We start from the raw sequence: 71,376 nt of genomic DNA, 5'->3' as shown, positions 1-71,376 counted from the left end.
ATAACAAGGGAGATGTACTATAGCCTCATTGGCACAGAGGAAAATTTTCCAAGTGATGACCAAAGATGAAAAAATTTAAGCCTGGTGTTGGATCCAATACATTCTCTTCACATATTTAACTGATTGCACAGAAATACAAGCGTATAACTGCATATACTTATTGTTTAATGGCTTATGCAAACTCATTAGTGCCAAAGAGCCACCAAAATATGTTCAACATGTTTTATTCATGTCATTAATGGCTTATGCAAACTCATTAGTGCCAAAGAGCAACCAAAATATGTCCAACATGTTTTATTCATATCAATGGCATTTGACTCTGAAATCTTGTTGCCTTATAGTTATTTTTACTAGTAATTAGTGATTAGTAATTACAAATTAGTATAATTGCTAATTAATAAAGACAAATGACACATTTGCCCCATTTTCTTCCCCGGGGAACCCTTTGTAGTATAAAAGAAGTAGACATAAATACACTGCAGGGGTGGCCCGGGAAAGAATAGGGGGCGAATATCTCGCTTTAGTAAATAAATAATAAATAATAAAATTCATGCTAAACAAAGTCAAGGGTGATTGCATGGGACATAGGTTTAGGCGACAATGCAAGCCTAGCTGACTGCCCAAACACAAAGTGATCCCCCAAGGCTAGTATGGCATGTGCAGCTAAACCTTAGGCATTGGAAGCGATCAAAAGCCTAAAAGAATGCCTAGGAGCATAAACAAATGGCATTGATTAAACTGGTAGCAAGCAGAAGTCATCATCTAAAAGAAATCACGCTCATGTTTACCGCACTTAGTTGTTTTGGGGTGTGCACTCAAGCCCAAACGGGAAAATATAGACTACCCAATCTACTTGAAACTTTCTAGCATATAGAGAGACAAATATTTACTACAAATACTACATTTCAAGCATGTGTATCGACCTCCACAACAACAAAAAACCTTTTACAGAACTTCGAATTAAGATACATTAGCAAAAATTCACAAAACAGTATTGCCAACAAGTTACCATTAATTTTTTTTTTTTATTGCCAACGAGTGGTGATTAAGCTACTGCAATTGAAGTAAATTTTACCCTGCTACATACTTCAAATGCCCCATGGTCAGTTGGCTCTTCAAATATGTACTAACTACTCATATTTCAATCAAAATTAAATTAATGATAGGTACTATTGAATAAAAACCAGTAGAAAGCACCATGCAAAGAATAAATATTGTAAAGAATTTTCTCACTATAAATAGATTTGCCCCTGCAAAACAATGCATGCATACCAAGAGTGTCCTTTCAGTAAAAAATCATACCAACATTAGAGAAGTGCACCTCCTAATTTACCAATGCTCAATTATACTAAACAATCTTATGCAAGGATGTAACAAATAACAAAAACCATCAAATTTGTCAAAAAATAAACAAATGTACACCCCTTTTATTGGGTTACAACCCACTGTAAACAAAATTCAGAAAAACAGAATGCAACTATTAAGAAGTAAAATTAATAACTAAGAACTTTAGACATAAAATAAAAATTATATAGGTCAAGCACACCTGTAACCACGACGATCCCTTCTATAGGGCGCATCACGATAAGATGTGCGTTCGCTGCTACGGATACGGCGGGCTCGCGGAGGGCTCCTGCTGCTGTCTGGACTCATATTGGAAAAGCAACACAGCTAAATCCCTCCAAAAAACCACACAACCACAAACCACCACCACCTCCAGCAATCACCGAACCACAACCGCTAAATGCGCCTCCTCCCTGTCCATATCGCAAAACCAATCCACCTCCGTAAGTCCAAAAGAATCTCCAATCACTCCAACAAAACCAAACTCACAAAACGCAAATTTCTTTACACACCACCTCAGCACCAAATTCTAAACCCATAAAACAGCAAAAAAAATATGAAAGAAACAAAGAAAAGAATAAATAAATTCCAAATCCCAGAAACTCTAAAACCAACCAATTCCATCCATACCAAAATCACAGAACTGCCCTATCCAAGAACATCAGGAATCGAAAACCCAAACCCCAATATTAACCTAATCTCCCAAAGTAACACCAACCTCCGAAAAACATAAAATCGTCTAGAACCCATGAATGCTTTTACATAATCTCAACAAAAAGAAAAAATGATTTCGCAGAAATCACAAGACCAACTCTCCAAAAATACCCGAAATCAAGATCCCCAAACTCGGCATAACATTAAATCCGAAACCTAATCTCCAAAAACCAGACCCTAGTCAAACCCCAATAACTCCAACCTAACACCAAAACGTAAACCATCTACACTTTTCATCCCATGCTCGAAAATATCGTTTCCAGCAGAAGCCCCAAAAGTGGCCTCCAAATAAACTCGAAACTAAACAATCCCAGCCCAACATCAGCCTAAATCCAAAACCCTAATCCCCAGGATCCAAAACCCTAGCCCTAAATTCAACCAAAACCTCATAACTGCATATCGTCTACAAGATCCCATGAATAGTTTCCCCAGAATCTGCACAAAAAAAAAAAAAAAAAACCCCTTCGTAGCAGAAACCAAGGAACCCTTCAACGGTCGAGATGGGAAGAGACCGTACAGGAACTACTGAAAAATCACAAAATCACCAAACAGATTGAGTCATCGAACCTTGAAATCGCAGTTCTCAGAGGTAATTGAGTACGAAGGAGAGCGAAAGATAAAAAAACACTCTCAAGAAAAAGAACGAAGCTTCACTTTTCACTGCAGATGGGAAGGAAAAAGAAATCAAAAGGCAAAAAACCCTAGAGAAGGAAATTCTGATAGAATGAGAAAACAAACTTATCTGATCAGAGGTTTTCTACGGCCCCACAGAGGGCCCATGATTTAAAACAAGTCATGGCGCCCATGCATACTACACTATTTTTCAGAAACTACAGTGGGGCCTACTTCTTAGGATGATCCAAACCGTTCATTTGATGGGCCAACATTTAAATAGGCTGTACTTTATAAATCATCTCCATAGGATTTGGTGTGCCAAATTTGGCATACTGGGTTTCACTTTTGATTGATCAGAACCGTCCACTTGTCCACTTTATCGGCCTTATTATGGATCTCCTGTGGCCCACAAATCTAATCGATCATTGGTTCCTAACGAGCAGCAATATTTATTTTTTGTCAAAAATATAATTAGGACATGTTTGGATACCCACAAGATTTAGATTTGGATTTCTCACATTTGGTTGTTGAGATTTGGATATGTGGATCAAATCTTAAATTTCCAAATCAGCTACAATAGTGAAAAAAGATCTGATTTTCAAATCTGTTCTCCAAGACATTATTTGGAAATCCATATTTATGGCAAGTACCTTCACCCTCACTGCTCCTCAACCTTGTTGCAGCAGCAAAATGTCCCTCCCTCCCTCTCGTACAGCATGAGCATGAAGCTGATTGATGTATTTTGTATACAAAACTCAAATCGGAATCCAAATACAAAAACATGAGGTATCCAAATGTGGCCTCAGACAATTGTTTGCATTCAACAACATAAATATACATGTTCAAGGTTAGGATTGCATGATTGGCGTATTTTTCTACTCAATTTCTAGGCCATAGAAGATCCTACACAAGGCTTTTCATAGCAAGCTTTTGGAGTCTGATATTCACCAAGGTGACCATGTAAAAGAAGTTTTGTTTTGTTTTTTCCGGGTTGGTGAGCTGGATTGAACATCGGACCTCTAAGTTGAAGAACAAAGCCTTGTCGACCATTGAGGTAGAGGCCCAATCCTAACCAAGTGAAAAGTTGGACGATGAAAAAGGAATGGGTAAGCTTATTGGAAGTTAAAGTCCTCTTGCACTCCTCATTTATATGTACTAAATTTTCAGTACAACATCATATGTGGTCGTGCGAGAGTAGCAATATGAGAGAGATCATTCTTCTTAACCCTTTGCTTATTCGGCCATGTTTGGCATGCATGAAATTTTTTTTCTGAGGGATAGGGCGCTTGAGAGAATGGGATATTTTGAGAGTGCAGGAATGACTAGAGGGAGAAAGTACCTTAAAAAACAAGGAAAAATCAACAATATCTTGAGTGGAATTTTTTGTTTCCTTGTTTTTCATGTTGTTCTAGCATGTGCCCTCTCAAATCTCTACTTCTCCAATCCGCCCCATTCCTCTCTCATCAAATGAAAAACTAAAATTTTCATGAAAAAAAAATTCATGGTTGCCCAACATGTCCATCTTTTCTGTTAACTTTTTACAACAAAAACATGGAAGGATGGCTAAGCATTTGTATTTGTTACAGTAGGATGCAAGTCCAATTTTCATTAAAATGTCTTTTCTTGGGAAGTATTCGTGGTTGTCCACCAACTCAACTCAACTCAACTAAGCCTTTGTCCGAACTAGACAAACTAGTTGGAGTCGGCTTGGCACACAAGCGACAATTTCTTGTTCTTTTTTCATTGGAGAATACTTGCAACAAAGTCCTCCCTAAAAAAAACATATTTTGGCCCCACTTCTGCATGTAAGGCCGGCCAAATGATGTTATAGTTGCATTTGGATTGCCGGAATCAGGAATCGGAATTGGTAACCTATTCTAATTCCTATTCTGATTACATTAAAAACGGAATGGAAAAAAATTAAAAAAATAATAATAATTAGAATTCAATAAAAAATTCATTCCTACTGAGGTGGAATCAGAATACCACCCCCGCCTTTAGCATTCCTCTTTTTCTTAATATCTGTTTTTTTATTCTCCTAATTTTTATTTATCCTTACTTGTTTCCTTTCTTTTACGTCTTTAAACCAGTGCAAACCCATCTCCCAACCATAGATTTCATTCTCCTACATTGCAAAACTCGAATTAGATCTTGGAAATGATCGACTCGGATAGATGCTCATCATAAGCTTTTTTTTTTATTCCTCCTCTTCCTTGACCTAAAATTCTGATGGCTCCCTTTGTCTGCTTTCCCAGGGTGGAAATGAAAATCAAAGGACATATTGGTTTCATTATTTTAAAAACCCATCAACTTTTTCTTTCTTGGTTATGACTTTTTTATTTCTATGTATCAACCAGTAAGAATATGCATGAAATGCAAAGCTAATAGACATCAATGGATAATTATCTCCAAATTTTCATGTTTTTTTTTAAATGCAACAAAACTGGTTCTATATGAGAACTGGCTGAGGTAGCTAATGTTAATATGGCAAATATTTAACAGAGCCAAGATTTTTTTTCGGAGGTTACCATATTTACATGTCTGCAGACAAGGAGATATTTCCAGTTTCACCCAAGCTTCCTTGTGTCCACCTCTTCAGCATCTCCAATGCAGCCTTTGGCTGGTCCATAGGAACCATGTGACCAGCATCATGTACCTAAGGGCATGCAAGGTAAAAGTAAACAATTTTGTTGGTGGCATCACTTGTCTATTTAATCATTCACGAAAGGAAATGCTAAACTCGATAGTTGTAATTCTGGACCCATGATGTGTCAGATATGGATATATAAATCTCGACTGAAGAAAGCTTAGAGAAGACAATGTTTTCTCAACTCAACTCAACTCAACTCAGCCTTTGTCCCAAACTAGTTGGGGTCGGAAAAATGAATCCTTTAGAAAAATTTCATGAAGAAGGTGAAAGGAATCTACCCGGCTCTAATCCTGGTTCTAATTGGGTTCTTCTACGTGGATCATTTTCTTCCATTCTATCCTATCCAATGTCATGTTCTCTGTTATGTTCCTAGCTATCAAGTCTTTCCTCACTGTTTCTACGCAAGTTGTTTTCGGTATGTCCCTACCTCTTTTTACTCCATCACCGGAGCATCCAAAGGCCTACGTTGGATATGTCCAAACCATCTTAAGCGGTGCTCTCTCATCTTCTCCTCAATTGGTGCCACCCCTACCTTTTTCTGAATGTCTTCATTTTTAATTCTATTTAACCTTGTGTGGCTGCACATCCATCTAAGCATTCGCATCTCCGCTACTCATCTTATGCACATGCTGCTTCTTGGTGGCCAAACATTCTGAGCCGTACAGCATGGCTAGCCTCACAGCTGTCTTATAGAACTTTCCCTTCAACTTGGTAAGGATTTTATGGTCGCACAAAACTCAGAGAAAACAATGTTTTGAAACCCAAAAATAAATTTGCCTAAATTTGAGTTGACTCTTACTCAATTGAATTTTGTTAGCATAGAAGCTTATTAGTAGCCTGATTTCTTTTTTGGGTTTTAGAAGAATTGGCATAACTCTTCTAATTTGATCCGAACCTCAGAGGAATCAACTCAGTGAGTTCATGGAAAACTCAAATTGAGTTTTTAGAAAGAGAAAGCAAAGCTCAAATTGTGTATTTAGAAAGAGACAACAAAGCTCAAATCGAGTTTTTAGAAGGAGAAAATAATGTGCGAAGAAGAAACTCACCTTGAGGAAACTGAGAGGGCCATAAGTTTTTAACAATCCTGCTTCCTTATCATCCACGGTGAATGGTTCCATTGGAGCTCCAACAAACATCTGCTGACCAGACCATTCCATGGAGTTCACCCATCTGAAGTTCCCTGTACCGAGAAGATAATGCCAATTAGTCATCAACATATTATTTATATTTCATTATTACCTTCTACTCTAAAATACTAGTTACATGAGTCGTTAGACCGAAGACAAAAAAAATATGAAAGAGTTCAAGAAGGCTAATGGTAGGAAATTTAAGCAACTAGGACGAAGACAATCAAGAGAAACTCGATCAGAAAATTTCAACTGCGTGACGATATCAAAAGAGAGGGCTTTCCCATGAATTAAAATCAATCCAGCCGTTGGATTGGGTTAGATTTATGAGGTAATATTCCTCGAGTAGAGAATAGAAAAAGCACAAATTTAAGGTCAATCGGTCCATTGGATCAAGGGGTAGGGGAGATCGACTAGGATTGGATCCAAAGCTATAACAGCCCAGGATTTAGTGTGCAGAAATTCTCATCTCGTGAAGAGAATAAGAAGACAAATAGAAAAAAAAATGAAAGTAGAGAAGATAAAGACTAGGTATTCACACCTCTACCATTTCCCATGGAATCACACCTAGGATTGATCACCACAAAAATAAGCACTTGGCAAAATATTTTCGTATCATTCAATCAACATCAAACGATGGCTGTAAGGCCTACAATTTATAGACTCTACTTCCCGAAGATTCCAAAATTGTCATGTGGATTCTCTGCCAATTGGAATACAAATGCAACACCCCTTTAATAAACTCTCCCATCCTAGAACTCAAGTTGGACCAGACTAGAGAAGTAACTTTACTAGAACTCATTGACTTTAAAACAAAATTAGAAACCAGCCTACAAACTACTTTATTAACAAAAGCAACAAACCTAAATAGAAACTAATTCAATTGACTAGGACTCCTTACCTTAGACTAAACCAACTAGGAAACTTTCTGATTAACTCTAAATCTCAAATTACTTAAAGCTCATAACAATTAAGTAGATTTCCAAAATAAAAAACAAATCTCGCGACATCATCAAGTGCACCTCTCTCTCTCTCTCTCTCTCTCTCTCTCTCTCTCTCTCTCTCTCTCTCTCTCTCTCTCTCTCTCTCCTAATGAAAATCCAAATTGAGGAAAAATCAACTTGCAATAGTTTGATTAAGTCAAACTTGTCGCAAGACAATTTTAACTCTAATTCTTCTTGTTGCTCTACTTGATACCCCTTTTAAGGGTTTCTAGGGTCTTGTAAGGCCCACTTGGCCTTGGAGGAGTTGGAAATGCCCTCTTTGTCCTGCTTTGGTCAATACTGTGGTTATTTGCAAAAATTCTTTACTTGCTTCTATACTTCTGCAAAAATTCTCCATGTCAGCTCAAAACCTGGTTCATTCGGTCGATCTTCTATTCCTGGGAGATGCGTTATACATGTCAAATATGTTGAATTCAAACTTCATCACATGAGGATGAGTGGATGATACACATGCATTGAACCACTCAATGCAACTACTTCTAGATTCATAACAAAAACTATTTTGTTTATAAGTTTGGATAGGTGTATCACGACTCCCTTCTCCTACAAAATAGAGACAATTAGAGGCATGCACCACTATTCCTCTTTGGAAACAGTTCCTTCAGTATGAGGCAAAATGCTTGAACAACAAAGGCAGTTTCAAGCATGCTTTGTAGTATCTCTTATGGCAATTCTCTCCCCCCACTTTTGCTAGTTCTTTGGCTGCTTATCACTCAAATCATGGAATCAAACTTCCTCATGACAAAAAATGGAATCCATCCTTGAATATTATTCCCAAGTCTTTCATCAGATTCTTCAACTTTAAAACAGGTCATATGGGCTCTTTGGAAACAGCTAAGAGAACCACCAAGTTCAAGTTACACCGTATGACCCCAAACTAGAACCTCAAGTTGCTGTAATTATTCTTGTGTCTACCTATGCTTAGGTGTGTTTTTAAACAATTTTCTTCATTTTATTTACTTTTAAGTAGATAGGGCCCATCATTATGATGGCCCTAGTGACATATTTTGTAATTATTTTCATAGGACCTATATAATGAAAGAGATGAGACGTGGGAGTATTACTTCTCTACCCATGATTTTTCCTTCTTCCTTTTTCTTCCTCCTCTCCTCTTCTCTTCCTCGCACATATTATCCTCCTTTCCTGCATACAAAGTGTGCATTTGGGTTCCATCATTAACTTTTAACACTGTATCAGAGCGTGTCTAGATCTTGTCCAAGATCTAAATCCTAAAAGGTCTAGAACTGTACTCTTTCCTCTCTGCCTTCTATTCACTAACCTTATATTAACTTTGAATAATCTTTGTTAATCATCTCTTCCAGTTGAGTCCCTAAGCTTCATCCCCCAATCGTTCAAACATCTCTAAGCCTCAAAACCACATAGCCCTATGATGCAGATTGTAGGCCCAATAAGAGGCATCTTTGCTCATTAGGATTTTTGAGATTTATTTTCCATGTTATTTAGTTTCTAGGATTTTCTTTTCATGGTTTAGTTTTAGGGCTTTTATTTTCCATGGAATTTTATTTTTATTGCCTATATAGGCCTCATGTATGGAACTTTAATAAGTTTTTGATGATTAATTGATTGGAATACAGATTTTCTCCCCTCTAATTCTTCTCTTCTTCTTCTTGACTTGTCTCCCCTTTCTCCCTGGCCTACATCACCCTACTTTCAAAAATCATAAAATCCTAACCTAGTTGATGCAGATTGTAGGCCCAATAAGTGGCATATTTGCCCATTGCCCATTGCCCATTAGGATTTTAGAGATTTTATTTACATGTCTTTAGTTTTAGGGCTTTTATTTTCCATGGAGTTTTATTTTAATTGCCTATTTATAGGCCTCATGTATTAGGGATTTTAAGTTTTGATGATTAATTGAATAGAAAACAGATTTTCTCGCTAATTCTTCTCTTCTTCTATTTCTAGTTCTCTTCTTCTTTCCTCTTCTCTTTTTCCCCTATGCTTCCTCTTCTATTCTTCTCTTTCTCCTCTTTCTTATATTTCTCTTCCCATACCTACATCAATTTGGTATCAGAGCAAAAGATCCAAGAAAATACAGCGAAAGTTTACGTTTTCACCGAGAAAATCTGCACCTGCAGAAATCCATAAATCCTTCATCAAGCCACTGCACCACAACACCCACAGCGAACGACCTTCAAGCAAAGCGATAATTTCAGCCAAAGTTCCTTTCAATCTTCTCAGGTTTTGGATGTAGAAATTGCCCACAAACCAGTCCCCAACATCCTTGCATACAACCCCAAATCAACTCAACTTCCATGCCTAAAACCATTATTTTGAAAATCTTACAATTTACGATTCGATTTTACGATTCAAATCAAATCCTATGCAAAATGATTTGAATCCCGTGATTGAATTTTAATTTGTATGAATCTTACGATTTTCTATTGAATCTTACAATTCGATCTTAAATAGTACGATTCATGCGATTTATCCAAATTAAGTTTTGTACAAAAAAAAATTGGACTTTATTTCAAAAGACCTCATTTCCTTTATACATTACAAGAAGCCATCGAAATCCCTCTCATTGCAAGGAAGAAGACAGAGGAAGAGTTCGAACGAATCAAATCAGTCTAGCACAATGCATAATTGCATATGCTTGAAGGCATTAATTACATCGAGATGGGATACGACTATAATGAGGACAACATCAAAGACTCCAGCCTTTTATGACTGATATTTGTCATTTTATGTTCGAGACTTTGAGAATTGATATGATCTTGTGTCTTTTTTTATTTTTAAGATTATTATCCAATATGCATGGGTTTGGATGAGAAATAGATGATTAGTATGTGTCAAGTTTGTTAGAAAACAATTCATATTACGATATTGAATGACTAATCATGGTAATGTCTATTTGAATTAATGATTTTGGATGAAAAATTAGTTCTTTTTTATTCTTTAACTTGTTTATAACTTTTCAAAGTATAGCATTTTTTTAATATATATATATATATATATATATATATATATATATATATATATATATGAGAATAAAGTTCCTAAGGGTGCCCTCATATAGCTTATATGAGGTGGCTCTCACAAAACATAAGGGGCCCACATTGTTAGGATGATCCGAAGCATTCATTTGAAAGGTCCCATCATAGATAGGGTGTGTACAAAAAATCAGCTCCATTGGATCATCCTAACCCCTCCAAAAGTGGAGGCAAAAATGGATAGACACGTTTTGTCCACAAATCTGCCCATTTTCGCCCCCACTTTTGGAGGGGTTAGGATGATCCAATGGAGCTGATTTTTTGTACACAACCTATCTATGATGGGGCCTTTCAAATGAATGCTTCGGATCATCCTAACAATGTGGGCCCCTTATGTTTTGTGAGAGTCACCTCATATAAGCTTATATGAGGGCACCCTCAGGAACTCTATTCTCTCTCTCTCTCTCTCTCTCTCTCTCTCTCTATATATATATATATATATATATATATATATATATATATATATATATATATATATATATATACATTTGAATGAATCTTGTGATTTACGATTCGATAACGATTTACAGAACCTTGCCTAAAACAGTCCCTTCCTCTGTGATTAACAGCCAGCCTTTCCTCCTAAAACCAGTCTTTTATTTTCATCCCACAAAAGCCAATCACCATCCCAAACAGACCTTAATTCTTGCCATTAGCTGCCCAACAACCTTCGTTTCAGCCCATCTAAATAGACCCAAACCCTTTCTCTAAAACCTACCATACTTTCTTCAAGTTTAGTCTCAGATTTCTCCCTAACATTCAGCCCCAAAAGTCCATTGATTCATAACCCTACGCCCTTCTCCCATTGAAGCCCTAACCCTACCCTACCTTTGTCGCCCTCTTCTGCACCGCTGGAGCAGCACCATGCACTATCCGGTGCGTGGGAGAAGAAACCCAAAGAAAGGGTTTCTAATTTTTCCAGAAAACCTTCTCCTTCTCTGTGTCATGTGATAAAAGGAAAGGTAGCTTTCCTTATATACATAAAGAAGCAAAGAAGCAAAGAAGCAAAGAAAACAAAGAAAAAGAAGTTAGTCATTTCCACCCCCTTTTCTCTCCTTGGGCACCCCCCTAGTTTAGGAAACGTGACAGATTCTTTAATATGTCACGTTGGAGAGCAAAAAAAAAGGGCAGATTTCTATTTTTAATTACTCTCTCTCTCTCCCTAGATTTCATCTCTCCATCTTCTCTCTTTACACTTTCCATCTCTCTACACCTCTTTTCTCTGATTTGTTTTTCTTTCTTCTCTTTCTCCATCACCTACCTTTGTGTACAATCACCTTGTGGGGATCTTCATGGATATTTATCCCTAAAGCATCATGTTGGATTAAAGTCTAAAAGGAAGAATTGCCATGTTGATGTGCACATGATAGAGCGACTGATATATCCTCGTTTATGGAACTTCTGTACCTTGATGGACAGCTATGCTTTCTTGCATAAGGACTGCATGTTCATGAGGTTATTGGCCTCCTTATCAGTGCTTAGACGTTGTGTGAGGATTGCATGTTTGTGAAGTATGGACTATTGGGAAACATGTTCATTTGTCCTGCTACACCCTGTAGAGATGCTATGAGGAAGGTCTACGGATTACTTTGACATTTGTTCGTGAACCAGCTACACCCTGTGGAGCTGCTACTTTGTGTGGGCAGTTTCAGATTACTGTGTAGCCCTTGTGTGGACTACTGTGAGCTACTTTGGAGCCTATCTGTAGGTTGTTGTAAAGCATGTGGGTTTTGGCTATGTTTTCCTTGTCGATTATGGCCGCTAAGCCATACTGAGGCTGAAGAGCTATCCATGTGGCTGTTATGCCATTTATTGTGTGGCAATTATGTCATTTGTGTGATTCTTACACCACTTATGTTGGCGGTCATGCCTTCTAGTACCTTCTCTTCCTTTCATGGTGTGCATTATTGTTGCGTGGTGATTTTCGTAGATGGAGGTCCTATTCGTGAAACAAGTGCTTTACTTGTTTTTGAAGTTTTGGAAGAGAGACAAACTATGTGCCGAAGGAGATTGATATCTACTCAAAAGTGATGCATCCAAAGTCGGTGTGAAAGTGTTTGTTTCAAGATAAGCATGTAGTTATCCATGCTCAAGGTTGAAGGGAAGTGTTCGATGGTTAAATTAGAGTTGGTCCCATCTCTTTATGTTTTAGTGTGTATAGCTAAAATCAGGTGTGTTTCTTAAGCATTTACTTCAGTCTATTTACTTTAAATGGATAGAGTCATATAGCCCATCATGAGTATGGCCCTAGTGGCATATATTGTAATTTCTCTTCACGGAACTTAAATAAAATAAAAGAAATGGACATGGGAGTGTAAATTCACTTCCCACGGTTTCCCTTTCTTCCTTTTTTCTTCTTCCCCTCTTCTATTCTCTGCCTCTCACATATTTTCCTCTTTTCACCCATACAAAGTGTGTAATAGGGCTTCATCTCAAACTTTAATGTTAACGTTCATAAGTTTTGTAGTTCAAGTCTAACACTTGCATGACCAACCTCATTCTTGGAAAAGACCACCATTAAGTGCATAAGAGAATAACTTGGCAAGCATTTAGTATCCTCTCAGAGTTCACATCCCACAAATATTTGATCAACTCATTCTGGAAAACCACTTTATGATATTTCCACTTTTCCCCTCTATTCACCACCTTCTTTTTTATATATTTTGGTAAAATGACTGCAATTCCCTTTTACCATTTCTTTTTTATCTCTCTCTTCTCTCTATCAGTATTGTCTCTACCCACTCACACTTACAATAACCTTTGCTCGCCCCCATTAGTGCACCATCCTAGTCGTACAATCTTTCATAACTGATTTTTCATACCCATTTGCAAGTTGAAGACCACGAATTTGGGTCTGAATCTCTGAATCTGTCACTTGAGGAATGCTTCCATTTTTCGGAAGGGAAATCTGAGTAAGAAAGGCCCGAAGTAATTCCGATCCTTAGTTGCTCTTATGATGATTATGATTTTGATGATAATAGTGTAACTACCAACCTCTATCACATCCCCAAAACTCAGAAAAACTCACAACCCAAATGTTTCCATACGAACCGAGGAAAAGTTGAAAAAAGAAGAAAGCACGGCTTTGTCTATGCTATCTTAGATAACACAAGAATCTGCAAACATTGACTACTTTAGGAGAGTATATATCTCGCTATCTCACCCGTTTCCCAAAAGTAGTCATAGTAAGAGGGGAAGGTAACCACAGATTTGGGGCTTATTTTTAAACCAACCCAAACACAATTGAATCACACGAGAGAGAGAGAGAGAGAGAGAGAGAGAGAGAGAGAGAGCTCTGCCCGCACCTACCGCCATTGATACTCAATTGGTTCCATTTACAACATCATCCCATCCTTGTAAAATCCCATTCCCATCACCATCCATCAGCAATCACATGACCATTATCAGCTCATAGACTCATGCTTGCCAGTCAGCATCTCATCACCAATCGCCACTCTCAATCCTTGTCATCGCTTGTACCTGATCATCTCTTCACAAACAAGCCTCGGCCGCATTCCTCTGTGCTATAACCCATTGATCCTTGCCAAACCCTAGCAACTGAACAGTCCACTCTCGAACCCAAAAACAGAATGGATGGTGGTGGCTTTAGCGAGGATGGAAAGAGGACGAATGGTAATGGGAAGTAAAACTGCATCCTCGTAAAACCGCATTCCCATGTGTTGTCACCATCTCGCTTGTTCAATAATTGTGGCCACACTATCCATGGTCAGATGGTGATGGCCTCGATGTGGACAACCCTCCCTCCTATTTCCATTCCAGAATTTTCATTTGTCAATTCGTGGAAGCAAACCCCCACAACAAAAAACGGTATTTTTTTTCATTTCCCAAACAAGAGCTTTAAATCAAGTAAAAGACGCCATTCAAAAAAATTACGTAAAAGACAAAAGGGCTGGAATGAGTAAAAAGGGGTGGAAATATCATTTCTCATATACATAAGGGGAGAGAGAGAGAGAGAGAGAGAGAGAGAGAGAGAGAGAGAGAGAGAGAGAGAGAGATTTCCCTGCTTTCCCATTAGATAGCGCCTTTGCCAATGGAAAAACCCACCAATAACTGTCTCTCAAAGCAATTATCTGTTAAATAGGCAACCAGGAGTGGCATACAATACTAGTTAGCATGTCTTCCAACAAGACACTAGCTTCAGTTGACACCTGAAACAACTCATTAACAGCCTAAAACTCGAAGTCAACTTAACTAGAAGACTTGGGTTTATTTAAAAAATTCAAATAGGAATTATAAACCAAACACTCCATCTGGTAGGCTCATCTAGATATCAATTTTGAGTTCAAATCGATCTCTACTTCTAACCTTTGATTTTTGGAAGACTGAAACTCTGATGACAAGTGGTGGAAGTATTTAGAGCCTATAGTGTTTCGTTTTCCATTAACTTGGTCAGGGATTGTCCCAAAATGCAAAATCAGAAGACCTTCTCACTGTCTTTGCATGCATATATTTGAAAGTGATTGCCATCATAAGCAAAGATAAGGTAACTTCAATGAATATAACAATTTAGCTCATGGTCACAGAAGATGGTAAATGCAACTTTGAAATCCTAGTTGTTTTCATTTGGTTGTATTTCCAGTAGAAAAATATAAAAATATATGGTAAAATAATGAGCATACATAACCAGAGAAAGGGCTCACCCAACCAGTTGCATATGAGATCATATTCACCAGCATATATGAGCACCTTGATACCATCTTCGATCAGAGAAGGAATACCCACTTCCAAATTCTTCATCCAGTCCATTAACATGGCTTCATAAACAAGAGGGCTGCATGACACAAATTTCCTGTTGCCAACGCCAAGAGCTTCCCTCACAGACTTTTGGTTAAGAAATTTCTCCATATTTGAGAAATCATAACAAAGGCTACCTTCACATTTCTTTCGGATATCATAGTACTGTGAAGATAAATAAACAAAGTACAAAATTAGAAAAATAAGAAAATAGCATGTCCTCTACATTCTGCAAACCCAAACAACACAAAGAAAGGAAATCTACTCAAAATACGAGAGCACTTACATTCATATCACCAACACGGAGCATAATAGAGTTGAAAATGGACTCACATACAAATAAAGAAGCAATGCAAGACACTACCCCTGAAGAGCCTGCCAGTAAACACTCAATCTAAGTCTTTATTAGGGAACCACAATAGAGTCTTAATCTTCACTGTTACGAAAAATTTAGCATTTAAAAATTTATAAAAAGTATTGACGATAAAGAGTAGTTACCACACAGCTTTATTCCCAGTTCACATACTGGGTATATCTTGTCAATTCTATCATGATCACTTTGTTTGATTATACCCATTTCCAATGCATAATCAGTGTATGCTTTGTACTGGATTGCAGGATTGGTTAGTCCATTACCAATGGCAAAGCCCTGCAAAAACGTTTGACTAAGAAATTCAATTCAATGTAATTAATTTGTTATAAATGGAAAATGGAGGGAAAACAAAAATATCACGTCCCAAGATGCTTGTTTTATGGAATGCAAGAAGGTAATTGGAAAGGGTTCTATTGTTACCTTTAAGTTTATATGCAGCCCTAGTTTCTCTTTGTTGCCTTGATGAACTCTGCCAGCAACAGCAGGAATATAATGCCCTGCATATGACTCTCCGGTTATATAGAACTCGTTCGTTGAGTAACTTGGATGCTCTTTAAAAAATGCCTAGAAGCAATATACAAAAATAAGTAACTAATATTCTTAAATATAGGAAGAAAGAATTGAAGTATTCATCTATTTTTCTGTGTTTTACCTGCAAAAAGTCATACACATCATTACTAACACCCTTCTCACCAAAACGAATATCTCGCACATCTGTGCTATAACTAAAGCCAGTTCCAGTGGGCTGGTCGACAAAAATGAGGTTTGAAGCCTGGGAAATACATTTAAGGAAATTAAAAAAAATTGGCCCCGCACACTAAACACGTAAAATGCAGCAAGCAACCATGAGTCATTAAAGTTGTTCGGTCCACAATGATGAAATTATTAATTTATTATGACCAAATCATTAGTTTCACCACAATGTTTTGAATAATAAAAAGGGCGGCCCAATGCACGAGGCTCCCGCCATTGTGGGGTCTGGGGCGGGCTAGATGTACGCAACCTTACATCTTCTTTGCAGAGAGGCTGTTTCCGTGACTCGAACCCGTGACCACTGGGTCACAATGAAGCAACCTTACCGTTGCGCCAAGGCAACGGTAAATCTGTCTTTTGATGTATAACTTTAAAGAAGAGTTCTAAAGTGAAGAGCGCCCTAGCAAAAAAAGGGTGAAAAGGCGCCGCATTGGTTATAAATCACCAAAGTGCATTTAATGTTCTTTGACTTTTCATCCCATTTAATGCACTGTGGTGATTTGCCACCAATGGGGTCGCCCTTTCATCCTTTTTTTGCAAGGGTGTCCTTCATTTTAGAACTCCTCAACTTTAAAGGGAAGTGATATTTACCCCTGGTCATAAAAGGGGCATAAATATCATTTCCCACTTTAAATCGCCATCTTTCCACTTCCCTGCCAAGTTTTCCACTTCTCAGAGAAGACAAGCAAACCAGAACTCTCAAAGAAATTGTTGCATATGTACATAACAGCAAAACTAAAGTATATAAATCAGTACCATATCCCATCCATAGTCATTCCAAGTGAGAGACATGTTATCAGCAATATTGAAAGGTCCATTTTCATAAAAAAGAGCCAATTCACTGCTGCAACCAGGACCGCCAGTCAACCAAAGAACAACAGGATCACTGCTATCACCTCGGGATTCAAAGAAGAAATAGAACATTCTGCAAATGACAGAAGGCTAATTCAGATAGCAAAATAACATAAGAGAGATGGCAAAATAAGGATGACAACGTCAACTCATACAGGTGTTGTTTCGAATATATAATGTAAGTTCCTCATTTCATTGGTTGAATATATATTGACCCTTCGTATACACAAATTTCAAAATAGCACCCAAAGATATTTGTGCAAAAGCATCAGCAGTGGCTTACTTAAGGCTCACAAGGTAATCATTAATTGATAGAACTGTTGAAATTTTCACTCATGTTTGAATGAGAATAAAATAAACCTGGTATATCAAAATACACTCATATAAAAGCATCAACACAGACAAATGTGAACTTTCATAGAAGGAATAGAACAGTCTGCAAATGACAAAAGGCTATTTCAAACAACAAAAGAACATAAGAGATTTGCTATATTACAGATGATACTGCCAACTACTATAGCTCTTGTTTCGCATACATAATGTGATTTTTTCATATTTTTGCTTGAGTATAGACTGGCACCTTGTACGTACAAACTTCAAAATAACCAAAGGTTGTCTGCTAAGGGTGTCAATTTTGGCTCGGGCTCGGAAGCTCGCTCGAGCTCGGCTCGAAAAAAGCTCGGCTCGAATCCTTAACGAGCCGAGCCGAGCCGAGCCGGCTCGTTAAGCTTGCCGAGCCGGCTCGTTAAGCTTAACGAGCCGAGCCCGAGTTAGGCCAGGCTCGGCTCGGCTCGGCTCGTTAAGGCTCGTTAAGAAAACCCACTTTTGTATAAAAGAATAGTCCTAAATATAATACATAATACAGTTAGCTGTCCCAAGAAAAAAATAAGGGAAACAGCTGGAGGCATAAAGATTTCATCATGAGATTGGTGTTGTCATGTCAACATCATCTGCAAAAACGTACTGAGGGCAGTTGCGTATCAAACGGTTGTGTTTTTTTGAGAAAAATCGGGAATTGTAATTCTCGGGTGAAATTAAATTTTTCCCGTAATTGTCATAACTTTTTACCTTTTGTTGGTATTTTTTTCTTAATTGTCATAACTTTCTACCTTTTCTTGGTAATTTTTCATTTTAAACTTTATAAATTCAGCTATTTTACTTTTTGTTGGTAATGATTACTTTTTTTTTCTTATTTGCTTTTGCTAGCCACCTTTGCCATGTCGAAACTTTATAACCCAAGCTCGACAAACCCAAGCTCGATAAGGCTCGCGAGCCTGGCCGAGCCTGACGGAGCCGAGCCGAGCCTTTGAGCTTAACGAGCCTGGCCAAGCTCGGCTCGTTTACACCCCTATTGTCTGCAATTAATAGAATCATTGGATTTTTTATAGGGGCCAACCCCAACTAGTTTGGGACAAAGGCTTAGTTGAGTTGAGTTGATTGGATTTTTTATAGGGTAGTTTCTACTAGGGGTGCAACTCGGGTCGGGTTGGGTCGGGTTGAGGCCAACCCGAGGAACCCATTTTTCCAACCCAACCCGACCCAACCCGATTTCCAATTTATGCACATGTTTTTTGTGGGCCCCACTGTTTTTTTTTTTTGCTCACATTCCTACACAGGCATCCACCATATAAAAACTCTTTGTAACTGAACTGAAGGATAAATTTATGTTGAAATTTAAGCACATTTCTAGCTTCAATGGGAAATGTGTTCAGTTGAAATCGGGTTTTAAGCACATTTAAGCACATATCGGAATTGGAAATCGAGTTTCAAGTCGGGTCGGGTTGCCCGACACCCCAACCCGACCCAACCCGATTTCCAATTCGGGTTGATTTTTCCCAACCCAACCCGATTTAAAAAAAAAACCCAACCCAACCCAACCCAAATTCGGGTTCAACCCGACCCAAGTTGCACCCCTAGTTTCTGCCTTCAAGACGAACGATGGTCTATATGAGTAGTTGGTCATGCCATTTGGCTTGACCAATGCGCCAGCACTTTCATGCGCATCATGACACAGGTATCGAGGCCATTTATACGAAAGTTTTTGGTCATCTATTTTGAAGACATACCCGTCTACAGTCGAACCCCGGAGGAACATCTCATGCACTTCAGGAAAGTGTTTATCGTATTGAGGCTGGAGAAATTATGTGTGAATTTAAAAAAGTGTTCCTTCATGAACCACCAAATTGTATTTATTTGTTTCGTTGTGTCAGCTCAAGGGGTAGCAAGCTTCCAGCAGACCCAGAGAAAGAGCCATCAACGAATGGTTTGTACCTGAGAATGTTCACGAAGTACGGAGTTTCCATGGATTAGCTACCTTTTAGTAGAGAACTCTGGATTAGCCACCTTTTAACAACGATTTATTCGTGGCTTTAGCACCATTATGGCTCTTATTACCAATTGCATTAGAAAATGAGAGTTTATGTTGATAAAAGTTGTCACTAAAGCTTTTGAGAAAATCAAGAAACGAAACACATGTGGTTCGCCTTCTAGATTTCTCCAAAATCTTTGAGGTTGCTTGTGATGCCATAGGAGTACGCATTGGTGTACTCAGCCAGGGTCATCAGTTCACACTCTTTAGTGAGAAATTAAATTATGTGAAACAGAAGTATAGCAAGTATGAGAAAGAATTATATGCATTTGTTCAATCATTGCATTATTGGCGTCATTACTAGTTACCTCAGGAGCTGTTCTCTATAATGACCATCAAGCACTTAGGTACCTAAACACTCAGAAGGATCTGGCGCTAAATTCGTCAAATGGGTTGAGTTCCTTCAAGAGTATACAACACAAGACTGGTGTTGAGAACAAGACAGCTCATGCCTTGGGTAGTAGAGTCATAATCCTAAACACGATGAGTGTTAAGGTTGTGGATTTTGAGGCTATGCATGAAAGCTAAGAATTTAGTAAAATCCACTCACAGTTGTTTGAGGGTCAATCTGGGTTTCAATCAGATTTTACCCTTCGGGAGGGTTATCTATTTCGAGGAAAGAAGTTGAGTTTCCCTGCTACATTAGTTTGAGAATTCGTAATCTAGGAACTTCATGCTAGTGGGATAGCTGGTTATTTTGAAAGAGACAAGACCATTGCCATGATTGAAGATGTGTTCTACTGGCCTAGCCTCAAACGTGATGTGCCCAAAATTATCAGTCAGTGTCACACTTGCCAGATGCCCAAGCAAAAGCGTCTAAACATTAGCTTGTATAAGCCATTACCCGTGTCATATTCTCCGTCGTAAGACATCAGTATGGATTTTGTCTTAGGTCCACCCAGGACAACTAGAGGCCACAATTCTACTTTTATTGTTGTAGAAAAAATTTCGAAGATGGCACAATTTCATTCCATGGAACAAAATTGCAGATATATCTCCATTGGCTAAGTTTTTTCTTAAGGGAGGTTGTGTGTCTTCATGGTCTACCTAACACCACAGTCTGATAGAGATGTCAAGTTTGTTGGTTATTTTTGGAAGACACTTTGGAAGATGCCAGGGACCAAGTTGCAGTTTTCATCTGTGTTTCACCCCAGACAGATGGGCAGACCGGGGTTGTCAATAGAAATCTACGGAATTTGTCTTGCAAGAGATCACACATCTAGCTGGGATCAGACCCTTCCGACAAACTCAATTAATCAGTCTAAGGTTGTCAATAGGAGTCGAGGGGGTTTGCTTATATGTCTTGTACGAGACCATCCTACAACAGAGTATGCCTACAACAGCTCAATTAATCGATTCATAGGTCATTCACTTTCTGAAATTGTTATTGGACAGCATCCTAGGTGCCCCGTTAATCTTATTCCCATCCGAACTGGACTCAGATTTAGGGGTGGGTTGAGCTTTTGGTAAAAAATGAATTGGAATCAACCTTAACCCAACCCAATTTTAAGGTAAAAGCTCAACTCGAATTCCCAAAAATCGACCGGAGTTGCACACCTAGCCAGACTATCTGAGTCCATTGAGTCATTTGCGCATCACATTCATGACCTACATGCTGAAATCTGCAATAAGATATTCATGAGTAATGCTAAGTATAAATCTTTTGAATATTTGTATCGCAGGTCAGAGACAAGGTGATGTTGGTGGGTTACACCTGAGAGATTTCCTAAAGGAGTGTACAAAATGAAATACAAATGCAAGTAAAGCATGTAGAAAAATGAGCCTGGAGAATAAAAGATTAAATAAGGCCATCTCCAACGGCTTTAAGCTTGTGGAGTAATTGGTTGTTTCTCAGCATATGTTCTGATTTTCCAATCCAAAAGCCAAAGTCTTCTGAAAACTAGAAAAAAAAAAAAAAAACGCAACCTCCGACACTTTCAAAAAAGGGTACACAAATTCTAATTCCAGAGCAATTTATGAAGAATCGGTAGGATTTTACCTGGCGTTGTGAGTATTCTCGAGGCGATAATATCCAGCATGATGCCCTAGATCCTCTACTGAGACATTAGATCCGATATCTCCATGGATATCCAGATTTATCTTCCGTTCTACGAGGCGAGGGCCGAGAGAATCCTTCTCGCCTCCGATTTCTGGAAATCCTGGTAAGAGATTGAGATCTCTGATGAGATTTTCTGCGAAATTAAGATGAGAGCTAGGGTTTGAAGAAATATGGCTTTGAGAGGAGGATGGAAAAGAGAAAGAAGTGAGGGAGAGAAGGAGAAGGAGAGCGAGTGAGCTTCCTCTTTTCATTTTTTTGGGACTACGAATGCTTGGGTTTCGGGGTTGTGAATATAGACGACGAAGACTAGAGGGGAATAGCCGGATGGCGGCCAATTTAAACGGCAGGAAAAGGGGGTGAGGAAAATGACAGAAACGCCCCTACTTCTTCTTTGACTATGAAAAAAAAAAAAAACATAGTAAAAACTATGGCATGCTTCCATTAGTCTTCTCTTCATCTCAAAATGAACCAACAGAGAGTCGGCGGAACGCTAGCAGCACACGCGATATCTGCAAATGCACCTCAAATACGCAGCAGGCAGCACTAGTACAACCCATGCCATTTTTCTCGGTGCAACTCGGATCGGGTTCAACCCCGAAAAGTCGGGTCTGGTTGGGTTGGGTCTAACCTCGTCAGGTTGGATATCGAGTCTGTTCGGGTTGGAAAAAAGGGTTCCTTGGACCTAGCTGAGGTTGAGAGTGTGAATCTCTTCCAGTATATAACTAAGTATCAAGCCTAACCTCCGTACATGCATTGGGGTGGCTTATCTCGTTGCCAGGATCATAGACCATAAGCAAGCTGTATGCATGCGGTAAATGGTTTACGCAGAGAATGAGATCACTATATCTTAAAATAAAATACGGCATGGAATAAGGTTAGAGGTGGGTTCATCTACATCATCATGTTTACAGATGATCTTTCCAAATATGGTTACCTATACATGATGCGATACAAGTTAAAATCTTTCAAAAAGTAAAAAGAATTCAAGAATGAAGTAGAAAACTAGGTTTATAAAAAGATTAAGAACCTCTCATCTCCAAAGAAATTGCCTCCTTTTAAAGTAAATTTTCTACATTTTACTTCGAAAATTTATCCCTAAAATAGGTGTATGTTGGTAGAACTTGGCTCTTGATTAATAAAATGGGATTGTCTAGGTAATTTCGGAAAATGAATAAGGTAAATTGAGCAATAAGATGACTTTTCTTTCTTGAAAAATAAGGGCCGAAATGATTGAGCAAAATTGCCTTCTCCATAGTAAAATATTATTAAATAGGATATTGATATTGCCACTACTAAGTTTTGATAACCACACTAACTTACCTTCTCTTTTATTTCTTAATTTGCTGCCGAGAGATTTTTGAAAATTGTGATAACCTTTGGCAACTGGTTAAATAGTAAAAGACAAGGTGTGAAAACCAAAACTTGATTCTCTTCCAGGAATATAATCTAAACCATGTTTGTTGAGGATTTTGAGGATTGATTGCGAGTCCAAATCCAAACAGGGCCTAACCACTGGACTCAAAATTAATGTGCTATGTTTGTTTTGAATTAGAAGAACCGATTGTGAGACCAAAACTAACTCTTGGATTCAAAATTAAGGCAGTGTTTGTCTTGGATTTTGAGAACCGACAGTGAATCCAAACTGATTATCGGACTCTAGTATTTTAGCCAACATTCAGTTTTGGGCTTAATCGGTTCTCAAAATCCAAAACAAACATGTTTGGACCATCCTATGAAGTGGGCCCACAGTACTTTTTGAAAAAAAAAAAAAAAAAACACTGAACTTCACGTTCACAGCGCAGGTAGAATCTCTAAAACAAGAAGGTGTAAACCTGTAAATGATGGATCATCTTAGCTGATGGAAGCATCAAATGACAGACATTTATATGATCTTCCTGGGAAAAATAATGGCAGCAAAAGTTCAAGCCACTACTGTAGTGATTCAAACCATCCATCTGCCTCACCCTACAATTAGTGGGGCATACACCAAAAATCCTCTCCATCAGACAATCTAACCCTTCAATTTGTGGAGTTTTTTCATCTTTACCGTTCATTTTACAGCTTAAATGGAGAAGATCGCCCAAGTGGGGCCTCGAACGAATGATCTGGATCACTGAAATGGCAGCCTCAACTTTGTCGTTGGATAAATAGGGTCTGTAACCAGATAATTCCTCATCTTTATGGAGTGAAGAAGTCACTGTACATAATGGCCATTCCTCTCTAGTTTTACAGACCTATATGTCCAAAAGGAACCCTTGGTGGTAGAAAGTCATCAGTTCACCAACCCATCAATGTTCTCCTCACTCTGTCAACAATCTGATTTCTAGCTCGAAAATTTGCCAATGGAAACTCATGGGTATCGTCCAAAAGGAACCTGTAAACTTCCCATTGGCGTTCAGATGCCGAAAGCCTCCCAATTTCAGCCTGGAAACAGAACAGTTGATCGTTAGAACAACCAATTCGAACATAATAGTAAAATGTTAAAACGAATTTGAACATGACAGCACTGTTAGAACAACTATTTTGATTTCCAAAAACTCATATTCGATGTGCAGGTAGAGCGAGGGAAAGTGGAAAATTTATCTCTTACCGAGAAAATACAGATCCCAAGCACTTTTAAAGCAAGAGTAACATCATAGAAAACACGAGGCCTTCCCTTTCCAGACAATTCTACCGGATTAGCGACCAAGAGTTCAGTATCAGGGCCACGATTGGTGATTATCACTCGCAATGGGTGGAGCATCTCCATCCTCAAACGAGAACATAGAGTATCCTGTTTTGCAGGATCCAAGATCTTTCTTCCATCTGTTTGCTGGATAAATAAGTCCACTTCACGGTAATCTTTTGTTTTCGATGAAAACCGGCCATAAGCTATCTAAATAACAAAAAAAAAAAAAAAACATTCAGATATCAAAAAAGCGAAAATGCCATCGAATGTATATTTTCAATATGTATATTATTGTACAATGACAAAGTTGTAAATGCAGTAGAGCAGTAGAAGTATGCAAATGCCCAAGTAGAATGCATGTGAGACATTATTTTATCATACAGGTAGGATGGCCAATTTAAGCTAGAAACGTATAAATGCCTGCCTAGCACACTATAACAGTCTAACTATTCCAAAACTTGCCATGTTTGGCAGCCATGAATTTTTGTTTGGTGGAATATTAGTTTATCCAGTAATGGAGAGGGTCTAGGAGGGTGCAAGAGGGTGAGAATTGAGAGGGCATTAGTGAGGAGAGGAAATGATGTGGCTGAAAAACAGGGAAAATAAAAACTCTACTAAAGATAGAATTTTTTTTTTCTATTTTCCAACCACTCCGGACAAGCTACTCAATCTGTCAACCATGTCCTCTAAATTCTCTCGTTCTCCCACTCTCCCTACCTCACACATCACTTGGTAAAATAATATTCCCTGGAAAAAAAAAATCATGGTTGCCAATGGCCTTAATATTTATAAACAAACATTGCCTCAGTCCTCCAGAGGAAGACGGGATCTCATGGGGGCATAAATCCAACAATAAGAAATTGTAGAGGACTGATCTTTTACCCATATAATAAATAATCAAACTTCAAAAGTAAAATATAGAAAAAATGAGAATGAAGAGATTTCTGCCAACCTGAATGTTGCAGTCTTTTAAAGTTCTCAAAATGTCATAGAGGAGGCACTTTTGATCAACACTGTGTATTTGAAGCAAGGTATGAGCAGGACTCAAGGAATTATCCATTGTAATGCTGGCCTTCTTCAGCTTCGTCAAGTCTGGAGTAAGAGCTTGTGAATGAATATCATTGTCTGATAGCTCAGAACTAAATAGCTCCTTAGAAACCGCGGGAGGAAGAGAAGAGAGACCCTGTTGAAAACATTCATATTCGGGACCCACCAACTGCAGCTCACAGCTGATACATGAATCTCCGAGAACAGCATTCAGATGCTCACATGTTTCATCTTGTCTCTTTTTTGTGTGCAGAAGCTCCCTAAATTGGACATAACAAAAATAAGAACACTAGTTATCAAGGCTAACACATGAGAAGCCTAACATTCCTAGCCTCACATAATTGTATTAGATATTATTGAATAAGGGTGACAAGAGTACTCAACTCAGCTCAACTCAACTCAACAAAGCCTTTATCCCAAACTAGTTGGGGTCAGCTAAATGAATCCATTAGAAAATTTCATGAAGAAGGTGAAAGGAATCTACCCAGCTCTAATCCTGGTTCTAATTGGGTTCTTCTACATGGAAGGGTGACAAGAGTATACAAAGAAATTGCTACTTTTACATGGATAAATCACTGTAACGATTTCCCTTGGTTGATTAGAGGCATTTGAACTGAAAGACGATGTACAAATCAGTCATATGGAACTACTTATATGTACTAAAAAACTTTAAAGAACACCGAACAATATATTATTAGCAATCAGATTCAAAGAAGATAAGGGCCTTCAAGAAACAATACCCCCACCGCAGATCTTTTTCACCCGCCTAACCAAGTCCTAACTGTTCTGATATTTACACTCTCCAAACAGAATTGATAGCTTATTTTCTTTCAGATCAGTCAACAATGGATCTATTAAAATGCCAAAAAGGGAAAAAGAAAAAACAGATCTGCAATGGACGACAAAAATGCGGACAAGAAAACATTTTAGAATTAGATCAATACGGAAATGTACAGAGAAAAGTTTAAAATGAGATCAATTTGGAAATGAAGCAGGCGATATCTCTTTTCAGCCGTTTGGAGTGCAAATGAGCCTGGCACTCTGGCGCCAATTGATAATTTCGACGAACCCTCACTAACTAAGCCCATGAAAAATGAAAATTACAATTATTGAGTGGAAGAAATTTCAGTAAAAACAACAAATTAGGAACAGAGAATAAAAAAACAAAAACCATCAATGATCCAAAGATAGGAAACAGAAATTAAACACGTGCAATATAACAACCAGTTCAAGCACAGCCAGGTTGAGAACATGAAGATAGAGAATATGTTAAAGGTAGAACTAGTCTCACTAAGCTTAAAGATTAGATTGCAATAGCTAAAATGTATAACCATCTATTACTGCATCATAACAAGCAGTATCTATTAGGGGTGCAGTTTGGGTCGGGTCGGGTTGCGCTTTTGCTAAAAAAATGAATTGGAATCAACCTGAACCCAGTCCGATTTTATGGTAAAAGCTCAATCCAAATTTTCAAAATCGACCTGAGTTGCACCCCTAGCATCTATAAACATAGATCCCATCAAAACATTTAAATCTTAAGACTCACATGCTGTCTGTAATGAAGAAGAGATCCATGACTCGGCCATCAGGAGTCGTTGAGACTTTGACTCTCTGGGTTATAAGCTCAAGCTCGCAAAGAACATGAGTAGCATCTACAGGAAAAAAAACAAACAAACCCACAATTCAATGACTGTTCTAAACATACAATCAAACCAAGTCACAAAAAAAAAAAAATGAAATTTTGTAGGTACCATGTAACAATCCCTTCCTATTGAGGCAAAAAAACTTCAAAAGGTAGACAACTGGGGAAGGCGTGGGACGAGTGGGCAACTGAAAGTAAAAGGAAATAGAACATGAAGGGCATACAGATAGAAGTCGATTTTTCAAGCTTGCCCATCTTACAGTTGCTGAGACAGATCGAGGAACAACCCAAAATACTACATAGCACCATTTGCCGTCAGTCGAAACATCTATTCAAAATGGCAAGAACATACACAAAAAAGGGGAAAAAAATAGAAGAATCAGTAGCCTGAAACAGATTATCAGAAAAAATAAAGATAGTAATACAGTCATTTAATCGAAAATTGAACCAATTCATTCTGCAATCATTAGCCTGAATTCAACCTGTAATCACTCAGAAATAGATGAAGAATTTTTAACCAAAAGGGAAGGATCAATTTCATAAAATTAATAAGGAAAGGTAGAAAAATGACAATCAGAAGAATGCGGAACGAAAAATTCAAACAAGGATAAATTGAAACAAAAACAAATAGAAAGACAAAAAATAAAACGAATTTTGCTTTAACAACGTACCAAAAAATCAACAACTAAATGAAGCCACACAGAAAGCAAATCTTACAAAAAATAAGAAGTAGAATAAAAAAGTAATAAGATTCGACAGTCCATTTCAAAAAAAAGTAATAAGATTCGACATGGAAACCTTTAAATCTCCCAAAATATAATCCAATAAGGCCCTGTTTGGATTGCCAAAAAAAACATTTCTGATGGAAATTTTTTTCCTAGAAATTTGTTTTATTTTCACAATTTAGAGGAAAATGATATGATGATAAATTGAAGGTCCCCTCTATATAAAAATTGAATAGGGTTGGTTCAAGTAATTTTATTTTTATTTTTTTGTGTAAAAAAGTAAGAAATTTTAGAAATAATTTTCCTTTTTAAACTTTTCCAGAAAATACCCTGCATTCTCAACTCCATACAAAAAAAATCTAAAAAACCAACGTCTTGCAAACTCAGAAATCCAAAACCCTAAAATCCCAAACATAAGCTACACCCACATTTCACAAAACAAAAACAAATGAAAATCCAAAACTTCAATCCAAACCCTAGATCCCAAAAACCCCAAAACAAATAAGACCCTACAAAATCCGAAATCCTGACCTCCTCTGGTAATGCAGAGCCCAAACTCTAGTATAATTCTGCACAAATCGCAACCAAGACCAGTCTTATCGGGGCAATTCACCGTTATCACGCTCGGATCCCCCGCCTTTTTCCCGCTCTCAATCAGAACCAGATCATCACTCGGAACACCCATGCCGGAAAAAAAATATTCCGGTCAGATTCCGGCTACAAGAATTGAATATCCGCGCATCAAAGGACGCCGGTGGAGAAAGAATATTCCAGCGAGTTTGAGTCAGGGGAGTCCTGTCGGGTCTTTATACGAAGAAGAAAAACTCCGTAACAACTCTAGGACAATGATAAATTCGCACCCTTGGACGATAATTCCCACCCAAGTAAAGGAGGGTATGTATGTCCGTATGTGACAGACTTTACCGCTTTTAAATGTCAAATGTCAATATACTTTCCAGGGGTGCGAACTATCCTATAGGGGTGTGAATTTATCAAACTCGAATACGAAGATTCGAAAGTGTCGGGTTTTGGAAGGTAGCAATCGTTATCAAACTCTAATATGAAACAGCGTTGGCCACGTCGATAATGTAGGTCCCACGTCGATAATGCAAGTCCACGTCAAAGTGGGACCCACATTATCAACGTGGCAAACGCTGTTTCATAGCTGGAGCTAGTGGTGACTCTATCAGGTCCTTCTTTATTTAGATACCCTTATTTTAGTAACAGCACTCCTCTCCTGAGGAATGCAACTTATGCAAGTACACGGTAAAAAGGAGGCGTGCAAGTGCAAACTATTACTTTATTGTGTGTGGAGTGATCTGGATCGATTATCTCTTTTTGGATATCCAATCATGCCGACGACACTCGGTAATTTTCTTCGGATACTGATTTCCAACATGACCATAGGGCTCTCTGTTCACTTGTTTTCCCTGGAAAGGAAAAAAAAAGGTTTTCCGGAAATCTGACGTGGCATTAGAAAAAAAAATCCAAGGAAACTGTGTAGGAAAAGGTTTCCTGCGCCTGTTTATGTGAGCAAGAACTGTGCAGGAAAAGGTTTCCCAAGAAACTGCTTGCCTACTTTTTTTTCATTAGTTTTTCCGGGAAAGCAAATCTGACCAAAATAATAGGATTTGGTTTCCCACACTTGTGAGAAAAGAGACATTTCCACATCATTTTTGACAATTTCAATGTCATTATTTGACATTTTCCACATAGGCTTGTTACTTTCTCAGGAAAGCAAGTGAACACCGTAATTCTGTCTTGTCAAGAAAAAAAGAGGTTATTTTTCAGGGATTTGCTTCCCGGGAACGCAAGTGACCAGAGCCTAAGTTGATAATGGCACTATTTTGTTTGTTCTATAAGTTATAACTTTCTTAATTAGTTTCTCAAAGGCGGTTACTATACTCCATGTGCTATCGACATCTGATAAAAAAAAACATAAAATAGTAAGTAGTGGCATCATCAAAATATTTTAATAACAACAGGGGTCGAAAAAATCATCGCCCGATATTTTTTATGAATCTTTTGTAATTGGGTTCAACCATGATTACGAAAGATATCATTTTTTATTTCTGATTTGTAAATAACTCATGGGAATGATATTTTCACCCCTCTGCAGCACGCATTCGCCCCCTTATAACGTGAACAGTGGGCAACTTTAATGCTTTTTGACGTCAAATCAAGTCAACAACATTGGGCGAATGCGTACTCGAGAGGGGTGAAAATATCATCTCCCATAACTCCTTCACCACTTATGTATGTGTGCAACATAATTAAAGAGAAAATACTAAACACACACACATTTCATACTCATGCAGTGCACCAGATGTGATTTTAAATTTTTAACCTTCAGGGCGAAGGCTGCTAGCTTTAGCCTCACTAAAAAACTGAATTAAGAACGTAATCTCAAATTTCTAAAAAATTCAAATATTCAAAGTAAAGTAGTATATTCACCACCTTTTCTTCCCTCGGCCGCCGCCGCCTCTAGTATATAAAAAAGGGAATGATATATCCGCCCCATTTCTTCCCTGGGCCACTCCCTTTTCCTGCCTCTCCATCTTTGTATTTTTTATCTTTCCCTAGAGATGACCACATTTTCACCTGCTCTCTTTGTATCTTTACCTGGTCATAATGCAACTAAAAATAAGTAGCGTGATCAAGAATTTTAGTTTTGTGGGCCATACTCCTAATCGCTGCAAACAAACAATCCTAACCGTTCGATTCATTGAATGTTCAGCTTTTCTCATGTTCTAAGCCACTGGCATTTATACTTGCTCTAGTTACTCCGTGCTGGCGCGAGTCGTATTAGCAAGTCCAGTGCAGGAAAAACAATGTGTCAACATACGTCACTCGCTGATCTTACTACACTGCCCATCCAAGTTTCCACACGTCACGCCACGTGTCGAAAAATATTTAGAAATGGCTCTTGCGAGTAAAGAAAAGCTAAGAGACCAAAAGTGATCCACGTGGCAATCAACTTGTTAAAGAGCCACGTAAAGTTAAATGTATCACATGATGAAAAATCATGCAAGGCACGGATTGGAAGAACTGTTGACCGTCCGATCTCGTAGCGATTGACAGTGATTGGTAGGATCTGGATGGATAGAAAGCTACCTTCTTTGAGATTTGAGACCACACAATAAAAGGGGGTCTTTTCTTTTCCTCTTTTGGAAAGGCCAATAGAAACCAAAATAATGGGACCCACCGTGGCTAAAGATGATGCGTTTCGGTTCAAAATTTGCTTGGATCAAGCAATTTAAGCATACCAATTTTGGGACCCACCATGGTAGAAAGTGTACACCTGGTGGTACCCACCAAGGATGGAATAAAACAAAAAAACAAAAAAGCTTCAAGGGAAAGAGATAAAAGATTATTGAAACAAAGTTAGCTAACCATTCATGCCACTGTGAGAAGTCAATGAAGCATGTGATTAATTTGATATGATTGAGGCAAATGGGGCCCAGTAGTCGAATGATTATAATTAGGGAAAATGACCTATTAGCCCCTATTATTTTTACTTGGGACAGCCCCCTCAACTCCACTGTAAAAGAGTAGTGACATAGAGGGGGCCTTCTAAAGTAAAAAAAAAGGAGGATATATCACATCCCTTTTAATTAGGAGGACATGCCAATGGTAAATTGTAGTAAGAACTAAGAACTATTGACACGAAATTATCGAAATATTTTCGTCTTCATCCCAACAAAATGTACATCCAATTCGCAAGTGCACTGGTTGATACCATAACAGCATGTGTTACATTGATTTTCCATAAAAAAATTACCCCTAGACCAGACTGACCCAGAGAGGAACGTGCCCACCAGGGCACCACCAGATGTTGTAGATGAACCTACTAAAGAAGAAGTGGAGTATATCATAGCTGACCGCACCATGGGGCTAGCCCATACACCCACTGCACGAGTTGAATACTACTTAGTGAAGTAGAAGGGCCAACCTGAGAGCGAGGCAAGTCCTTTTGCTCCTCAGCCTACGGGGTATTAGCAGCCGTTTCCAGTTGTTGTTCCCCTCCCAAGGGCAGCAGCAAATGTACAGGTTCCATCAATCCCCTGTAAAAAGTTTAAGCTTTGAAGAAGGTTGATTTGTTATTCGCACGTTTGGTCTGCATATTTGTCGTTTTACAGACATGTTGCGAAAAATTGACACCTTCATTTTAGCAGAAGGGATTTCACTATCATAGCACCTTTCTTAAAATTAGATATCCTCATTATGAGTCTGTGATGAATGTTTCACTTGTCGGATAGATGTGCCACACAAAGGCATGGGTTTGACAGAAAAACACACCTGTCGATGGGATTATACTAGTGATGGCGTTGCGAGAGGAATGATTCATTATTGCACGAAATCATCTTAACTCATGCACACCTACTATGGTACATTGAGCCCTACCATCGATTGTAAGCAGTTCATTTGATAGACTTTTCTTTCAATCCTTTAAACCCAAAAATTAAGCCAACTGTAACGTCAAATAATGGATATTAGTTGATAAAAAAAAAAAAAAAACTATAGATTGCCTGGTGAGCTTGAAATATGATAATTCGGCAGCAGTTTTTTTATGGGCAAATTCGCCGTTTTCTCTGTCTAGCGTGTCTTGAGAATAGGGATGGTCGCTATCATACTTAAATGTATCATCTTTCTTTTTATTTAATAAACCGGTAGGGGTCCCTGCCAAACCCCAGCTTACCGACTAAAATAAACTAGAGATTACAAAAATACACTATAATAGATATTAGGGTTATTCGACATGGGGGGACAACCTTACCCTAGACAAGTTGTTACCACCTATTCCTGGCGGCAATGAGAGGTTTGAGTGGAAACATGAGAATTATGATTTCAAACATTTTACACAAGCGGGTGGTAGATGGACGATCAGAATTGTCAAAACAACAATGATAATGCTTGTGTTGTTACTTAACTGATGAGCCCTGTCAGATAAAAAAAAAAAAACTAGGATTGCCAACAAATCCAAATAGAATAGGATCCACCCTGTTGGTGCGGGATATGTTTGAATCCTTATTAGTCAAATCCTAATCCATGAATTTTTCAAATCCTACATTTGATATATGGGTCCCGATCTAATTGAAATTGTATTGTCCATCAAAGTGTCATGAGTCCTAATCTCACTACTCACAATGGCCAATGATGGTTTCATGTTTTTAATGTTTTTCTCTTTTGATAAGTGACTCTATAACATACCAAAAATACACCTAATGCTTGGGATATACAGACGAAGAAATTTGAAGGGTGTTTCCATCTTCTGCCCCCGTTCAATCAACCTACCCGGAACAATAGATAACCAACTTGTATCTGTTGAAGATTTGAGGGTTACTGTTGGTGATGAGAGAACATAAATGTGTTGCTTCAAGGCGTGATATCACTTTCCTTAAGACAAGATTCGCCCCCACCAGTAGTGTGCAAAGGGAATCCGCGAATTGCCTCCAAGATACAATGAAGCCTAGTAGGGAAACCCTACTAATGTTTGATGACGCCTCACACTAGCGGAATCAAACCCGAAATGCCCTCCAGAAATTTCAAGCTTTAGAGAAATTTTCAGATACTGTTTCTGCAGAAGAACAGTATCTAGAACAGTAAACAAAAGAAAAATAGTATGTAGAAATACTTGGGGATTTTGAAATAATGTTCAAGAGTGTTTAAAGTCTGTCAGAATTGCCAATTCGTTTCTATACACAAATGATAAAAATCTGCTATTTTTATAGAGCCTCTGGTGTCTTTTCAGTGTAAAGAACACCTCTACAGGCACCTTTCCAGAATGTTTGAAATCTCACTGTTAGATTGCACCCATTTATTATTGAACGGTTGTGATTAATCCTAGAAGTGACTGTTGGGTTGTGCAAAACCTTTCTCCAACCCCGTAACTGTTAAATCAATCATCTATGGTGCGGGACGCACCCCCTGAGCTCTTGACCGTTGGGGAAGGGACACAATCCATTGGATCACATCTTATGACCGTTGATGTACTAGGCCGACCGTTAAGCCCAACCCAACCATTCGGCCCACCCATCCAATCGATCCACCTTTATCTTGATCCAACGGTCGGTCCAGATCAAATCTGAAAAAATTAAAGGCTCCAATTGCTCCCAGCGATGTTGCGTACGGTTCACCTTTATCTTGATCTAACGGTCGGTCCAGATCAAATCTGAAAAAATTAAAGGCTCCAATCGCTCTTTGCGTACGTGCAAAGTGCGCCTAAAAAAGCGCCACTATGCGCCCTATAGCCCATGCCGTACGCGTGCATGTGCATGTGCATGTGTGAATAGTGCGTTGCACCATCCCGCGGGTCCACCTTGAGTTCAACCCAATGTGCAACCAAACAAGTAGTAGAGAAGGGTAAGGCTTTATAAGCCCTTATCTTTCATTTTTCTCATTCGGTACGGACTATCTTTTCAACTACATTTCTACATCCTTTTGGGAAAAAAGCAAATCTTTCCAAGAAAGTATTTTCTTTTTCCCAGACGCTTTTGATAAAAACATTTTCCAAAAACACTAAAACACACGTATTTTGCATGTTTTAGTGTTTAGGTTCCATAGGATTTCAATTTGGTTGTCTATGTACTCCCACAACAACTCGGATTACAATTTAGTTTTTGAACTTGTCTTCTCGGGGGAAGGAGTCGGTGTACGTTGTGTTGGACAAGCAGAAGATTCTAGCATGCATTTCTCACATTGAGTCGTTGGCGATAGCTCAGTATTTATTTAGAAAATTAACCCATTGATAATGGTATTGTGGTTTTCAGCTTCACTTTTATTATCGGAACGAACTACGCCTTGAAAGTATTTCTTAGTTCTTATTTTCAATGTCTGGGTCACAATCTATTTCAAATGAGACCCTGAATCAAAGTGTCCTGGTTCTACTCTCGTCACCCAACCATATAAGCTGAACCAAAGACTGGTTTTTTATGTTTTTTCACTATTGAGTTCAACACTCTAAATATAATTTGATTTGAAGGAAAATGTTATCAGCACTACCATATTTTGATGATTAGACACCTTGCTTTATTAAAAAGTAAGGTATGGTCCGCACCATAGGATGATCCAAACCGTCCATTAAATGGGTCATAGCCTCAATAGTTTGTGCCCAAAAAATCATTTCCATAGGTTGATCATAACCCTCCGTTCTATAGAGGGACTGAATCTTAGAGGGTTGATCCTAACCCTCTATATCGGAGGGTTAGGATCAACCTATAGAAATTATTTTTTGAGGCACAACCTATTTTGGCTGTGGCCCATCTAATAGATGGTTTGGATCATCCTATGGTGTGAGCCATACTGTAATACTGAACCTTTTAATAAAGTAAGGAATGCGACATCAAAATATGGTAGTGCTGATAACATTTCCCAAATAAAAATAGAAAACACTTTTAAATGGAACTCAATCTTGGTTTAAAAAATGATGGCGTAAATGACAAAAACGCTCTTGTTTAAGGGTTGAATTTTCAAACAAATCACATCATCGTAAAAGCCATGTGACATACTACTAGGAATTTGTCGTCTAGTATCATGTCATCCCAACATAATCTAAGCGAAAAAGTTTGGGGTGCAACTCGGGTTGGGTTCAACCCGAAAAAAAGTCCGGTCAGGTTCGGTTGACTTTGGTTCGGGTTTAGGTTCGGATTGGGGCATTGGGCAACCCGACCCTACGGAAGCCCAACCTTTTTTATCTTTTTTTAGTAAGCTTAAAAAGTCAGGTTGGGTTGAATTCAGGTCAATCAAGTTCGGGTTGAAAAGAAGGGTTCCTCGGGTCAGGTAGGTTTGAACCTCATTGATTTGGGAATCAGGTCAAGTCAGGTTCGGGTTGAGTAAATGATTCCTTGGGTCGGGTTGCACTGCCCAAAAAAGCTAAAAAAAAGGGTTTTTTTGCTTGGATATCTTTAGGGGTGGTTACTCGGTTATAACCGAACCGAAATAATTTCAATTATCAAATTTCGGTAACTGAAACCGAACTGAAAATTTTCAAAACCGAACCGATTAAAAATTCAGTTATTCGGTTATAACCGAATAGTGGAAAAAAAGAGGGAAAATGCAAAATCTTAGTTTCAATCGGAGGGCTAGGATCATCCAATCGAAATGATTTTTGAAGCACAACCTAATTAAGTTGTAATCAATCAAATCGACAGTTTTGATCATCCTTTGGATTGCCCGTATCACACTTTTTTTTGAAAAACTAATGATTTTTATCATTATTTCAGTTATTTCGGTTAACTGAATTATTTTTTGAGATAACCGAAACCGAAGAAATTTGACATCCATGAAAACCGAAACCGAACCGATTGCTCTTCCAACCGAACCGAAATAACCAAACGAATTCGGTTCGGTCGGTTATTTTGGTTAAACCCGAATAATGAACAGCCCTAAATTTCTTGGAAATAATGCTCTCTTCTCTCCTTATATACTGTAATGACACCCCGACTGCTACTCTCCAAGGTTGAAAACCAAACATTACTTACCACTATTTTCCGAGGATTATTTCCTGTTGACTAGTCAACTGACACCACTACTCTATGAGGTAACTACGTGCAACCAAACAGAGCTGTGCACAAAAAACATTTTATCTACTGAGACTACAGTTGAGTAATTTACGCTATCAGTAGTCACGGTAACATCAGTCGAGTGGAGATTGATGGCGTTATTGTAAAAATGTACTTCTAATAAAGGGCTATTATGCTCATTTGGTTTAAGAAAAACAAATCCGGGCCCCTTTTTTCGTCTTCTTGTACACGAATCCCAATCACCAGTCCAAGTGCCACTCTTCCTAGCATTTCTCAAAATTTTAAAACAGGCCTGGCTTCAAACATTAAATCAAACCTAGAACACTCAGCAACTCATCCATATAGGATAATCCTAATACTCAAATCTATAGAGGTTTTTCATAATGTGAAACCCCTCTACCAAATCAGAAGGTTAGGATCATCATGTAGATGATTTAAAGGGCACAAGCTACTTTTTACATCATGGCCAAACAATGGAACAGTTTGAATCACCCTACAAAGTGGGCTCTTCAGTATTTCCACAGTAAAGATTTTTTTTTTAATGGTACCATTCCAGATTTGGAATGGATCACCAAAAAAAACCTAATTTGAATTTATAATAATCATAGAGTCAATCACTGAGATCTAAAGAGGAATCCTGACCAAAATCAGAAAACAAAACCCACTGTTCTTCGTTCACAAAAACTCAAAACAACACTAATCGATCCAAGAAGAAAGGATACAGATGAACAAAAAGAAAAAGAAAAATACATGGTTGAGAAGAGAGACAAAAAAGAATTTAAAAGACCAAAATGCCCCTGTCAACCACCGAACCCGTACAAAGTCCTGCCCTGCCTCTTGAGGGCATAAACGACATCCATGGCAGTAACAGTCTTCCTCCTAGCATGCTCCGTGTAAGTCACAGCATCGCGGATCACATTCTCTAGAAAAATCTTCAAAACCCCTCTCGTCTCTTCATAGATCAATCCACTAATCCTCTTAACTCCGCCTCTCCTTGCTAGCCGTCGGATCGCAGGCTTTGTGATCCCCTGGATGTTGTCCCGCAGCACCTTACGGTGGCGCTTAGCACCACCCTTTCCTAGTCCCTTCCCTCCTTTTCCCCTACCAGACATTTTTCAGACCTTCCTTTGATTTTTTACTTTTTTTTCTTCTTCTTCTTTCTTTCTCTCCCTCTCTTCTTCTTGTGGATTTACAGATTGAAGAATGAATGGATGGCTTTTATAAAGTATTTTCCGGGTTTTGAGTGTTTTTGGCGCGGGTTGATAGCGCTCGTTGGATTAGATTTCGAAATTTGAAATTGAACGGCTGATGTATTCGATCCGTGTCGTTTCGTTTAGGCTTCTTTAAATCGTTGATTAAATGAAAATCGACAGTGGATGACCTTCTTTCGTTAGTAGCGCACTTGAATGTGTTGTAAGGCGCGGGAGGTGGGGAAAATGTGTGCCTTCTTGTGCGGGTGGTGACTGAAATCTCGTATATTTTGAAGAGAAAACGGTTCCTACACATATGTGTTGATAAGTTATCGACACACTAGCTTAAAATATAGTGGGGGCCACATTATTTGGGTGATCCAAACCATTCATTTTTAAGGCCCTCACATAGATAGGGTGTCCACAAAAAATCAGATCCATAGGATCATTCTAACCATTCGAACTGTGGAGGCAAAAAATTGACTAATTTGTAAAGGTTTAAAGACATCCATTTTACCTCCACAAATCGTAGGGTTGGGATGATCCTATGGATCTGATTTTTTGTAAACACTCTATCTCAGAGGCCTTTAAAATGGATGGCTTAGATCACCCAAACAATGTGCGCCCCCACTGTATTTTAAGCTAGTGTGTAGGAACCGTTTTCTCTATTGAGAAACTAACTTCTGTGGGGAATTTGAAGCATACCATCTAGACCGTTTGTTTATGAGGGGCCTGCAATAGCGCTGATAATTGTCTAAGTGAGGATTACATGCGCAGAATCTGGACCGTTTATTTTGTTGGTGGACCCCAGAATGGAAGGTCATCAGACTTATGGATGACGATTTAAGTGTACAGCTTCTGGGTCATTTATATTTGCTGGGCGCAGAATGGAGGAATATGTCTGTGTACAATATCTGAGACGTTTATCATGTGGGCCCTCAACTAGTATGTTATCAGCTGATAGAATGACCATGATAATCTTTGGCCCCGGTGGTTTGATTAGTGCTGTATTTTGGGGCCCTATTTGAATTGTAGGAAAAACATTGTTGGTAGAATTTTTTTGGGGGGCTGATTAATTCACCCCACTTTACTTATGAATTCACCCCCTCTTAGAAGCCACAAATGCTACATCTCTCTCTTCTTCCATGAACATTCGCCGGGTCTAACAAGTGAATTGCAGCCAGCCTTGCATCCTTTGGTCAACTTCTCTGTTGACCGAATGACCTTCTTGGATTTCTTCAACAGCTAATCAATTCTTGAATTTGCACTAAGAATCCCTTTTTTTGCAACCCTCAATCTTAGGGTGCGTTTGGATTGTCGGAATGAAGAATTGGTATCGGTATCACATTCCAATCCAATTCCAATTCCCCTATAAACAGATAATGATTCCAATTCTAGTGTTTGTATAAGCACTGGAATTTATCTAGAGAATCAATTGTGATTCCAATTCTAGAGTTTGGTACCATAAGACCAAAGCCGGAATAGACTCAATTTTTAATAAATTTTATATGTCATCTCGCTGAATAAGTCTTGTTTTTTCTTTATTCATCAATATGATAATTTAAGTAGATCGTGCTAGCCAAGGTGAAGAAGTCACCTCGTTCAAAGCCATCTAGACCCATCTGCCTAAACAGGGTGAAGCCTTATTTGGCCTATAAAAAACCCATTAGTACTAGAGTTCCAAGTCACAAGGTCCCTTGGTGACATTCTCTCGAACATCTTGTAAGCATCACCTTGTAAGCATGGTCGGCAAGCCCACAAGCACAATACAGGAGGATTAGATTGTTCCAAACAAAGAACAAGGATTCAAACCCATTTCTCACATCTTGGGAATGGATCCATCATTTGATTTTCTCCGCTCTCTGAAGGTTCAAGAGGCACATAGACAACTAAACAAAAGATGTCAAAAGGAGTACATCTAATAATACAACACAAAAAATTAATTCATTAAACAAATCAAAACTTCTAATCTTTTAATTCTTAATTAACAGATATACAGACCTTCCAAAAAATCAAAGAGAGAGAATGAGAGAGAGATGATAGAGAAAGAGAGACCGGACTGTCTCTATAAAGCTCAAAAACAGAGAGAGAGAGAGAGAGAGAGAGAGAGAGAGAGAGAGAGAGAGAGGGTTTTGATTGCTCAGAAATAGAGATAGAGGGAGTGAGGGCTTTAATTGCCCAGAAACATAGAGAGAGAGAGAGAGAGAGAGCTCTGTAAAGCCCAGAAACAGAGAGAGAGGTTGGGTTTCGATGGCATGGATAGCCCAGGAAAAGAGCGTAGAGAGAGAGAGAGAGAGAGATGACTTGCAGGGGAACTGGATGAAAGAGGTGTTGAAGATGACGCCATTTTTTGAAGCTTGAGAGGAGAAGATATCACCCCTTTGGGCGGGTAACAAATCGCGCCCTATATTTCCATGTTATTTCCGCTCGGAGTCGAGGGGCGTTTCCGATTCCTTTAAGAAAACATAAGCAAACACTAGAATCACCTAAGTCGGTATCAGATACTGATACTGATTCCTGATTCCAGCAATCCAAACGCACCCTTATAATTTTCCTTAATCATTCAAGTCCTTGAAAACTAGACCTGGCAAACGGGTGGGTCGGGCCGGGTCAACCCGCGGGTGATGCGGGTGCGGGTCCACGGGTCGGGTGAGAAAATGACCCGCATTTTGGCGGGTCAAAATTTACGTGACCCGCGCGGCCCGCGGGTGGGCCGGGTCAACCCGCGGGTCACCTGCAAATATGCCGCAAATATGGGATTGTAATAATTATTTTGATTTGACAGCCTCTATTTTTCATGTAATTGTCATAACCTTCATAACCTCCTAGATGTGATTTGGTATTTTTTTCGTAATTTTAAAATTTTATAACTCTTTCTAGGTAATTTTTCATTCAAAACTTTATAATTTAGCTAATTTACTTTTTGTGGTGTAATGATTACTTTTTTACATTTTCTAGGAACATTTTAGCAACATTTGGATGCGCGCATCTTTGCATACACAAAGGCCACTTGCCGAGAAATTGCCAAAGGAGAAGCTTGATAGCAAATTCTAATAAAATAAAAACCACATTTAAATGTTATCAACACTACTGGGCACTCTCACTTTATGTATGGCCCACACCATAGGATGATCCAAACCGTCCATTAGTTGGGCCATAGCCTAAATAGGTTATGCTCCAAAAATCATTTCCATAGGATGATCCTATCCCTCCAATCTGAATGTTAGAGGGTTGATCCTAACCCTCTAAAGATCGGAGGGTTAGAATCAACCGATGGAAATAATTTTGGGGCATAACCTATTTAGGGTATGGCCCATCTAATGGACGGTTTGGAACTTTGGATAATCCTTGCAGGACATACCGTACTTTTTATAAAGTGAGGAGTTACTCATAAAAAACAAACAGCAGTGATGATAACATTCTCAAAAAGATTAAAAAATACTATAAAAATGCGGGTGCCCGCGGGTTGACCCGACCCGACCCGTGTTTTTGCGAGTTGGGCCACCCGCGGGTTGGTTTTTGACGGGTCACGGAAACTTAGACCCGTGCCCGCAAATTTGCGGGTGGGCCGGGTCGACCTGCGGGCACGGGTCACTTTTGCCCGGTCTATTGAAAACAAGAACTAGATTCTTGCCAACCAAGACACACCCTTCTACCTTAATTAGACCTCCATTAATTCAACCATATAATTCTTTACACAACTACCTATTCTTCCATCCATATGAATAACTACAATTCTATCGTTGTAGACCCTTTTTCAATAAAACAACACCTCTTTAATTGCCCTTTCAACAACTCCAACGGTCTGTTTTTGAAGTTTCTCCATCCCTTTCCCCGCCTTTTCCTTCTATTTTCCCTTTAATTTAATCATTACATTGCCCTTATGGGGGTTGGTCGTGCTGACTTGAAGTAACTCCGTATGACTTTAAGAATACTGTGTTAGTCGTGCGTGATTCTGTGCTTCCACATTCAAAACATCAGTTAGTCGCGCGTGATTTTGTGCTTCCACTTTCAACGCCCTAGTTAGTCGGACAGGTAGGGATTTAGCCAAAAAAACTCTCCTAAAATCCTGACCCTTCTTAAAACCTTCACTCGCAAAATCCTCTTGAAAAGACTGGAACTTAAAAATTATCGGGAATCACCTCCTCCTCTCCCTTCTCTCCCTAGCAACATCCCTCCCTTGTCGAATAGCCCTCCGTCCCTCCACTAGCACGAGTATGTCTATCTGCCAAGGAGTTAATCTATTTCTTTGTGTTGCAGCATTATTCTTTCAAGACCAGATCATAAAATGACATTTTGTTAAAAACAAAGAACCCTTATAATTTCTATAATTTATCCTCTGCAAAGAACCTATGTAATATCTGTAGCCCAAGTAGGTTTTTATCCAAATGTTCCAGGGATAAAAAAAATGAATAGAAAGAACAAATCAATAGTTTTGGGGTTATCCGTGTGGCTATGTGAAGGTTTGGCATAGCAATGCAATGCAGAGGTTTGGGGGTTCACTCTGAAATCCTTATTAAAGTCCCTGGTGAAGAATCCCAAGCATTTTCAGAGTGATACACAACCCTATGGACTTTACTAGAGTGTCCCACAATGGGGGAAAATCTTAGGGAATTTAAAATTCCATGCGACTATCCCCGCCTTAACCTTGCCAACTAGAAAAGCTTCCACTACAAAACGACGCGCATTAGATGGTATCAGAGCTTCCGCTATGCCTCTACATCAAAGTGCTTGTGTTGTTCCATTACGGTCAGACATCACTCGAAGACTACACAATTTGCATCCAAGCTTGCGACGAATCGGTGCCATCAATGATGTTTCTTTCTTCATCCCCTTACCAAAGAAGGATGATGTTTGACCATCTTTTAGTCCAGGTACAGCTACCAATTCATATTTATATGTTAAATTCCCCTTTATTTGGAAGTATTTAATACACCCATAATTTCCCCTTCATGTATGGACCCACTCCTATTGCGGCTCTTATACATGCTGCAACTATGGAGCAGCGGGGATTTTTCTTGTCGCTAGACCCATTCCCCAATAATAGGTTTAGGGCCCACAATCGGTGGTCACAATCTAAAACGAGGGAGTGAGGATATCATTTATTGTTTCAATTAGAATAAGGGCAGTGATAAATCCACCCCTAAATATCTTAACTCGACCCCCTGTGTGTCTTTCTCTCTCCTCTGGGTTAGAGAGAGAGTGAGGAGAGACAGACAAATAGAGGGTCGATTTATCACTCCCCTTAGAATAATGGTACAGAAACCGAATTGGGAGCATAGAACATCGATAGCCTCTCAACAACAAGTTGACAACTACTTGCCTTCATCTTAGTATTTTGTTTTTGTTTTTGTTTTTTAGTAGCAAGTTACGCCCCCACCCACCCACAAGAACAACACACAAGCGCACACCACGCCCACCCCGCGATGGCATGTAATTTGCTTGGTTTTGCTCTCAATTAGGCTCTGAGTTAGGCATCTAGTTTCTGTAGCAGAACTCTTTTAATTATCCATTTGTGGGCCTAGATTTCTCGCAGTTGAGTTGGCCAAATTCTTGGCTCAATAAGCACGTCCCTAAAATTACCCACTCTGTTTGCTTTGGATTTTGAGAATTGACTGTAAGTCCAAAACCAATTATTGGACTCAATTTACTTTGGGTCCTGTTCGTTTTTTTTTAATGATAGCCAAAAAATTTATTAAAAAAGACCGAGACGGTCGAGTACAAAAGAAACTAACAAAAGCATAAAGATTACAAAGATCCGAAAAAACCAAAATCAAGGTGGAAGGGTGTCAAACAAAGTCAATGATTCTTTAAAGACGCCCAATTTAGCTAACTTAGCAGCCTCCAAATTAGCTGATTGCCGAACATGATGATACATTATATTGAAGTTGTAAATTATATCCTTAATCTCATGAAGTATTTTTCAAACCTCCACAGATTATTATGCGGTCCGTTAAGCCAACGGATGGCATCAAGAATCACCTTCTACCACTAAATTGGAAAGGTGATTACGATCCACTAGCTCGAGTCCTTGGTGAACTGCTCTAACTTCAGCTTCTGATGCATCTGCAACCCCTACTGGTCCCGCAAATTGGTGCAAGTCGATCCGTCCTCCGATTCTTCTCAAAATCCATTCCATTCTGCTTTGAGGAGCTCGATCGAATCGTGCGCGTGAGCGTTGCCACGTCAAAGTCCTGGAAGTTGAATTCCCATATGTACCGGTTTCTGGCGCCCGGATATGGGAGGTTACGTTCGAGGGGGTGAGTCTGACCTGGATGAGATTCAAGGCGTCCACATTGTGGTTTTAATTTATTGCTAATAATCTCTCTCTGAATTATGGAAATCTCTAATAATCTTAATGTTTCTTTCATTTAATTTCTTTGAAAAAATGCGTAGGGAATGTGTGAAACTACCATAAAGTGGTATGTAATAGAAGAGAGTGATAGATGAAGAAGAGAGTAACTGGTATGTAAACGAAAATAGTGAAAGATGAAGAGGAAGAGAGTAGAGAACACAATTGGCTGTGAGAGTTGTATTGTCTTCAATAATTATTCAAATCCCTAATTAATCATATAGTTGACTGAAGCTAAGCAATTATTGAAATACCACTAATAATAAACACATGTATGCACAGTAATATACTGTGTGACGTGGGTTGTACACCTTGTGAGATAAGTGAATAGTGAGGTCTTAAGATGTTTGCTACTTGGTCTTTGCTTGGGACAAAAGTGGGCTATATCACCACTTTCCACTCAGAATGAAATAATTCCGTATGTGTTTTGTTCGGATGTGAAACACTAGATTTTGTTACAACTCTATGCTTTGGTGTGAAACCCTAGATTTTGTTACAATTCAATTGCAATTTGATTATGACAATATAGCTTTGGCTGTCCCTTTGAAAGCATACTACTCTTGAAGTAATTACCTCCACCAAATCATTGTGTAGAAGCCATGACTATATATTCTGCTTCTACACTAGATCTTGCTTCCATGAGTTGCTTCTTATTGCTCCATGAAATCAGATAATCATTCCCTGAGACACAAACACAAAGTATCCTGTGAAGTATAAATGGTCTCTTAGGGCATGTTTGACAACCATGACAACTTTTTCCTTATTTTTTACTTTGGAAAACGATTTATTCCAAGGTTTGCTAACCTCATTTTTTAGGTAAATTTTTTTAGGGTTTTTTGCTGGAAATAATTTACTTGAAAATTTTGACCAAGAAAAAAAGGCTTTCCTGACCTTGGAAAAATAGTTTTTTTTTTTTTTTTGAATTGTTCCATGAAAAAATCGTTTTCTAAGACAAACAATTGTCAGGAATCAGGAATATTTTTCATGGTTGCCAAACATGCTATTAGCGTTAGGACTTAGGATCTTCTACTAATCGCATATGAAAACCCAACCAAATAACCAAGAACATATAGTGGACCATGATCAAGGTTCCTTTTTGAAATTCAACGATCAATGTTCCTTTGGGATACCTAATCATTCTTTTAGGAGGTTGTAAATGTTCTTAATTTATTACCTGACACACTTGATTCATGCCATAGATGATGTTCTATTGTGTAAAAGTCTAGTACTACAGAGTACTAAGTCTAGGGCTGTAAACAGATCGAATTTGGAGCGGATATGGCTATATCCGAATTCGTTTACAATATACACTATCCGAATTCGGATTCAGATTCGGATTCGACGGATATTTAATATTTATTACCGAATTCGTATCCGCCGGATATTGTTCGAATTCGGATATTATCCGTATCCGTTTATCCGGTAAATTCGAACATTTTATTGTAGCACTTTATATTATTTCTCCTTCTTACTCGAATGAATTTTTCAAACCCTAAAACTAGACCTCTACATTCTCTTCACAAAATCAACTCTCAAACCCTAAAATATATGAGATCCTCTTCTTCCTTTTAAAACAAAGGCAGAGATAGAGGGAGGCGGTGGAGATGGATGATAGTGTTGGTAATGGTCTTTGGGTTTTTCCTTTTTTTTTTTTTTGTATATGATGAAATGGGTTTGGGCTATTTTATTTTATTTTCCTAAAAAGAAATTTCACTTTTCTTTTAGAAACACAATATAGTGTGTCATTACTAAAAATAAATATTAATGATATTATTAATAATAAATAAAAAGGATTTACTTCTCGGATTCGGATGTTAAACAGATCGGATATACCATTTACCAGATTCACATCCGCTATGAGCCGGATATCTCATAAACGGATTCGGATAATATCCGCTTGAAACGGATTCGGATAATATTCACTTTAAACGGATTCGGATGTGGACGGTAATCGAATTTCCGAATATCCATTTACACCCCTAGTACTAACCACTCCTGTATTATCATTCAGAAAAAAACCAACCATTCCTGTACATCTAAGGATCTGCCGCTGCCTTTTCTTTATCTCTACCGCCAGGCATCTTATTATAGACTTCAATTGTTTCAATAGGTTTGCAATTACGCATGAAATACATTGAGAAGATCCATATCAATACAAAGAAAGTAGTCAAATACTCCTAAATCCTTTATTTCGAAATATTCTTTAAGCCCACTCTTTAGCTTATCAATCTTTGCATTATCACTCCTAATAATAAAGATGTAAGCATAAACTAGTATGAGAGTTGTTCCTGGCCGAGTGTCTCTGTAAGCAGTGAAGTGTCACATGCACCACCTATATCCTTTGGTCTGAAGATCTTGGTGCAACTTGTCAAACCAAGCTCAACGAGCTTTCTTTGACCCATACATGGCTTTCTTAAGCCTATGAACATGTTTCCTCCTTCAAAACCTTTGGTCGCTCCTTCAAAACCTTGAGGTATCTATGCAGGAGTGCATTTTTCACATCCATTTGCATAAGCTTTTGCCTATATTTGTTAGCTAAATCTGGGAATATTCTCGTTGCAGTTGCCTTGGCTATAGGACTAGAGTTTCCTCATATTTATGATTTGGTTGCTGGTTATACCGTTATACCCTTTTGCAATTATCTAGTTTTGTATCTAACTACTATTCCATCAAATTTCCGGTTATCTTTATACACTCATTTGCATTCCACGGCATTCTTTATCATGTGGATGCTCCACTACTTCCTGTGTCATTTTTGTGTATTGTAGCTACCTCTTCTTGCGTGGAGTCAATTAACTTTTTTCTATCTTTCACAACTTTTGCATAGGACGACAACTTGATTGGTGACACTATCTTGGACATTTAGAGCTTGCTTGTGTTTATGCTGATGGGTATAATGCTTCTCATAAGGTTGCATAATACATGTGCTATTGCCATGGTTCCAAATATCGGCATCGTTCAGCCCTAACTACTCAAATCATTTCAGTCGGTGGCAAACATGGCATCACTTAGTTTTTCTTCGATATCTTGCAGAGATGGTCTTGAGAATTTATCGATAGGGGTGGCCAGAACCGAACCAGAACCGAAGAACCGAACCGGAACCGAAGAACCGAACCGGAATAGATCTATTCTTAATTAGAGAACTGATAGAGGTTTCTTTTGGGAAACTGAGATCATGTGTGCTATGACTTTGAACTGATCACCAAGGCTGCCAAGAGTTTCATGGATCTTTCCAAAAGTTTTGTGGACCAATAACGACCAGAATTCTAGACTTAGTTAACTTGCGAACTTTGTGGATATTTCACCCTCATGAAGTCGATTGTCAAATTTTCAGGACCAAATAGATCTACCTTTAGGCCACATTTGAATACCCACAAGATTTAGATTAGGATTTAGTTGATATTTTGAATTGGATCATATCCTTAAATTTCCAAATCAGCTACAACAGTGCAAAAAATTCCGATTTTCAAATCTGTTCTGCAATACATTATTTGGAAATCAATATTTGTGGCAACTTCCTTCACCGTCGCTGCTCTTCGACGTTGCTCCGGCAGCAGCGAGACATCCCTCCCTCCCTCTCTCTTTCTCTCTCTCTCTCTCTCTCTTAAAACATGATCATGAAGATGATTGATGTATTTTGTATCCAAAACTCAAATCCAAATCAAAATACAAATGCATGAGGTATCCAAACGGGCCCTAAATGCATTTCAGATTTACCCAATCACTCCAAATTGAGGGTCTTCCATTCACTAAAAACCAGAAATGTTTAGTAAGGCCAGCTCTACATCCAATTCAGAATACTACATAGGCCAAGGTCACTTTCACCCTTCGGAAGGCAATTGACATCCCAGCTGATGGGATGGGGCTTTTTCGAGAGCGAAGGACCTGACCTCAGAAAGTCACTGAATAGGCTTTCAATATAACACTATTGGGAATTCAGAAAGAAGTGGACCAATAGAGTTGCAGGCTGTTTAGAACAGATTGAAAGAGTGGCAAGGAATTTTATATGCCTCCTTAGTGTGTTAGGAGTTTCTGTTAGTGTTGTTGCAAATGGTGAAGCGAGGAGGTTTTCTAGGAGTTCCTTGGTGTGTGCTTGGAGTCTCTGTTGATATTGTTGCCAATTGGTGAAGTGACTAGTGAGGAGGTTTTCTATTCATCCTTACCATGGTTGGAATTTCTGTTAATGTGATTGCCTAGAGGTTTGCATGATTGGGTGATGGAGGTCTTGAGTACTCTCCCCACGGATGGTACTTTTGATCAAGGTCGCCCTATTACGTACTTAAAGGGTCAACATAGTTTATGGTCTGTTGATCTCAAGAGTGCTACAGATCTATGGTCTCACGAATGAATCTCAACCATGGTTGAGGTTCTCTTTGGAAAGTCTTTTGCAGTTATTCATATTGGTATTATGAGGAAGAAAGTTGCCTATATATGTGTGATTGTCTAAAGGTATTGGCAAAACATCCACTATGCACCTGACTAGGATAGGTGCAACCACTATAAGGAATGTTAAGGTCCATGGAGGAAACTGGAGGAGAGAGAGAGAAGTGGCTCCATTGCGGGGAGGTACACAAACAACTTAAGAAATTCTAGCTTGGGCTCATTTGGGGGCTCTCACAATTGAAAGAAAGGGCGGCAGTGCACGAGGCTCCCGCCATTGTGGGGTCTGGGGCTCTCACAATTGACTTGCATAAAAATTGTTTTGTTGATTTGATTGTGCAATCCTAACCATCGAACAATGGCTTGCAAATGGACAGTTAAAACTTTAAAAACAAATTGACCAATCCACTTTGTGCGGGCGAGAGTCCTCCGGTTGGATGGTTAACACCATCCTACTAATGCCATTTTTGGCCTATGGCCCACCAAATGTTAGGCCTCATCTACCCATTGCTACATTCCTCATGCTTAATTTTCTGCCTAGAATTTCTAGAACTGCGGTTGTTCAGAGGATTTTTGGGTCTAATCTCTGTATCTTTATCTGTTCAGATTGGGTTGTCTGTATGCTAACTTTGGCACCATACAATGGCATATGTTTTCTGCAATGTGATGCTCTATTTTGCAGGTGAACTACCAAATGCTGATACAGAAGTTCTAGGTCAGCAATTCAGCTTTCTTTTCTTTCCATCCTGATGTTTGGATGATTCTTCTTTGATGTTCTTGAAGATATTTGAGATGGGCATGATACTCTTTATGAAACTTCCCCTCCTATGTTCTAGTTGAATTAAAAAACCCACTGGGTGATAACATTAACTTCCCGATTTCCTTAGCTTTCCTAAGTTGGCTCTGCCTAGATTCAATCTAGGGATGCCGATGTTATGTTAAACAGATGGAACTGAAATGAAGTTTTCTTGCTTCTTTTCTATGTATGGCGAGTTGTCTGCATTTTAGATTTTACTGTTTGATTATGCAAAATCTTTGAAATACCATATGGCATATAAGTACATCGGATTTTCTTTAATGCCCGATGAGGATGTGGATTTTTGAAAAGAAATTACAAATTTCTGTTCATGAAAAGCTGAACGTTAGGACTCTCTAGCTCTCTTTGACTCTCTTTCGCCGTGAAACTCCATTCTTGTACTTTTATATTGTTGTTCTTTTTTCTCATTGTACTATGACCATCTCGGTCTTTTTTTAATATATTTGGCTACCATTTTCGAAAAGAGAAAGGAAAAGCTGAATGTTTCTAGAAATTCGAGATTTTTTCTATTCACGGAGAATAGAGTTTGGTTTTTTTTTTTTAAATAGTTTCTTATTTTAAACAAAAATTATTTTTGTGTTACTTGTTGAATGAAATAGTGAAAAAAACATGGACGGCCCATAGATAAATGCATTTTTTTTTGTCAGTAGATAAATGTATTTATATGAAAGAGAACACCATACTTTAGTTATTGTATAAAACCAAGCATAAGAGATGTTTCTATGTTTAATAAAAGGGATTTGCTAGGGACCATTGCAGAAGGCATTTCACGGCTGGGCTGTTGCATGTGGGAGTAGTAGCCACATCAGATGAATTAAATGAATAAGACAAAATCCGAGCCTGTGTGGCTGCTCTCACATGCCTTCTGGCTTCTGCGATGGTCCCTAGCAAATCCCTTAATAAAAATGGACTTTAAATATATACCTCAGTTGTCTTATTTGTGATAAATAAATCATTAGAAGAACAAATGAATAGAAAATAGAGCCCTTTGAAAAGGAAAGATAAGAAATGATCAATATTGTAGTCAATCGGCAATTCGGCATGTTCTAAATACAGTATAGCCAATAGGGGATGTAACAAAAGGATGATCGAAGGCATAAATTGAGAGATTGATGGGGGCCAAGAGCTAAGAATTGGTGCACATCAGAATCCTGATGTGACTAACCAATCACAGTAAAGCACCCTGGGACCTTCAGATTTGCATCCATTACTTCCCGATAGAATTGGATAGCGAGAAGAGAAGGGTGATGTCCCAAGTACAAAAGGGCGAATATAACGGTTTCTTAATCCTTTTAAGCATACTTCTGTGGGCAATGATTTGGACGGTTAGGATTTATCAAGGGCTGAATTTGTTGGGCTAGTAACGCCTATCTAGATCTACCATCACATGCATGGTAGGGTGAGTACATTTTACTAATCAAGAGCAAACAAAAGTCGGATTTGCTAGGAATGCACTTATGCACTGATATATTTCAAGAATTAACAGATAAAGGATGAGAAGATCTTAGAAAAAGAAAAGAAAAATTCTTTTAACTTATTCTAGGCAAACAGCTACTTCGGGACTTTAAGGGGAAATGCGGATTTTAGAATCTGAAATTTCTTCAAAATTGTAGGTAAGAGACAAGAGAAGAAAGCTGACCAACCGTCGTTTTTGACCTCTCGCCCTTCTTTCCGACAGCAAGAGAGTAGCCGATCCTCGCATATCAAGATGCAGGAGAGATTTTTAAAACTTGAATTTCTCACTTAAAATCCAAGAAATGCTGTCAGGACAGCATACAACTGCTTGATCATGAACCCTCTTTTACACTATTTTCTAACTAAAAACCTGGATTCTAAAATCCACGTATCCAAACAGCTCCTAAGATTTTGAATGGATGTGGATTTTGGACTATGGATATTCATGGTGAGGCCTCCCTAAGGTTCTGTTTGGTTGCACTATATCCCGAGTTTTGTAGGGGTTTATGTGGTTTTGGGCTGGGGGGGTCATCAAAATACTCTGTTTGGTTGCATATAGCAAAGTTTCAAAGTAGGCTTATCTCCTTCTCATCTTCTCTTTCTTTGGTGACATGGCATACAACACTACTCGGCTTATCCCCTTCTCATCTTCTCTTTCTTTGGTGACATGGCATACAACAAACTACTAGCAAAATACAAATTGGTGGTTTTTAGCTCGTAGAATCTTGGGATTGATGCTTCTCTTTTTCTCTCTCTCTCTATGCTCTCTTCTCTCTATCTATATTGGTAATTTTTAAGGACACTTCCTATCACTACTCCACGAGGTAACTGCAAGGAGATTACTTGGCTTGTCTCCTCCCTGTTGATCACTTAAGTTTTAATTCATCACTATTATAGAAGGTAACCTGCAACGTTGCAGAGTGAAGAGTGAAGAGTGAAGAGTGAAGGCCTACTGAACCCTGTTTATTCAATGACATATGTCAAAAAGAAGCGGCTGTTAGGCATCTTATTGGAGCTCATTGGATGGAATCTGAGCCTTTGATAAGAGACAGAGGTAGAACAGAAAGAAAAAGCAAATTTAGAAACTAATCTAATCATAGCTAGTGGTGGAACTGGAACAGAAAGAAGCTATACTAATAATATTTGTAACAGAGAAAAAAAAGAAGCAAATATACAAATTTCTTATTCATTTAATTTACAAAATAATCTAGTAACATAACTAGAAAATTCAGGATGATCTGGTGGGCATCTCGAACCGACAAAGAGGACACACGTGGCGTCGTTTTAGCCATTGGATGATACAATCTCCATGAAAGAGATGAGAACAAGGTGTACTTAATATGCTGGCCCCATCTGAACATAACTCATCCTGGCATATCACACAGATGTTCCCATTAGCATCTTCTTTTCTCAAGTGTATCCTCTCCAACCCTTCGATCGATGCGGGCCCCATCTCAAAGCTAGTCTGATTTTCATCGAAGGATGTGGGTCCCATGTCAAGCCATCTCCGACTCATTCTTTCTCTCTCCTCGTAATCCACTGTAAACAAAAACTCAATTTCCACATTAATATGCAAAAACTTTCTTCCCAATTCAATGGCATTCTTCGCCATCCTCCCCACATAATTGATCATACCCGGTGCAACCAATTCATGGTCAGAAGGATGAAGAGGCGTCCATGATAGCATATCCAAGATGCATTGCTTTGAAGACCTTGGTAGCAAAAAACATTGTAGTTCGTTTATGAATGGTTGGAGGGCAATAAGCTGTACCCTTTCATCGAGGATTGTCCCAACTCCTTGTGAGAATTGTACCCATTGATGCTTCTCTGTAGTGTGAATTTGGAAGATCGCCTTTGATTCTTCGGATCCTAAGGCGTCTTCTGTTATTGTATTCAGGGTTACTTTAATTCCAGAGGAAGGTCCCTGTGAGATGTAAAATCTATAGGATCTCATTGCAGACAAGGAGAAAGAGGGTGCTTAATAAGATGTGAGAGCTGATTCAGTTACTAGTAATTCGTAGAGAAAAGAGTTGGGTTTTTTTTTGTAGGTGGTGAACTTGCTTGAAAAGGTAAGTAGGAGATCTCTCTGTTTCTTAAAAAAATAGTTTTCTTAAAACAGTGTTTTGATAAAAATGGACCGTTAGAATGCGAGCTGCGAAAACATTTCTAAAATGGGCATTCGATCTGGAAATACAAACTAAGATGTAAATGACAAAAATACCCTCCGTTCAATGTTAAAAATTCAAATAAAATGCCACGTCAACTACACCTTACGGGTCGCCGCATATGATAAACTTCAGATTGCTCTTTGAATAAGGGTGTTTTGGTCATTTCCGTAGAACCTTTATTCTGCCCATTTTTTTTACTTGGCACAGCTCCCTCTATTGTAAAAGAGTACTCATAAATACACTAGAGGGGGCTGTCCCAAGTGAAAATAATTGGGGGGAATATATTACTTCCTTTATTTTATCAATTTACCCTAGCATGTGGGCGCATCTCTGATTTATATGATGGGCCCCATCTGGGATAGTCAATGTCCTTAAACTAGATATAATTTCATCATCCTAACAGTCTAGGCTCTAGCAAATGGATATTTTTCTTGGTCTCTATTTGCCTTTTTTCTGATCGGAGTTTAGATTTACATGGGAGTGTCCATTGGAGTCTCTCGAGTTCTACTTACGTTGTACACTGCTAGGGCTTAGGGTTAGGGAGAGAAGAGGGAAAACACTCGAAAGAAGAGAATCATCGTTGAAACAAGAAGCGGGAAATAAAATTAGGGCCTGTTTGGATACCTCCCATTTTGTATTTGGATTTGGAATTGAGTTTTGAATACAAAATGAACAGATCCGGCAGCTCATGTAGAGGGAGACAGAGAGGGAAGGGGGTACTTCCTAGTGGAGGGGAGAGGTTGGGGAGCAAAGAGGGTGATGGAAACTCCCAGATCTGTGGATTTCTAATTTCTTATTTCCACAGCAAACTTAGAAATCTGATTTTTTTCACTATCAGCTGCTAAATTAGAAATCCAAGAATTTGATCCGATCCAAAATACAGTGCAAAAAAGGCTGCAAATGTGAGAAATCCAAATCAAAATCTTCTCGGCATCCAAACAGGCCCTTACACATTTGGTTTGAGTAGAGCTTTTTTTTTATGTTACATAAATGAACGAAAATATGAATGTTATTTTCGTACATTGGTGCCATCCATTATTTTTTTGAATGGTAACCTCGGTGTCATCCCTTCCGATCTAGGGTGTTGCTCCACTGGATTTTGTAGCTACATCTAGGTCGGGGTCCAAAATAATTTCAAATAGATCTGGATCCAATGGACATGGTTCAAATCCAACAACTCGGCCCAAATCTTGTCCACTAACATTCGGGTTTGGATCCATTGGACCGTCTGAGTCCACTAACATTCGGGCCTTTATCCTTTGGATCCATTGGACCGTCTAATCCTTCTAAGATAAGTACTTAGACATTGGAATGATATTTTGTATGGCACTGCAAAAATGAAGCCAAAAATGAATAGCCTGTACCCCCTAGTTCATCTGCATAGGATGACCCTAACCCTATGTAACCCTTAGTTCATCTCCATGTTATGATCCTAACCCAACCCATGGAAAACTAAGGGGCATAACCTATTTACATTGTGGCCCATCAAATGAACAGTTTGGGTCATCCTATGAAGCGGGCCCCACTGTACTTTTTGAAAAATATAGAACTTCACGAGCTCACATCATATGAGATCTATTGATTTGATTATGATCCGAAGAAGAAAATTAATCATGTAACAGAATGAAGAAAAAGAATCACATAGCAGAATCCATATCATGAAAATAGTCTCGGCTTCACTACGGCTTTGGTGGGTTCTGTTAACCAAAGTCACTGCCATGGTTTTAAATTTCGACTGAAATCCGAAATTTTGTCAACGAAACCTAAATTGGGTAAACTTGAAACATTGCAAAATTTCGGCCGAAATTTCAAAATTTCATTAGAAATTTTGGTTTCCCCGAAATTTCAGTCCAAAATTTAAAGAGTATCGCCGAAAAATCTGGATTTTATTCCTTATTTAATATTTTCCAAAAATTTCCGCCAAAATTTTGTATGATATAAAATATTACTTTTTTTATTTTGTTAGATTTCATCCGAGGTTTCGTTGAGGACTAAACGCATTCCGAAACTGAAATTTGAAACCACGGTCAGTGCCAAAGAGTAACAAAACAGAATTCCAAAAAACAATTGTAACCTTTTTAGAAATTGGATGCAATCACTAATTGATGATTTGCCATGTACAGAAAACTTCCTTCACGATTCCACGAGAATTTTTTTGAACATGGAAGGTTCATGAAAATTGAATGAAATATCCTTTAACTATATTTTATTGCTATTAAATCTCTGTCTCTCTTTCTTATTAATCAACCTTTTTTTTATGACATAGGATATCCCCACCCCAATTTTTAGGGCAGGACTATTCCCTACGGATGCGCACAATCACCCGTAAACCACGTGCATCGGGTAAAGCCAGGGGATTCGAACTCGCGTCAATGAGGAGCATACCATGACTTCAAGCCAAAGTGCCACACCCGTAGAAATTTAATTAACCTTTCTAAATCCCTTAAAATCCGCACCTCTATCTAATCCTCTCTTTTGAGGAATTTCGGCAACTCTCTCTTGCTTAGGCGATTATTTTATTTTCTGTGTATTTTTTTAATTTGTTGAGCAATGACCGTATTTTTAAAAATGTTGAATAAACAAAGAAAGCTCTTGGGCAAAGATTTTTGTTGTGGAAGGGATAAACAAGATCAAGACTGACACCATTGCAACCAGGGCTGTATTGGATGTCCTGTGAATTTTGCCCGACCCAACCCTAGGAACAAATTCCTCAGCCCGACCCAACCTGAGGAACAAATTCCTCAACCCTACCCAACCCGACCCTACCCGATTTCCATATTGAATCGTGTTTAGACCATCAAAATATGTTGGCCCCACTTGTACTTCTGCTGGCAATATTTTCCCTTAGAAAATATGCACGGATGTCATGTAATTCATCCAATTAAGACACTAACGGATCCAATATAGAAAGTCATAAAAGAAGGGTTAATTATATAGTGATGCACTAGTTTCTAGTTAAGACACTGATCGAATATAAAAAAATCAGAAATTAGGAGCATAAATGTAGATTGAACACTACCGAGAGTGCAATTGTAATTTTCTGATTTTTTGGAAAGACAGAAAGAGCCAAGCGGTATTTATGACTTTCCCCAAAAGTACTAACTATTAAAAGTCTAAAAGTCTAAAACCGTATATATTACTAAAATTTGAAAAAAATAAAAAAACTTAGCAGAAATGGTTGGGTTGCTCGATACCCTAACCCGTCCCAACCTGATTTTCAGTTGGGTTGTAAATTCCAAACCCGCAACCCAACCTAGACCCGGCAACCGGGTAACCCATTTAATTGGAGCTCATTGGATTTAATCTGAGCCTTTGATTATAGACAGAGGTAGAACAAAAAGAAAAGCAAATTTAGAAACTAATCTAATCATAGCTAGAGGTGGAACACAAAGAATCTCTATATACTAATAATATTTGTAACAGAAAAAAAAAAACAAATATACAAAATTCCTACTCATTTAATTTACAAAATAATCTAGTAACATAACTAGAAAATTCAGGATGATCTGGTGGACATCTTGAACCGACAAAGAGGACACACGTGGCTTCGTTCTAGCCATTGGATAATACAAACTCCATGAAAGAGATGAGAACAAGGTGTACTTAATATGCTGGCCCCATCTGAACATAACTCATCCTGGCATATCACACAGATGTTCCCATTAGCATTTACTTTTCTCAAGTGTATAGTTTCCAACCCTTCGATCGATGCGGGACCCATCTCAAAGCTAATCTGATTCTCATCAAAGGATGTGGGTCTCTCCTCGGAATCCACCGTAAACAAAAACTCAATTTCCACATTAATAAGCAAAAACTTTCTTCCCAATTCAATGGCATTCTTCGCCGCCCTCCCCATATAATTGATCATACCCGGTGCAACTATTTCTTGGTCCGAAGGATGAAGAGGGGTACATGATAGCATATCCAAGATACATTGCTTTGAAGACTGTGGTAGTAAAAACCAATGTAGTTCGTTTATGAATGGTTGGAGGCCAAGAGGCCATACCCTTTCCTCAAGGATTGTCCTAACTCCTTGTGAGAATTGTACCCATTGATGCTTCTCTGTAGTGTGAATTCGGAACATCGCCTTTGGTTCTTCGGATCCTATGGCGTCTTCCAATAATGTATTCAGGGTTACTTTAATTCCAGAGGAAGGTCCTTGTAAGATGTTAATGGTATAAGAGCTCATTGTAGAGAAGGAGAAAGGGGGAGCTTGCTTTCTTTGTAAAGATGAGAGACCTTGCTTCAGTTCCTAATAGTTCGTAGAGAAAACAGTCGGGTTATTTTTATAGGTGATGAAAAGGAAATTAGAAGAACTCTCTCTCCCAACAGTTTCCTTTTTTTTCTTCTATTCTTTCTATTTTGGTTTTTTCTACTCTCCCTCAGATCGTGGTTTCTAACTAAACCTGGAATACAAACTACGACGGTAAATGACAAAAATACCCTTTGTTACGTTAATCAACTAAACCTCCCGGAAAACCGATTTAATATCTGCCGTAGATTTTAGATCTGTTTTCAAGTTGCCTTAGATTTTAGATCTGTTTTACTTTGAAAAATTGCCCGTTGAATAGCAGTGTTTTGGTCATTTCAGCAGAACCTTTATTGTGCCCGTTTTGCCATCAGCTCTCAATGGTATATTCTCCTCTTTTTTTTTTGGGACAGCTCCCTCTAATGTAAAGGACTACTCATAAATACACTAGAGTGGGCTGTCCCAAGTAAAAATAACATATGGGCCCTACGACTTGATGGGTCTAGTAGGCATATCAGGTGATCCTGGCCTTTGGATTGAACGGTCGAAATACTCTAGTAGGCATAACATATTTAGCATTGGTGACGAAACAAAATTGCATGACCAAAATCATTGACTGTGTTGATTTGAGTTACAAAGTCAAAAATTCAAAATGACTCAGGCCATGTTTGGCAACCATGAATTTCTTTTCATGGAATATTATCTTATCAAGTATTGGAGAGAGGGGTAGGGAGAGTCAGAGAGGGAGAGCATATGCGAAATAAGGAAAACAAAAACTCTATTTTCAGTATATTTTTTTGTTTTTTTCTGTTTTCCAACCGCTTTTCATCCTCTCCTCACTCATGCCCTCTCAATTCTCTCCCTCTCTCACCCTCCTTGGCCCCCTCTCACCACATGATAAACTAATTTTCCATGGAAAAAACTTTCATGGCTACCAAACATGGCCTTATAAACTCTACATTCTCATACCTTTCATACTCTTCTTCCCCTCTACATTGTTCAAAAATACTTCCCATCCCTCTATATACTCTTCCACATCCCTCTTTACAATTCCCACCAAATCATCCATTCCAAACCTCACTAAATTTCTAAGTACAAGTGTGAATGTCAGTTCATTGGGCTTACACCCACATCCTTTCATCTTTCCATACATTTCGATGGCCTTCTCGATCATACCCACCTCCATGTAAGCCCCTATCATCTCAGTGAAAATCCTTGTGTCTGGTTTTAGGCCCTCCTCTTCTAGCTTCAGAAAACAGTACTCTGCCTCCTCCACAAGTTTATTTCTTCCAAACATGTAGATCATGTCGTAGAATAGTGTAATCTCAGGCTTGTACCAAGTCTCTTTGCGCGCATATTCAAAAACCTGGCCATGAATTTAGTGTTAGACGAGTCTCTCTCTCTTTGTGAGATTGCACTGGTAAAGGGAAATTACATGATGTATGGGGCCTACTTTTGGAAGAAAGATAAGGGAGGTTTTAGTTACATTGAGGAATACCTTTTCAATGATCCACAGTCCAAACCATTCATTTGTTTGGTCTTGACTCTTGATCTTAGATAGGGTGTGACACAAAAATCTTCTCAATTGGATGACTCCAATTATGTAGGCCCGGGGTTGCAACTCGGGTTGAACCAAAAAAGGTCGGCTTGGGTTGGGTTGGGTCGGGTCGGGTTGAGTTAGGGTTGGGTTCGGATTGACTTCAACCAACCCGGGTTGAGTTACGGTCGGGTTTAGGTCGATTATTGATTGGATCAAGACCATGTGGGTCATCTCGAGATGTTATAAGAGACCGACGGTCTCGATTTCACATAAAAGTGGGTTTTATAAAAGTAATTAGGATTTTAAGGAAGGGCAAAGTAGTAAAAGTACCTGAAGGGCAAGGGCACAGTTATCCGATGTCTGGAGATGATAGAGCAGAGAGAGCAGATCAGATTTCAGTAGTCTCGAAATCTTGGAGTCGAACACTGAAGCGATCTTTCTATCGGAGTTTTCAGGGTCGGAGTAGGCCAATCGGAGGGCCCGCGAGGCATTGATGGCTTCGGAGCTCATGTCCTGAGCCGTTCGCCACAAGGGTTTCTTGCTCAGACCCTTGTCTCTCATTCCGCACACGATTCTTTCATGATTCCTCCGCGTCTTGATTCTGTTGAGGGAGACGGAATGAGGGGTAAAATGGTAATTTAAGAACACCGCCATGGAGAGGAATCGAGGGACGGAGGGAGTCTGGAAAAGCACGAGAGGCTAAAGAGAGAGAAATGCTTCATTTCATTTGGGCGAGAACTGATCTCATTATAATATAAGGTGGCTCTCCTAGGACGGCATAGTGGGTCCCGCCTGATTGATCTGAGCCGTCGACAAGCGCACAAGGCCATACATTTGCAACATAACCAAGTAATCAGAACCATTGGATTGATGTCTAGATGAAGCTGAAGTTGCCTATATTTACAGGTTTTGTCCTTTTTAAATAGGGCTAGGATAAATTCGCACCTCCAGTTAGATGATTCGCACCCTTGCAGAATTTAACGCTTTTTGGACATGTAAAAGGTGTGAATTGTCTATCATTATTCACGTTAAACGGGGTGCGAATCATCCTAAGGGGGTACGAATGGGAAGAGATATATCCGCCCCTATTGATTACTTGGGACACCCAGCAGTGTATCAATGACGGCACAGGGGCTGATGTACTTCATGTCAGAGGGATTTAATGGGGCTGATTGCCCCTACACTGCTGATGGGTGTCCTAAGTAATCAAAAGGGGTGGATATATCACTTCTCGGCACGAATTTATCATTTTCCTTTAAATATTTATATATATTCTTCTTATTCTTTTTAAAATGAGTGCTTACACTCAGTGCTCCGCTCATCCATTCAATCCTTTCTTTTCTACATCGCATTCGCTTATTCCCGCGAGTAAACTAGCCAGCTCCTTGCTTGGATAAATGCAACAACCATTCCATTCCGTTCTATTGCCGACTGAAAAAAGTAGTGAAATGGCAAAATCGGAAGTCTCACTATAGGCTAGGCTAGGAGCCATCGATTAGCTCGGCTTGTCCTATGTTTTTAGCTTCCGGTTGCTGGAATTCAAAAGGCAAATTGAAAAAATTAGTGTTTCTCTTCTTTTTTTTCTAGTAAAAAAAAATATGTAAAGACCCATTAAATTAAGCAATAATTCGAAATAGTGAGGACGCATTAAAGTTGAAAAACTTAGAACCTGTTTGGATTGCAGGAATTTTCTGGAAAAGTTTGGAAAGGAAAAATACTTTGAAAATTTTAATCTTTTATGACACAAAAAAAGATGGACCAACCTATTCAATTTTTACCTAGATGGACCTCAAAATTATTATAATACCCCCCTAAATTAACATAAACATATTATTTCCCTCAAAATCATGAAAAGAAAAATATTTCCTCAAAAAAATTTGCCAGAAATGTTTTTCCTTGGAATCCAAACATGGCCTTATTGTAGACGTGTACTTGGAAACCATCTCTTGTTTGGCCCTGTTTGTTTTGGATTTTTAGTCCAAAATTAATTATTGAAATCAAAATTAAACGAAAATTTGAGTTTAATAATCAGTTTTGAACTCGAAATCTATTATCAAAATCTATAAGGAACAGGGCCTCAATATCATTTCATTGAAAACACAATTGTTTGATTGATCCACAACGTTGGGTGCAATTTTCTATTTATTAACAATAATGAATCTCAATTAGAGATCACAGTGGCAAGAATCCATAATGTGAAAATCTTGACTAAGCATATTGGGAAACTCAATACGAGGGAATGGCCATTGCATGTGTTTTTCTTGGAATATTTAAACAGAACCGGGTGCGAAAGATGTTCAGCATGCAAAATCAAGGGATTTGCTAGGGTCCATAGCAAAAGGCATTTCACATATGCTATGTCGCATGTCAGAGCAGCCACACAGGCTCACTTTTCAGCAGATTTTGTCTCCATTCACGAGGTGGCTGCTCTAAGATGCGACCAGAGCATCTGCAAAATGCCTTTTGCGATGGACCCAAGCAGATCCCTAAAAAACAAAACTCGTGTTGTTGGCCCCCTTGTTTTGGGTTGGCCTTATGCGTGGACTTTTAATATCAAGGAGTTACGGGTTTTGAACCCATAACATGTTGCTCTGATCCCATGTGAAACAACTAGGAGTGGACATGGTTCGGTTCGGTTCGGTTTTGGGCTAAACCCAGAACCGAATCATATATAATCGGTTCCCTGAAATTGGAACCAGAACCGAACCATATATGTATGGAACCGAACCGAACCAGAACCATATATAATCGGTTCGGTTCGGTTCGGTTCTGGGTTTACCCAACCTTCACTAATGGCCCTGTAACCCCTATTTAGTGTTTATATATGAATAATGAATTACACTTGGTTATTCTCATCAACATGGGACCGAACCCAACACTTGGTTATTCTGTTCAACATGAATTACACTGGGTTCGGTTCCAATTACACTTGGTAATTGGAAGATCCTAACTGTCAATCAATGGAATCTCACTTGAAGATGATTTCCGGGGCACAACCAATTTATGTTGTGTCCCAACAAATGAACGGTTTGGATATTCCTATGAAGTGGGCCGTACATTACTTTTTTGAAAATACTAGATTTTAGGGCCACACCACACACCCTATAAAATCCCGTGGAAATGATATTTCCATCCCCTGCATGAATTAAAACTTATAAGGGGGTGAATTAAAATGGGCGTGGGGTGATTTTATCAAATGAGGAGGTATGGAACTTAAGGACTTAAGGTGAGGGTCGGTTCTCGGTTCAGTTTTCGGTTCCGGAATCCCAAACCCAGAACCGAATTTGCACCGGTTCCCGGATTTCGGAACCGGAACCGAACCATATAGAAAGGGAACCGAACCATATGTGCCGGTTCGGTTCGGTTCCTCGGTTCGAACCGGAACCATGTCCACCCCTAGAAACAACCAATTGCTCCAAAAGTTTAAGCTGTTGGAGTTGGTGTAATTTAATCATTTATACTTCAAGTTGCAGGTAGGCCACTAGTCATAGTCCTAGATCGGTGATAGCTTGGAAAACTGGCCAAGTCCCCATCAGAATATACAAGAAGCTCTTAAAAGGTGAAAGAGAAGGCCATGGCCAACAATGCCTTTAAGAGAATGTAAGATGCATTCGGCGAGCAAAGTGTTGTGGGCTAGTGCATGAATTGGTAAACCTAATTGACAGCATATAATAAATTCGACAAGGTTATGCTGATCGGGAGCTTCAAAGAGTAAACCATTTGTTTTCCAAGTGAAAACATGCAAAGCAGGCACAAGTGCCTCTTTTTTCTTCCCCACCCTCAATCTCAGCGCCTTTAAGAGCTATACAAAATCTTCCTCGGGTGGAGAGGCCTAACCATTTCTTAAAGAAGATCCTTGTTTATTTTTTTCCAGGCAAGCCCTTATGATTATAACTCATCCCCAGCAAAACGGCCAAGACAAGGAGTATATTTTGAGAGCTCTTACAAGGTGTATCGAGGAATTGATAAAATAAACAAGGAGGTGTGTTCGATTCCTTCTTTTTAAGAGAAGTTTAAAATAAAGAGATGAGTTTCAATATCATAACACAGGGGAGTAAATATCATCCCCTGTAGGGATTAATATCTCTTCTAACTGAATAATCAAAACCACAACTGAAATCTAAGATCGACTATCATTTTATATAAATGTAATTTCACTAAAAAATAGTGCAATTACAGGAATAAGCCCTTGAAATATCATATGCCACCAAATTCAAATTAAAAGACAAATCATCCATTGTTGCAGAACTCACAAACTAAGAAACACTCTACCAACAACTTATTGTGATAAAAAAAAAAAAAAAGCCCAAAATATGCTATAAGCGATAAAACCACGAATCAGAGGAACCTCTCTGAATCTTTAATTCCCTTGTAACTTATATATGGTAGATTCCGGCAAAGTCATCTCAGTTTTTCGGGACTCCGAGTCTCAGACGGAAATCCTCCTCCATGAGTGGTAGGCCCTCGCGCAATGTGACCCTGGGCTCCCACCCTAGTAAACTCTTCGCCTTTGTGATGTCCGGCTTCCTCTGTCTTGGGTCGTCTGGTGTGTTCTCCACAATCTTCACCGGTACAGAAGGATCAATCAGCTGCAATTTACATCAGAATATCAGAATTGACCCTCCTTGTAGAGCCTTCTAATCTATGAAATTACTAACAGAAGCTTCAAAGTGACCAAATTTCTCTTGTTTTGTAGTATGTTTCAAGTTTCAACTACATATACATCCGGTGATATAATCTAATAATACTGGTTATAATGTGATAATATATTCTCATAATTATGGTATAACAACACAAAGATGAAAGATGAAAGATGGCAGTGAGTGCAAGTCTACTATGGAGGAATTGCAAAAAAGATGTTGAGATAAGATCATACACCAAACTGTTTTCAACTCCACTTTCCAACTAGTGCTCATGCTCACTAATCTTAAGAATCCCCAACAAAAGACCCACCACTTTGATGAAGGCTGTGAAAAGAAAATTATGCTAGCAAAGTTCCAGGGTTCTTGGGATTTTGTGGCTTTGGCACATCAGTAGGATGATATGGGTCGATGCAGATGTGCATACATTGGACTATAAAGATGGCAAATAACTGTGCTGATATTCATTTCAGGGATGTTTTTATGAACTCAACATTCAGGAAAAAAAATTGAAAACAATTTACTTCAACTAACAGCCACTCGTACCCTCTATTGGAGGTAAAATTTGGGATGGGCCAAAATTTTATTTATAATATTAAATGAATTTTTAATGAAAAGCTGTTTTCCCAAAATATTCACTAAATTCTCTATTTTTCAAAATTACATTAAAAAAAGTTCATGAATTATTTCCAGATTATTAATAATTCATGACACTGAATGATATCCTATTTTTTCCTGTGTGACTATTTCATTATTTTTATCCACTTAAATACTGATTTATTTGGTTTCAAGCTTATCTCCAAACACATAATTGCTTCCCCAAATTCTGAAATTTGTTACCGATGTTCCCAACCGTCCAATTTGTGGGAAAATTGGCATACCAGTCAATCCCCAACTGTCCAATTGTGGTCTGCAAATGGACAGTTGAAACAAAAGTGGCCTGTTTTTGTTTTTAAATGTCAGTTCACAGGCCACTGATTCAACAAGTTAGGATTTTGTCCCATCAGTGCAATTTTTACACCATGGCCCATCTATGGTAGTTAAAATGGCAGTCTGGAAGTCTAGATTATAAGATTATTGAGGCACATGTAGAGTGAAGACGGGCGGGGACACAGTTAGAGGGTCCTCATTTTAGAAAAAGAAAATCAGTAAACATGAAACTGACCTCCTTCACTGCTTCGGCAAGTTCCATCATTGTAAATTCACCTACAATACAAGTAAATTGGTTTAGAAGCCATTAAATCTGGCCAAAAGCAAACAAACATCACGAATCATGCTGTCGAATAACATGCAATAAAAGTGTATATAAATAACCTGGATTTCCAATGTTTATTGGCCCAGTATGATCTCCTTCCATGAGACGGATCAGGCCATCAACCTTGAACATTGAAGAACAAAATATTGAGACAACTCATTGAACACACAAATACATAATCAGGAGCACAATTGAAGTTACAAAAGAAAAATGGTACCAAGGAATACCATGTCAGAAACATAACAGAAACTCCGGGTTTGGGTTCCTGGAGCTTGAACCGTCAATGATTCACCCCTGCATCATATTAAAACAGAATAATGAAAATGAGTAACATATTATTTGTGTATTAGCAGCAACAAGCTACTCAAAATATGGGTGAAGAGAATTTCAAATGACAATTTAATATCGAGCTGAGGAATAGCAACTAATGCTAAAAGAAGAAAAATAATGTGATGAAATCCATGAAAACATATTAAAAATTACCGGAGGGCTTGAGCTATGAAATTGCTGACGACACGCCCATCATCAATATTCATGCGGGGCCCATATGTATTGAAAATCCTAGCAATGCGGATTTCTGTTATAAAATCCATCCACGACAAGATACCCATGTATAAGAATATTACTTTTCCACGTCAACTGAGAAATGTGATTTTACAAACAACATCAAAAGTAGTAACATTTATGGGTCTTTAGATCCAAAGTCAATGAAGAGAGTGATTTTTTACCAATGCCATGCTGCCTATGATAATCAAACATCAAAGTCTCAGCTACACGCTTCCCCTCATCATAGCAACTCCTAACTCCTGCAGTACATGAAAGTAATATTTGAGGAAGCAATATGGATATCCACGAAGAACAACATGAAGAATTTGTTAAGCGGAAGGCATACCGATTGGGTTGACATTGCCCCAATACTCCTCCTTTTGGGGATGCTCCAGTGGATCACCATACACCTCTGAAGTAGATGTAAGCAAAATCCTGTTCAAAAGTATATGTTCCACATAAGGAATAAGCATGTTCAAGACACAAAATATATAAAAAGACAGAGTGGTTAGACTTTCCAACCTTGCTCCAACTCGTTTGGCAAGTCCCAACATATTCAGTGTGCCAATTACATTTGTCTTTATCGTCTGTCAAATGACACATTTTCCCGTCAGACTTATCTTATTAAGTTAATAAGCAAGTGTAAGCATGGTTTTAAATTTCGACCGAAAAATGGATTTCGGACAAGACCGAAACCGAAATGTACTGAAACTGAACTTTCCGAAATGTAACAAAAATTTACCGAAATTTCAGCCCAAAAAACTGAAATTTCATATCTTTTTACCGAATTTTGGTATTTCGGCCGAAATTTCGGTTTCAGCTGAGTCCGAAACCGAAACCAAAACCAAAATTTAAAACCATCAGCGTAAGTAAAACAGCATACAGGTAGAGAAAATTCTAAATGAAAAAACAATCGGAAAAATGTGAGATAGGCATGCACAAAAAACATGACAATGGACAGATCATCAAAACATTTAAATAGAAAATTCAGGAGGATAGATTAGCCAAGCAAAGACAAGGAATAGCTTATTAAGACTAGTCGCATGCAAGAGAAAAGGTGGTTGAATGTGTGAGAAGGGAGCCTGCCACCCGGAATCAAGCAGGTGCCCCCTAAGGAAGCCATTTTTCAAGAAAGACCCTTGTCCTGGTCATCTTATGACTGCAGCACTCACACCCATAACAAAAGAGGCAAAATACCTATTCTCTATCCAATTAAATTTCGGCCAAGTGACTAGCTAGTACTTATAATATCACTCGGAAATATCAATAGAAGAAAAATCATAGAAGAGAGATGCACCTTTACAGGGTTATATTTATAGAAAATTGGAGAAGCGGGACAAGCAAGATGATATATCTGATCAACCTCTACCAGCAATGGTTCAGTCACATCTGCATAAAAACAAATAGAAACTATTAAGGATTTGCAGGGTCCAGTATCAATAGGTGCATTCCTGAAAAATATTCATGCATCCACATAAATTCCTGAAAAATGAAAGACAAATGAAACTTATTTCAAGACGATTGAAACCTCAAGATGGAAGAAGTAATTTTTCTAAAAGAAAAAGGATTGGCCAAAAGCCACACAGAGCACCCTAATAATATAAGCTACCATGTGTTACATCTGACAAATCTTAATAAACAAAGAACTAGAATAAATCAAACAGAAAGTAATGTCAGACTCTTTATTGCCCCAACATACCATTAATGCTATTCTCTGATATCCCTCTGCGCTGCAAATTTAGCCACTTAAACATGCAAATCTTATCCACAGCTATTGACAACATTAACTAATGCTGATATTTTTCTAGTTGAATGTCAAATTTTTCCTTCTACTTATTTGTCCTAGATTTACACCTCTCATGAAGACCATGGAGGACGGAAGGCATAATCATCATTTAACCAGAAGATCACTTTTAGGAATGAATTACCAGAACCCTCCAGTCACATTTAAGACAGAGAGGAGAGCAGCCCTCTATCAATATTTTTTTACCATTTCTCTTGCAGCAACATGAAACCTATTTGTTCTGAGAACGATAATGTTTCCACACCAATCAATTTACAGTTTTTTTTTAAGTGAAACCAATCAATTTACCGCTTCCATGAAATTCCCAGTTATCATTACAGTTCTCATCTGGATTATGGTCAGGTTAATGAGCTTACCTCTTTTTTCTTTTTCTTTTTCTTTTTTTTGAATGTTAGGTTAGTGAGCTTAGTTCAGAACATGATACAGAAGAAGACCAGTTTATATCACTGTTACCGTCTGATAGTATGATTATCCTAGGGATATCTATTGGTCTGAACCAATTCAATTTGATCAACACACTATATTGTCAGAATAAGATAAAGAGAAGAGCACCAATTAGTGCAAAATCAGTACTTTATTTCAATATACACCAGTAAATACCACATGAAAGCACAACAAAGATATAAAAAGAATCCACTGAACATATAAATATAAATATATGAAGGCGCTAAGATATCATTTGAAATATATCCACTATTTTTGTTTTTTGAATGTCAATAATATATATCGACTATTGAACCACAGTGTATGCTTAAATTTGTAGGATGCATTCATTTCAGTAGAATTGGATAAAAAGAAAATGCCCGAAGGAAATACCATGACGAATAAGCTCAAATCTTGGATGACCAATCCATTTTTTGAGGTTTTCCTTTGATCCAGTGAAAAAGTTATCAGCAACAATAACCTGAGCAACATAAAGCAATGTACGGAAGTTGTCAGCAACAATGAATTAAAAGCAGACATTTTATTGGTAGAGTTCGATAAAACGGTTCATTCATCCATCAATATAACATGCAGATCAATCACAAGACAAATTTCTGAGTAATTTAGACACATTCCTAGAAACAAATTTCCATACATTGTCATAAGAAATACATGGGAAAAAGTGAAAGAATTGGATCCCAAGAATATAACCTCACTCTAATTCTAAAACAACAAATGATTTAGTATTGCTGATCCAGGGCATACAAGAATTTGAGAGGCCCATGAGGAATGAGATTGACTTGAAAATCACTAACAAAAAGACCAAGGAACTCTCATCACAGAATTAATTATTCCTTTGTAGTGGGGGTTTTGAAAAAGGATTAACAGAAAGAAAGGCCATCAAATGTAATATGGTGTAACGTGTAAACATGAAAACTGAGAATTGAATTTGCCTTCAATCATATGCATCAGCTCCTACTAGCCCAACACTATTAATTAGAGGCTCATATACATGAATTTATAAATCATGGATTAGAAAGATAATGTTATGCTATGTGCCCACCAGAAGTTTACACAATGCATAGTTTGGGAAAAACAACCAATGCAATCTCATTTAATTTTTTTCTTTCTTGCAGCAAAATTTATTAAAGCAGTACACAAATTACCGAAGGAGCAGAGATTCCCTCACACTCAAAGAATCTAATCTTGAACATAGGGGTACAGAATCATGCTTTGAAGGGGGAGAATCATAAATATCATATGCACGTGTACGTAGGGAAGCAAAAATCCAGCTTGAGAATGCAAGTTTAAGACACATATCAAACAGTTTCTTATCATTTTTTTGAATGATTATCACAGAGTTCCTAATCATGCAAGTTACAAATCCATAGATAATTCAAGGATTAATGACTTTGAAGAGTTATCATTGCCATCTGTGAGGAATACATACTTCAGAAATCAATAAACCAACTGTAGATGAGAAGAAAAAAAGAGTACCTCATTTTTCTCATTTTCCATCAGCCTGTCAACTAGATGAGATCCAATGAATCCAGCTCCCCCAGATATCAAAATCCGCATATTGGCCTATCATAAAGAGTGAACAAATAGATGAAAAAGATATAACTGAAAGAAACCCATGCTGTCTGCCAGAGTTATAGTTGATAAACAAATTCACATGTTTAATACAGCTAATATCAGGAAAAGTTAGGAGGAGGAAAATTGGTACATATGATCTTCTGATAATTTATTACACCGGCGAACCTCATAATTTCAGAGCGCAACTATATAGGTAGTACGTACACTATCTAGCTCAATGATTCCGATAGATATAATCACATAATAAGAGCCAGAAAAAAATTGGGTAGTCATAAGTGAAACAGAAAGCAAAAAGCCAGAAAATGGGCTATATAGGTAGTATATACACTAAGGAGCAGTGCTTAGTGTATATAGGTAGTACATACACTAAGGAGGAGTGCTTAAAAAATGAAAAAAAATCCAGAAAAAAAAAGAAGCAAAAATAACAATTCCCATTCTAACCTTCCAGGTAAAGCCGTGAAGGGCGTAAAAGCCATCTTTTCATTATTTTAGTGGTTTTGGTAGACTAGACATAGAGAAGTGGGTTATAAGCCCTGCAGTTCAACTATTCTAGGCCTCAGATATAACATCAGTATGTACTGGCAAGGGAAGAACATAAAAATGCATAATGTCTAAGGAAAAAATTGGGTCATGCATGAATTAAGACAATATCTGGCATCATAGTCATCACAACAATTATAAAAGAAACTTGATGTAATAGAGGTTAGAAAAACAACATTTTCCATGATGTTATAATCAGCAAGGAAACTAAAAAAGATACAAAGTTAAGACACGATAAATTTAAGTCAATTTTTTCAGTTGCTGTTCTCCAGAATATATTTATCAACAAACACCCATAAATTTCCGAATTTTTCAGTCCTCAATGCTAATTACAATTTGGAATTCAATTGTCCATATTTAACCATCTTACGAACAAATATGGAATGCAAAAGAAAATGATGTGCGCAGCAGGAACAAGTCAATAATAAGAAAGATGTAATAGGACAAATGCTGACACAAGTAGATCTTGAAAACGGACCCCTGAAAACATTGAAGAATAGAAAATCTAGTTTTACCTGAAAAAACTTGGAATTTCGTAAAGGAGATGGGGTTGGAGGTGGTTTTGCAACAGATTGGTGGTTGCCATTGGAAGAATCTTTGGCCATTGTTCAGAATCCTCTCTAACTAGCAACCTGCAACCATTTTCCAAACATAATATATGCCAATAATCAACAAATGGAAATATTTTCTTATATTAACAAAAAAAAAAAAGCAGAAAAGTAAACTTGGAAGATCACGCATTCATCACAAAATACATCAAGATCCAGATCAGCGTCTCAACTCCGATTTTAAACTACATGTTTCTCAAAAAGATACAAAAAAAGATTAAAAAACTGTAGGATTCTTCTTCAACCTTCCGACAATTTCTCCAAATCTACTTGTGAAAACTCAAAAACTATGGTTATTATCGGAAAGAAAAAGGCTAGCTATCAATTAAATGAAAGAATTGCTCTTAGATTTAATATGAAAAAAATAAAATCGCCTAACTCCAAAGATTCCACATTTCAAATTTACCAAGAGATCGAACCACTTCTTCGAAAGAACACTAAACAGATGGAGCTAATTTCAAGGATCAAACATTTCAATTTAAAAACCACATATACGCTTGGATTTTTTCCTACATAATTTTGAAAAATCAGTTCAAATCGCATTACTCAAACAAGTTCTAACGAAAATCATCAGCCATCCAAGATCTAGGTTAACTACCAGATCAAATATGAAAATCAGGACTGAAATCAGACTGACCTTATCCGAGATCTTCAAAAAACCTCAAACCCTAGTAAAAATCAATATTCCTTCTCCGATTGATAAAAAAAACCTATGAAAATCCTCAAGATCTAAAACTTATATATACACGAACAAAATCAGGATTCCAACCACCGATCGATGCGAGATAATTAAAGAAAAAGAAGAAAAAAAAGACGCATAAACAACAAAAAAGTAAACAACAAACAAGCAATGCTTCAAATTCACGGAATGAAAGTAATGAGAGCGACTTGAGAACAAAATCCACACCTAACGAATTCCAGATCTAAGTCTCGAAATAGAGAAAGACGATAAAAGGAGGGATTTTTTTATTTTTTTTCACTTTTGTGAATTTTTACCTTGGAGAGAAGGGTTTTTGATTGACGAGTATAGAGTTTTGGGAGAACTATAAACGACACGGAGAAGCGAGATTTCGGAACTGGCAAGTCTGGTATATATAGACTATAGAGTCCGTGCACAGGCGAGAGTTTCGGGATATTTTTTCGGGGCAGGTTGGAGATTTGGTGGGACCGGGGTAAGCTTTTTGAAAAGGAGTCTCACCTGGAAATTGATTTACCCTTGTTTGTGTAGAAATTCACGATTCTACCCTTCTTCCCCGCGAAATTTTGAGGAATCTGATCTGTAACGGTTATTACTTACATATCTAGACGGAGAATTTATATGATGGGTAGCCGTGAAAACACGTGAAATCTAAAAAAAAAAAAGTAGCTACGGCCCACTTTTTTTGATGATCCAAACCGTTCATCTTTTTGGGCACAACATAAATAGGTTGTGCCCCAAAATTATTTTCATAGGATGATCCTAACCCTCTGATCTGAACTGATCTGAATATGGAGATTTCCAAAAATCATGTATGGAATCTTCTACAGATCGGAGGGTTAGAATCAGCCTATGGAAATGATTTTTGGAGCAGATTTTATACG

General features: G+C 38.3%; 6 protein-coding genes across 9 annotated transcripts in view; all 6 read right to left on the bottom strand.

Annotated features, from left to right (window-relative positions):
• LOC143848667 (uncharacterized) overlaps window positions 1-2,817 on the bottom strand; it is a 9,311-nt gene extending 6,494 nt beyond the window's left edge. The window contains exons 1-2 of the mRNA XM_077357660.1: window positions 2,626-2,817; window positions 1,547-1,757 (exon numbers count right to left, since the gene is read on the bottom strand). Coding sequence (XP_077213775.1) covers window positions 1,547-1,653 — 107 coding nt within the window. The 5' untranslated portion in view covers window positions 1,654-1,757; window positions 2,626-2,817. The remainder of the gene's footprint in view (window positions 1-1,546; window positions 1,758-2,625) is intronic.
• Window positions 2,818-5,060: 2,243 nt separating this feature from the next.
• Window positions 5,061-21,952, bottom strand: LOC143849090 (serine carboxypeptidase-like). The gene is made up of 9 exons (XM_077358144.1): window positions 21,569-21,952; window positions 17,106-17,274; window positions 16,249-16,368; window positions 16,017-16,160; window positions 15,722-15,872; window positions 15,510-15,598; window positions 15,130-15,388; window positions 6,370-6,503; window positions 5,061-5,329 (listed from the first exon to the last, which is right to left on the bottom strand). Exons 1-9 carry the CDS (start codon window positions 21,877-21,879, stop codon window positions 5,207-5,209), a joined length of 1,500 nt encoding a protein of 499 aa, XP_077214259.1. The 5' UTR covers window positions 21,880-21,952; the 3' UTR covers window positions 5,061-5,206.
• Window positions 21,953-23,455: 1,503 nt separating this feature from the next.
• Window positions 23,456-28,598, bottom strand: ACR9 (ACT domain-containing protein). 2 transcript variants are annotated; one of them, XM_077358146.1, is made up of 6 exons: window positions 28,242-28,598; window positions 27,095-27,280; window positions 26,890-26,995; window positions 25,249-25,603; window positions 24,219-24,503; window positions 23,456-24,052 (listed from the first exon to the last, which is right to left on the bottom strand). In XM_077358146.1, exons 1-6 carry the CDS (start codon window positions 28,393-28,395, stop codon window positions 23,906-23,908), a joined length of 1,233 nt encoding a protein of 410 aa, XP_077214261.1. In that variant the 5' UTR covers window positions 28,396-28,598; the 3' UTR covers window positions 23,456-23,905. The 2 variants fall into 2 exon arrangements, with proteins under 2 accessions (XP_077214261.1, XP_077214260.1); XM_077358145.1 differs by having other exon boundaries at window positions 27,095-27,313; window positions 28,242-28,596.
• An 8,281-nt stretch (window positions 28,599-36,879) lies between these two features.
• LOC143848604 (histone H4) lies at window positions 36,880-37,409 on the bottom strand. Its single transcript, XM_077357580.1, has one exon. It carries the CDS (start codon window positions 37,342-37,344, stop codon window positions 37,033-37,035), a length of 312 nt encoding a protein of 103 aa, XP_077213695.1. The 5' UTR covers window positions 37,345-37,409; the 3' UTR covers window positions 36,880-37,032.
• Window positions 37,410-57,231: 19,822 nt separating this feature from the next.
• On the bottom strand, window positions 57,232-59,127 carry LOC143848483 (uncharacterized). The gene is made up of 2 exons (XM_077357439.1): window positions 58,714-59,127; window positions 57,232-58,209 (listed from the first exon to the last, which is right to left on the bottom strand). The coding sequence occupies exons 1-2, from the start codon at window positions 59,035-59,037 to the stop codon at window positions 57,799-57,801; spliced, it is 735 nt and encodes a 244-aa protein (XP_077213554.1). The 5' UTR covers window positions 59,038-59,127; the 3' UTR covers window positions 57,232-57,798.
• A 3,370-nt stretch (window positions 59,128-62,497) lies between these two features.
• Window positions 62,498-70,938, bottom strand: LOC143848147 (UDP-glucuronic acid decarboxylase 5-like). Of its 3 annotated transcripts, none has more exons than XM_077356993.1 (13): window positions 70,792-70,938; window positions 69,703-69,819; window positions 68,549-68,635; window positions 67,445-67,532; window positions 66,122-66,213; window positions 65,347-65,411; window positions 65,171-65,259; window positions 65,007-65,084; window positions 64,762-64,855; window positions 64,506-64,572; window positions 64,338-64,401; window positions 64,189-64,229; window positions 62,498-62,972 (listed from the first exon to the last, which is right to left on the bottom strand). In XM_077356993.1, the coding sequence occupies exons 2-13, from the start codon at window positions 69,790-69,792 to the stop codon at window positions 62,790-62,792; spliced, it is 1,038 nt and encodes a 345-aa protein (XP_077213108.1). In that variant the 5' UTR covers window positions 69,793-69,819; window positions 70,792-70,938; the 3' UTR covers window positions 62,498-62,789. The 3 variants fall into 3 exon arrangements, with proteins under 3 accessions (XP_077213108.1, XP_077213109.1, XP_077213107.1); XM_077356994.1 differs by having other exon boundaries at window positions 70,703-70,809; XM_077356992.1 differs by lacking the exon at window positions 70,792-70,938 and adding an exon at window positions 70,433-70,650.
• Between the last annotated feature and the right edge of the window lie 438 nt (window positions 70,939-71,376).

The sequence above is a fragment of the Tasmannia lanceolata genome, unplaced genomic scaffold (genome assembly GCF_043159265.1).
Source record: "Tasmannia lanceolata isolate RefF3 unplaced genomic scaffold, GAP_Taslan_0.1 ptg000016l, whole genome shotgun sequence".
Lineage (NCBI taxonomy): Eukaryota > Viridiplantae > Streptophyta > Magnoliopsida > Canellales > Winteraceae > Tasmannia > Tasmannia lanceolata.
Note: the sequence above shows the minus strand (reverse complement) of the source record. Positions and strands in the feature narration are given on the sequence as shown.

Coding starts and splice junctions, on each gene's coding strand:
- LOC143849090 (XM_077358144.1), bottom strand. CDS start 21,879: ATGAAAAGAGGAAGCTCACTCGCTCTCCTTCTCCTTCTCTCCCTCACT. Junction 15,389..15,509: donor TCCGTGTTGGTGATATGAAT/GTAAGTGCTCTC, acceptor TTATCTTCACAG/TACTATGATATCCGAAAGAA. Junction 6,504..15,129: donor TCTCATATGCAACTGGTTGG/GTGAGCCCTTTC, acceptor TTCTCGGTACAG/GGAACTTCAGATGGGTGAAC.
- ACR9 (XM_077358145.1), bottom strand. CDS start 28,395: ATGGGTGTTCCGAGTGATGATCTGGTTCTGATTGAGAGCGGGAAAAAG. Junction 24,504..25,248: donor TAAAAGACTGCAACATTCAG/GTTGGCAGAAAT, acceptor TTTGTTATTTAG/ATAGCTTATGGCCGGTTTTC. Junction 24,053..24,218: donor TTGGGATCTGTATTTTCTCG/GTAAGAGATAAA, acceptor TTCTGTTTCCAG/GCTGAAATTGGGAGGCTTTC.
- LOC143848604 (XM_077357580.1), bottom strand. CDS start 37,344: ATGTCTGGTAGGGGAAAAGGAGGGAAGGGACTAGGAAAGGGTGGTGCT.
- LOC143848483 (XM_077357439.1), bottom strand. CDS start 59,037: ATGGCGGTGTTCTTAAATTACCATTTTACCCCTCATTCCGTCTCCCTC. Junction 58,210..58,713: donor ACTGTGCCCTTGCCCTTCAG/GTACTTTTACTA, acceptor ATTCATGGCCAG/GTTTTTGAATATGCGCGCAA.
- LOC143848147 (XM_077356993.1), bottom strand. CDS start 69,792: ATGGCCAAAGATTCTTCCAATGGCAACCACCAATCTGTTGCAAAACCA. Junction 68,636..69,702: donor GAAATTCCAAGTTTTTTCAG/GTAAAACTAGAT, acceptor TCTTTATGATAG/GCCAATATGCGGATTTTGAT. Junction 64,402..64,505: donor TCTGTTATGTTTCTGACATG/GTATTCCTTGGT, acceptor TCAATGTTCAAG/GTTGATGGCCTGATCCGTCT.